General features: G+C 37.9%; 1 protein-coding gene across 2 annotated transcripts; it reads left to right on the forward strand.

Moving 5' to 3' along the window:
• Positions 1-9,272: 9,272 nt before the first annotated feature.
• Positions 9,273-52,698, forward strand: PHF6 (PHD finger protein 6; the record flags this gene model as incomplete). 2 transcript variants are annotated; one of them, XM_084258527.1, is made up of 9 exons in its annotated part: positions 9,273-9,410; positions 9,634-9,735; positions 23,224-23,357; positions 23,635-23,678; positions 41,823-41,992; positions 42,167-42,310; positions 43,683-43,787; positions 46,340-46,473; positions 52,569-52,698. In XM_084258527.1, 9 exons carry the CDS (start codon positions 9,273-9,275, stop codon positions 52,696-52,698), a joined length of 1,101 nt encoding a protein of 366 aa, XP_084114653.1. The 2 variants fall into 2 exon arrangements, with proteins under 2 accessions (XP_084114653.1, XP_084114654.1); XM_084258528.1 differs by having other exon boundaries at positions 41,826-41,992.
• Between the last annotated feature and the right edge of the window lie 19,391 nt (positions 52,699-72,089).

Genomic DNA, 72,089 nt, shown 5'->3' on the forward strand with positions numbered 1-72,089 from the left:
CTCCCTTGCCTGTGTGACCTTGGGCAAGTTACTTAATTGCTCAACAATCTCTTCCACTCTAAAACAGGACTAATAATATTCCCTGCCTCTCAGGGCTGCTGCGAAGATTGAATAAGATAATGCCCATAAAGTACTTAGCATGGCACCCTGTACGTAGTCCTAAGTCAGTTAACTCTTACTAATTTGCAGGCATCAGCACTATAAAGTTTAGTTACTTCTACAATGTTATATTAAGTTCAGCTTCTGTGTTCATTTCACATACAACATGCTTTAGGAATGTCCATGTGTCTCTAAGGCTTTTCTCCCCTGCCGCAGTTGCTAGTTTTCTTCATAGTTTCTATACCATACCCAGGTTAAAGCTGCTAAACAAGGCACATAAACCAAGTCCACCCAGAATCCCAGCTCCTCAATTAAGAATCTGAGTGAGTAGCTCCGTAGGCTGAACAGAGTTGAGCTATTATAAAACCTCACCAACACACTAAGAGGAAGTTAAAAAATAAACAACCACCACAACAACCACAAAAACTAAGTGGAAGAGCGTAGGGGCCAAATGCTGGGAACCAATGTTAGAAGGTAGATCCATCAGATGATGTGGGATACACAAAACAAACCAAAAAAGTCTATATTTGTTGGAATAAGAACATTCATAACTTTTATTATCTGTCCTTGAGCCCAAAACAACCTGGCAAGTAATATTGCTGTCATTGGATTAATGTGCAAACTAAGGCTCAGAAAACTGAAATGAATAGTCTAAGGTCACTCTGCTAGTTGGTGGCAGACCAGTCGAACTCAGGTCTTCCGACTCTAGTGCAGCATCTCATACAAATAAGTAGCATTTTATTTTTTGTCACAGTGACATTTAAAACTTGTACTCTATCCACTTTAAAAATAAAGAGTAAGAAATAGGTATTCCAATATACAAATGTATTCAATACAAGATGCAAATAGAATTCAGTTCCATATAAGTCACATTTCTTTCTTTTTGTACTGACTCGTGGTTGCAAATTTTACATTTGTTTATATGATTACTTCATTAAGGTCTTTGCTGCTACACCCAAATGGACCACGTCCATTTTTATCTACCCCACGGTATGTACTTAAAGAATGCATGAAGGAACCACTGGTGGAATTACGGCAAGAAGGGTGGACATAAGCCTGTAGGTGAATTTAGCCTTTGGTTTAGGCAGGAACAGAAATGCTAGTGGTATCTTACTTGGACACACTGAATAGGGGAGTAGGAATTACATTTTATTTGCTGGTGAAGATGAATTTGCTTGTACTGCCCTTAGTGATTTGAGCTCAAGGACAGAGCTGATCAAAGCAAAGCAGATGTAGTTGCTGAGTGGTTGTTCACAGTGTAGTGACAGTCAAGAGATTGTATTAATTCTACAAAAAAAAAAAAATCTGGCAGCTTCTTGATAGTGAGATCTACATCAGACTATCTGGTCAGTTTAAGAAGGCATATTCCTGGACATAGACATCAGAATCCCCAGGGGGTGGCGCCAAAAATCTACATTTTTAATAAGCTTCCCAGGTAATTCTCACTTCTGAAGTTTATGAACTGCCTAGATGGAGTAACAATAGACGAAAGTGTCCAGGGAAAAGTCTGCATTATAAAGTGAGAAGGGAAACCTACAGAAGATGAAATAAGAACTAGGAAGCTGGAATCTGGGTCTTTGTTACCAGCAAGGAAGGTGAACATTTAAGAATGAATGATCCAGGGCCTCCCCTGGTGGCGCAGCAGTTGAGCGCTGGGCTGCAAGGCTGCCGGCAGCCTCTACAGCGCCGGCTCGATCCCCCGCCCCCGCCAGGGGCCCCACATGGAGCGACAGACCTCTCCTGCCATGCCCGCTGCTCCCCTCAGCAGTGTATTTTGTCTCTACCTGTTCTGTTCCCCGCTCTGACTCTGGTGAATTCTCTCACCCTCCCGCGCTACTGACTGTGCCCAGTGCTTCTATAAATAAATAAATAAATCTTAAAAAAAAAAACAAACTTTAAAAACTAGGGATAAATGAAAAAATTATTAAAAAAAAAAAAGAATAAATGATCCAAAGTGTCAAATGGAACGGAGATGTCAAGAATGAGGATAGAGAGGACCTCCCTGGTGGCACAGGGGTTAAAAATCTCAGCACTATCAAGCTATTACCAACCATTGTGGCATGAGTTTGATCCCTGGCGAGGGAGGTAACCCACATGGTGCAGCAAACCACTCCTGCCTCGCCGGCTGCTCCCCTCAGCAGTGTATTTCAGTAGATTTGCCTGTTCTGTTCCCCCACGCTTTCTCTGATGGAGCCTCTCACCCTCCCCGGGCCCCACATCTCTGACCTAGACTCCAGTTCTTGTATGCATAAATAAATAAAATAAATATTAAAAAACAAAGAACGAGGACAGAGAAAAGTTGAGAAGATAGAATCCAGATATTTCTGGTCCTCAACCTGTCCTTCAAAACCAAACTCAAAACATTGCCTCCCCAGGGATGTATTTATTTCCTCAATTGTTGAAAAGACATCATCATATTTGTGGTATGTAATTCTATTATAATATCCCACCTGTTGCACTGAAATTCTGCAACAGAATTTCACTATTACTCTATTAGAAATGTCTGTTTTACTCTATTAAAAATGTCTGTTTTTCTTCCTCATTAGATTGAGAATTCCTTGAAGGCAGGAGCTAGGTCTTACTCCTTTCAAATTTCTAGTATCAGATGCCTGGAAGACAGAAAATATCAGCAAATCATTGCTGATTGAGTGATTGGAGAGCAATCGAGGCAAAGAGCAAGGTCTGGTGCTGAAGGTAAAGGAATCCTGAATGTTTGAAAGCAGATAGGAGGGGGACAATTGATGCTGCTCAAGAAGGACTAACGCATGAAAGAAATGATTAAAACCACAGCTTTGATGATAAAATGCAGGAGGAATTCTTTTCCTGAGTCTTGAAGGAAGAAAGAGAGGATAGATGTACAAGATAAAGTGGTTAAGCTCAGATGACCCTTCTCTAAATAAGACAGCAAGTTAAAAGGACTTTGGTGAGAAGGAGGTACAAAAAGTGGGATCTGGAGCCTGAAGAAAAAGATTGGGAGAGAGCTGGTGGGAGTGGACTGGTGAATCAATGGGAGATGAAGACATCCTATGCTATATCCTCAGGCATTGAGAAGAGCCCGTTATCACAATCTTCTTTCTGTAGCCCTTGAAATAATGGACTGTATCAGTTGTGCTAATTGGTTCTGATTAGTCGATGTGGGACCTGAAACTAACCCAAGTCACTGATAACTTCCTTTCCTAAACTCTCCTTGCACTTCCTTTTCCACCTTTGAAGGCACTCCTCCCAGTCTGTTTCCCATGACAGCTATCTGTATTTTCCTTGTTAGACTCTAAGTAAATGAGGACAAAGCTGTGTCTTTTTCACTATTGTGTTGTAGCTTAACACGGTGCTTTGTACATAATAGGAATACACCTTTAATACAGTATTTATTACATCATACTGTATTTGCTTGCTTGTCTGTCACAACCGCCCCGCCCCCCACCTTTTAGACCATGAACTCAAATTCAAGGATTGAGTTGATCATCTCTGGTGTTTGGAACTTAGTAGTTTCAAAAGCACTTTTTGAAAATGGAATAAAAAATTGTTGTAATGAACGCATGGGTAAGAGAACGAATAACAGATATTAAAATGTAGGGATTTGGGAGGAAATCTGAAAAGATGAATACTGCACAAGCTCTGTTTTGTCACACAAATCATGGGTCTCATCCTAACTTCAATAGGTGTGTAAAGCTGGTGGAAAATGCTGCCGGGGACCAGTTTTCAAATACCCTGTAAAAGTTTGGAAAACACATTCTAGATATTCCTATGTAAGTCTCCAGTCATTCCCTTTCGTTATACAGGGCCTGGGTTTGAAAGGGCAAAGGGTATCCTGCCCCTGTATCAGGAATTTGTTCACTCTTACTAGGTACCAGTTTGTATCAGATACAGTATTGCTTCAACATGGTTCCTGTTTTCTTGAGGATGCAATTAAAGGTTGACATTGCAGAGAAAAATTAAAATGATGAAACAGCATAGAAATACCATTGGATCAAAACAATGGAAACCCACCTCCACTCCCAAGGAAAAATAAACACTTGAAAGAGGGCATCTCTAAATTTTCATTGATTTGTTAGGGTGTGTGTTTTGGGTTTTTTTTAAACGAAGGCTTACACTCTGTGAACCCAGAAGAAAATAACAAAAACTGGCCCACATATACTTAGAGCATATTATGTGACCAAGCATTATTCTATGTGAGTCACGTATATTAGCTCATTTCTTAAGCACCGTATTAGATGGATACCATTGTGATCTCCATTTTGGACATGCTGAAACTGAGGGACACAGAGGCAATGCAACGTACTCAAGGTCAAAGAACTCGAAGTGGGGGAGCTGAGATTCCAGCCCAAACAGTCCGGCTGCATATATCAAAGAGGAAAGCATTCATTAGGTGTCGGGTTTACCTGGGTGAGTTAAAAAGAAAATTCCTTATGTTTTCTGATTACGATAATCTCAGCATGTATGGAGCCTGTTATATGGCACACCTAAAACAATCTTTAGTGGCATTATCTCATTTCTTTCTCAAAATAAACCCCTGAGGTACTATTTTTAATTCCCATTTCAAGACAGAAACAAACAAAAAAGACTTAAGTACAGAGATTCAAATGATTCCCCCGAGGATTGAGGTCCAGGCAGACGGACTCCCCTATGAGCTTCTCAGTCTTTTCTGGCAGTAAAACGAGGGATCGGAGGACCTCAAAGGGATGCCACGAGAGTACAATGAAATAATGGATGTGAAAAGGCCTCGGTGAACAAGTGCAAGGGTGAAGGCCTAGCCACTGGAATCACAGTTGAAAACTGGTTACCCAGGGCCCCAGTCCAGTGGTTTCTAGCCCCAACCCTGCCTCTCCGCCCAAGCCACCGCGATATCTTTGAATCTCTTTCTCTGTCTCCTCCGATCCTGGCCCCAAACACTGGGCTGAGCGGCAGACCGGAGAATAGAAGGTACGCGCGCGAGCAGGAGGCGGGGCCTGCCGCCCCGATCCGTACCGCGGTGGCCTCTGCACATGCGCCATGGCTCTGCGGCTTCAGCCGCCCTCTCGCTGCAGCCAATCAGGGCCCGCGGCGCGCTGGAGACGTAGGAACGCCGTGTGAGTCGTTGCGTGCGAGGGGGGCGACGTCAGGGCGCTCGGCGAGCCCGTCTCTCCTCGAATGAAAGGAAACAACCTCCGGCGACTGAGCCCCGCTCCCAGGCGCTGCTAGAGAACCGAGACCGACTTCTTTCTCTCCCCCCTCCCTGGCGCTTCTCTCCTGCCCTTCGCCTCTGGGCCCCGCCGGTGAGTCCCCTCGGCACCCCGGGGCCCCCCATTCTCTGGCCGGCGGGAGAAGACAAGGAGGATGGCGGTAGCCAGGCCGCCGCCCCTGCCCGTTGTTAAGGGGGACTCGGTGGTCTCGCTTTATTGTCAGGGACCCCAGGAGCGCTGCTCCCGGACGGCGCCTGGCAGAAAGGCTGCTGAGAAAAGTGCTTTGGAGGAGCGGAGGGAGAGCTTAGGCTGAAGCCCAGGACTTCGGGGGAGGGGGCGCAACATATAAGGAGGAAAAAATAACTGGGGATTTTTAGTCTTTGCCATCGCTTAGGACGTCTTTGGAAAGAGGGAGACTCCCAGTTGGGGAAGAGGAAGAGGAAGACTTGTTAGGATGGCAAAAAGGTTAGCCGTGCGGAATGAGGAAAAACTCCGGGGTGGGGGGAATGAGGGGTGAAACTGAGCTATGAAACGAAGACTCTTAGAGGGCGAACTCCTGGGGGAGGCGGGTGAAAGTGGAAGGGTGACGTTTTCCTGGATTCGGGAGGATGGCAGGAGGACAATTAGGGGACCCTGACTTGACGACGGGAGGAACCTGCCGAAGTGTTTTAGAGAAAGAGTTTTGCGAGTTTATCCAGCGCTTGATTAGAGGGAGATCTGGGAGTCGAGTGTGTACTGAGGAATAAATAACGGAGAGGATCCGGTACGTTATGTGTACCAGCCTTTATTATATGGACGGACGGCACGGCGTTCCTCTGAAATTTGTTCCTTTCGGTATTCTGCGTGCAAGTTGAAAGATCTTTTATTTTTTGAAACCCCTTTTCTTTTCTTCAGCTTACTACGTAATATCGGGTCTTATTCATGCACCCTGGGGTTTGAAACAACTGGAAAATTCCTTCAGTTTCCATTTGAATAACCGCAAAAAGCAGTGCGAAGCATGTAATAATATCGTGCAACCCAATTCAGGTGCCCTTCCGGTTCATCTCTCGTTCGTTTATTTCTCTACACTGTAACTTTCCTAACAGAAATACCATTTCTTTGGGGAGCACGTTTGTATATTTTGACCTGCTGTTTCAACTTGCTTGTGTGTGGAATTGTTTTATCTCCCGGAACTGCAGTTTTTGTTTTGTTTTGTTTTCTGTGAAAATGGGCTTTCAGATGCCAGATCTTGAGTGAGCTCTCAAGTTGGTTCTTGAATGCTCTCCTTGATATTTCAGGTTATTTCTTCCTTGGTGCTTCACAGCATCTTGGAAAATCACACACTCATTGATTGCTGCAGCCTAACGAATCGGGCTTTCCTAGTTTTTTTTCATACATTTAAATTAGGCTTTTCACGCTGTTATCTTTGCCTCTTTATTTCTGCTTTATAACATCTATAATGTTATTTTTTAAGGAGAAGATTTACTTGTTGGATGAAAGTATCAAACTTTGATCTCTACCCGTTCTGAAAAGTCTTTTTAGTCTAAAATTAAAATGATATATAACTGTCATTATGAGCACTTTGACCTCGGTCCTTGGGATGCCCTTATTTTCCTTAACCAGACATCTGAAATGTGGCAACACTAAGTAAAAATCTGTATTTTTATGTTAAAGACATTTTTGCTAGGAGTCATTGTTTCCATGATGTTCTCCACTTTCATGTTTTACAAGGAGGCTGTGAAAAAATTAGCAAGATATGCACAGATGCATTATTTGAATTTTAGTGGAAAAATCCATTTAGTCATTGCAATTGGGGAAAGTTTGTAATTGGTTTTGGTGCACTTTTTCTGTTTTTCTGTCCACTTTACAAATTATATTTAAACTGATTACAAAAAAAAACACACTGGCGTAGTTTTGATTGCAAAATAAAGTGTACCTCTTTTCTCTTTTACATTTGGGCATCTTTGGTGTATATGAAAAGCATGTTCTCAAAATTAGGATGAGGAAATTTTTCGTGTTTATAAACTAAAAGACATCAAATTCAACATGGATAGACTTTTTGGGATACTATTTTCAGAATGGATTTTAAGAATAAAAATATTCTGCTCTAGGGTTTTTCTTTGTCTTAAGCCAGTTTTATTGTCTGTGCCAGGATTGTATAGAAATGTCATGTTTAAGATATCTGTACAGGTTAGATTCATAATGTGCCATCAGTTCTACTGGCCCAGGATGGCGCGGAGAAATGCTGAATACATTAGAGTGGTTTCAGGGCGCCTGCTATTCAACGCATAGTAGTAAATGAAGCTAATTTGGAAGTCAGATAGAAATGGTGGTGCTATTTATGAATTTTGGCATTTTGCATAGTTAATTTAAAAAATTTTGGCATCTATATTCTTGATAAAGCAACTGAACCCACATTTGCCTGAGCAAACGCACTTCCCCTTTTGTTTCTTTTGTTTCTCTGTTATGTCCTCCCCCCTTTAATCCTAAAAGTATTTGATGCCTGTTTTCAATCAGATTCACGGTTTATAGCCAGTGCTATGAAAACAAGCCCTATTGTAAAGTATCAGATGCCATTTGGAAGACTGAAGCATTTAAAATTGTAGATAGCATTAAGTTAAACCCATCAAAGCAGAGGCTGACAGAGCTTTGAAGTTTTCATTAAAAAGAAAAACCTAGATAAAAATTGATAAAGAGACCTGTTTCTTTGTGGCTTCCTGTTAAATTCTGATTAAATAGCTGCATTTTTATATTGAAAAGTGCTGAATGGTTTGTAGCCGCCACCTTGGTGCCCTCCAGTTGCTACTGTTCTTGTTGGTAAACAAGTGATGCTCAGAAAACTACAATGTAGTGTTAGTCCATTTTTCACTATGGTGTTTTGAAAATGTATGCATGAGTCGAAAAATGGAAAAAAAATTATTTAACACAGAAAACTAAGACTCTTCATCATGATATATATGTTGTAGCAACATGGGTTTCAAACTGCTTAGTTTTATTGATATGGGAAAACGATACAAATCAAATCGGTAACTTATTTTATATTTTTTAAAATTCTTCTGAAGAATCCATGTTGAGATTGATGATCTAAATCTGAAACCTTCCATGTTAAAGCTTTTCTTCCCGTTTTTCATTTGACTATGCACCTGTGATTATAATTTGACTAAATTTAAGCCTGATTCAGAAGAAATTTCCTTTATGCCTTATTACTAATTTAAGTATGAAATTTACTACATTTAGAATACCTCTGCCGGTTTATTACATTTAATAAACAGACTTTTGAATTAAATCTGTGTCAGATAATACCATTTTTGCAAATAATTGATTCCTAAAGTCTGTTTTTGAGTAGGCTGTTATAAGTTCAATTTTTTTTCTTTACTTCAAAAAGGAATACAGTAACAAAAGTTAATTTATTAGACATGTGCATATTTTTTTAAAATTGAAAGTAACTCAGGTTTTAAAATGTATTCCAAGGCCCTGTTTAAGCAATTTACTTTTCTTTTGTTAGTTTGTCAATATGTGAACTTTAAGGACTTGTGTAATTACAGAATTCTTTCTTAAGATACTGTGTAGTATCTTAGTGGGTTTTGCTCTCCCCTTAGATTTATAAATATAATTCTTTGTCTCCTTGAAGGGGCATCTAGTGATCCATTAAAGATATTTTGTATTAATTATGTCAGCAGATGATTATTTTTAATATCATACATTGTACTTTTTTTACTCATCCATGCAGAAATAGTTCTAATTATTTCACATACCCCTTAATTTCGGAAGTTTGATTTTTCTCAATTACTTCATTAGCTTATGTTTATACATACATTTTTTTTTTATCATGGAGACATCTTAGGTTTTAGCATTAATTAGTGTGTGTGAAACAGCCATTTTAAATGCATATATTAAAACTTAGGTCAAATATGAAGCAATTTACGTGACTGTGTAAGCTGATTTAAAAATGAAATTAACTGTTTTGTTGCCCTTCTTATTCTCTCTAGCATTTCTTGAGACTTACAGTGGCAGTCTAAAGGCAATTTAAAAATCATGTCAAGCTCAGTTGAACAGAAAAAAGGGCCTACAAGACAGCGCAAGTGTGGCTTTTGTAAGTCAAATAGAGACAAGGAATGTGGACAGTTACTAATATCTGAAAACCAGAAGGTGGCAGCACACCATAAGTGCATGGTAAGTAGACCAGCAACCTGGAGACCCGAAACCCTGAGAATCTTAACAAGGACTAGCTCTTGAATACTAAAAAAAACTCAGCTAAATTTTTAAGAAAAGGTTTCTTACCTACTATATGCCATTTTTGCTAGAAAATTTCCTTTTAAATTTGCCATCTTAGTCACTGTTTCTCTGTAATTTCTTTATATATGAACCTTAATATTTTTTAAAATGTACTTTATAGCTCTTTTCATCTGCTTTGGTATCATCACACTCTGATAACGAAAGTCTTGGTGGATTTTCTATTGAAGATGTCCAAAAAGAAATTAAAAGAGGCACAAAGCTGGTAAGTTAGTATTTCTGCCTCTTGAGAATAAAATTTATTTTAAACTCATTAAAGAGGAAATTGTTGTTTTAGCGTGTATTATTACATTAACTGAGTATAAATTTAAGTTCAGTCTTTTTTGTCTTTCCAAACTAGCAAATTCCAAGCCTGCGTCTAACTTACCACTCAATAAAAAAGGAGTAAATCAATATTTCTATTAAAATATTTTCTTTTCAAAAAGAATTAAAATCCTCTTGGGGACTACATTGGCTTAGAAAACAAGCAGTGTGCTTAATTTAATGTATTGTGTTAAAATCCTTGTTCAAGTACATTTTCATAATGAAAATTTGATGTTTTCATCTTCCACCATAAAGTAATTGTTTGTCATTGTAAATGAAGACCACACTACCCTTTCAACAGGAAAATGTTAGCACTTTGTTGAAGAAAGTATTTTCCTATGGCTCAGCTGTAGGACATACACACACATAGCAACTGTGATTTGGGATAACTTGGTGAATTTCGCAGTTTTTCTGAAGCTATGTTAATGTAGTATTCCAATAGTTGTCTTCGCTACCAGTAAAGTGATTGACAAGATACTATATTGCTTTATTGGAAAAGTATCTTCTCAGTTGGTATTTATTATACATTATGATTTATAATGAAACAACTGATTGAAAGATTTCATTTGTTTTTCTCCTTTAAGCTCTTTATTCACATATCTTTGAATATATCTTCAGTAGCTTCACAACCAAGTGTTTTGTTGTTTTAAAGATGGGTTTAGCAGAACCGGGTCTTGTGTTCTTAGGCACTACAGAATCTCATATTTCACAGAAAGTGATGGAAAGAGAGAGACCAACATTTTGATGATCAGAAACAGTCTGTTTCAGAAAGTACTTTTCTAGTATTAGAAAGGAAGCAATTGGGAGAAGTTCAGAGATAACATGGGATTTGCTTTAGGATAATCTCAAATACTAGACTCAGTATTGGCACAAATGATAATTAAGAGATCAGACAGTTTTTGTTTTAATGAGACCTTAGCTGTGAAATGTTCCTCTACCCCCCCAAAACTGTCAATAATGCTAGAAAGCTCCATTTTTTAAATGTGATTTTTATGTGGTAGTTTTAGATTTCCTCATGTTACTGTGTCTTGCTGATTTTTGAGAATCAGAATGGTATGTTTTTCTTTCCTAGTCTTTATGACAAATTCAGATGCAAAAAAAGAATACTTTTTACCTGAAAGTAGTTGTACTGTAAGACTTATTTACACCATTACTAATTCCTTGACATTATAAATATTCCTGGAAAATGCTTCTACTTCCCAACTTGTTAGTATCTTTGTTACTTGACATGGCTGCTCTAGTCAGAACAAGAAGCAGTTTTGTTCCCGAACATTACAGTATTTTTAATAAATGCAATGTCTAGTTTTCCATAAAGTAGTGGCATGCATCTGGCAGTATTGCTAAATTCAATGGGAGTTTCATTTTTACGTGTTTGTGAAGAAAGCATCAGAACTTTGTACAAGTTTCACTATTATATAATCTCTTGATTAGTTTTTTTTTTTTTTATACAATAGCTGGGGTACAGGCCAGATGTACGGGAGGGTGAAAGGAGTCACCAGAGACAGAGTGGGGAGCAAAACAGGCAGACAGACCGAAAGCACTGCTGAGGGGAGCAGCGGGCGCGACAGGAAGGTCTGCCACGCCATGTGGGGTCTTCCTGGCCGGCCGGGAATCAAACCTGTGCTGCAGAGGCTGCGGACAGCTTCATAGTGCTGTGCTCAACCCGCTATGCCACTGGGGAGGCCCTATCTTGATTAATTTGTAATGATACAGTGTAAGGAGTTGATTTTTATTCCCAAGTGTAGTGAGTTTTCAACAAACTTTGTCCTTGGTCTAGGAAGTGGAAAAGTATTGGATCTTAAACCATAAGCTATAGCAACAGACTTGGATTTGAATCCCAGCTCTATCACTTACTAGCTGGGTGATCCTGGGCAAGTTATTTACTTCCCTGAGCAGTGTTTTCTTCACCTGCTGAAAGGAAATAACAATAGTTCCTATCTTACAAGGATATTGAGAATAATTTTTTTTTTAGTTTTTTTTTTTTTTGGTACTTATTTTTGTGTAGAAGAACTAGGGTGTAGGCCAGAGATGCGGGAGGTGAGAGGATTCACTAGAGACAGAGTGGGGAGCAGATCAGGCAGATTTATTGACATACACTGCTAAGGGGAGCAGTGGGCAAAACAGGAAGAAGTCTTCTGCGCCATCTGTATTAACTCCCTGGCTGGGGACCTAACTCAGGGATTGAACTCAGACTGCCTTGGTGGGTCATCCTGGTGATATCCCTAGGCCACCAGGAGGTCCCAATATTGTAAGAATTAAAGAGACTATGCAAGACTTACTGTCGTACCTGGCACCTGGTTAAAATGTACCTGGTAGCCACTATCCTGGTTATTATTTGTAAACATTAATATCTCACTAATAACATTTGTGGGCTAATGAAAAGCTGCTGGACTGGGAAGTCATGAGGCCTGTTTTTTTAATAATTCTGCCACTGACGGTTTATGTAACTTTAGATGTTAATTTGTCATTTTGCCTGCAGTAAGTAGATAATGCTGTATCACTGCTTACTCTTACTAAGCGGTAATATTATACTAAAACGTGTAATAAAGGATTTAAAAAGTTACTTAGGAAAGTTGTTTCCAAGCCATTTTGAGGCTATGGGCATCTAGATTAAGGAATAGTGAGTGACAGAAGGGGAGAACTTAGTGCCTGGCTCCCTTTCCTCAAAATGTTAGAATTTAAATATCTTACATAGGGGATAGGAGAGTAGCATTTACATGGTTAACTTTGAGGTACATTTTAAGTCTCATTTTAGCCTTCAGTTTTGCTCCTTCCATTATATTGTTTTTACATAGGGTGCTATCAAGTAACCCAAATTCCATATTTTAGTTTTCTTCTTTATTTTTCCCTGTGTAGATTTGCCCACACTTGATCTTAGCCAAAAGGCTGGGAAGTGATCCCTGTCTTAGCAGTAAAAGGGCCATACATCAAATAGAAAGGGAGGGGAAAGAATGAAGATACTCATATGAGTAGATAAACAACATATAAACTAGTAAGTAGCTCTCCTAATTGATTTTTTAAAGCATCTTATCCCATGAGCCTGTTTGCCTTGGCTCCTGTTCATCTAGATTCTAGGTAAAAAGTAGGTCATGAGGCCTCCCTGGTGGTACAGGGGTTAAAGTCTTAGCTCTTAGCACTATCAAGCTGTTGCCAGCCACTACAGCATGAGCTCCATGAGTTCCATCCCCAGCCAGGGAGCTAACCCACGTGGCACAGCACACCTCTCCTGTCTCACCCGCTGCTCCCCCAGCAGTGTATTTCCGTAGATCTGCCTGTGTCTGCTCCCCATTCTGTCTCTGGTGAATCCTCTCACCCCTTGCACTTCTGGCCTATACCCCAGTTCTTGTATGCATAAATAGATAAAAAATAAATGTTAAAAAAGTAGGTCATGGATATCGCTTGACAGTAATTGAAAACAGGAGTGTTCATCCCTGGGTGCTTTCTAGACAGGTTCTAGTCTGTCCCGAGTGTTAGCTCCAGAGGTTGTGCATTCACCCCAAACAAAAGACTGGAGAGAAGAATCTGGATTCGAGATGAAAATTTAGAGGCTTCCAGGTGGGTTAGAGTCTTGAGGGTGGGTGATCCAGTAGATCAGAAGGTACAGGTATGTAGTTTCTCTATTCTTGCTGCCATGGGTGGTTTTCCAAAGTTTTCAAGCCAGCTGCAAGGACTGGGAGGAAAACTATTCTGTATGGCATATTCATGTTAAAGATGGACCAAGGAAAAATTTGCCAGACTTCTAATTGGAGATACTGATTTTGCATTTTAGACAGAGTTTCCCCTCAGAATGATTTCCAGTTCCTATTGAAGCCATATAGAGTCACCACATCTGTACCATCTAGTCTTATTCTCTAGCCATCTAGCCAAGAAATACAAATTTGCAAGTAAAATTCTGAGTTATTGTTGCTGTTTTCATTTTGTTTAAGAAGACACTTGAGTATATTTGAAGAATATACTTTTTCTGGATGAGGCTAGATGGTGAGATCAGTAAGAGCATCTACATCAGAGAGTTGTTGTTCTAGTTGGTACCTGTTATATCACAGATATATCACAGAGTCTAAGAACAGAAAGGGTTCCTACGGCCATTTAGTTCACCTTACTTAACCTCATATTACTACAACAAGCTGACCAACATAAATAAGATTTTGTCTACCCCATTCTTAAATTGTGATTGTACCTAGGTAACCTAAAGGGGTCCAGTATTATGTAATCTTCAGAATCCAGAAATTCATCCTTCTATGTAACTTAAGTATCTTGCTTAGTTTAAGGCCATTTATTCTAGGTCTGTCTGCTTCCTTTAAAGGAAGCATTTGATTTTTTTCTTATTAAAAAAGAATAATCCTTCACAGACTTGGTGACTATCCTCAGTTCACTCTGAAACTTTCCCATTTTGAAACTAAATTTTATTCATGTATCTTAAATCTTCTGAACGTTTTTTCTGCTATTTCCAATAGTAGATATAGCTAACATTTATTGAACATTTAATATATGTTTTTAGGACTGGGCAAAGTACTATCTTACTGCACTGTCCTGTTGAATCCTCAAAATAATACTGTGAAATAGGAAGGTATTCAGTCTCACTGTACAGATGAGGAAACTAAGCCTCAGAGAAGTTAAGTTATCTGACTATGGTAAATAGTAAGTGGAATTTTAATCCAGGCTGGTTAACTCCATAACCAGAACTCATAATCACTGGGTTACTAGACTCCCTTTTAAGCTACATAACCAAAAATGACATTTAAAAAATACATATTAATTAGAGCTTAGTTTTTTTTTTTTAAATAAAGATGGTTAATAGTACTGAATTTAGGGCATAGTCAGAACTCCTATTATTATATTTTGTTAATAGCATTATCTTGTTAGTTTTAGGACAAAAATTCTGTACACATACTATGTAGGAATATTCTGATTAGTACTATCAAGATATCTTTTAGTAGCTTCTGACAATAAAAAGACCAATTCTGCATAGTCTTTACTTGGTCGTTTTGTGTCGGTGGAGTTCTTGGCTCCCCAGAGAAGCTGGGTGTCTGATTTTGAGAGTTTATGATCTAGATATTGAGTGTGCCATGATCCTGCATATATGACAATTTATAGGTAGATCTTTTAATTCTGTGTGCGAAGAATTTTGCCTATTTAGGCAGTTAAAACTGCTTGCTATCGATGTTGAGGTTAAAAAAGGGGATGACTCCAGGAAATAAGTTAACTATACCAGAATGGGTTCTTGAGACTGGCAGAATGGGTTAGATTTGAGTAAGGTGGGATGATTGCAGGGTCTTTAAACATTACACAAGAATTTTAACTCAGATAGGAGAGGATGGTGAAAGGCAAGCAAAGTTGTTCAGGAGACTAGTGATACATGGTAGTCATTGTGGCAAATGAGACGCAGTAATGGCAGCATGTATGTCTACTCTATGTAAATGGCCTGCAAACATCTTAAATTCGACCTCTGTAAACCAGTAGTCGTCATCTCCCTGCCCTGAAACCTGGTTCTCTTTCTGAATCCTTTACCTTTTAACTTTTCTTTATTCCGTATCAGTCAGTGATTCTTTTTCTGATACAGCTCTACCATCTTTTCTTTTTTTAAAAAAAAAGATTTATTTATTTATGCATATAAGAGCTGGGGTACAGGCCAGAGGTGTGGGGGGTGAGAGGATTCACTAGAGACAGAGTTGGGAACAGAACAGGTAGATTGACAGAAGTACACTGCTGAGGGGCGCAGCGGCTGAGTCAGGAGAGGTCTGCTGTGCTATGTGGGTTGCCGGCCGGGGATCGAATTCGTGCTGCAGACAGCTTCATAGGTTGTGTCTTAACCACTTGCACCACCAGGGAGGCTCCATCTTTTCTTTCTTAATGCTGCCCTATATCCCCTATATCTAGTCTTTTTCCCATCCTTCCAACACACTCCATTACTTGATATCTACATGTAAAATGTGTGGTCACTCCCTGACTCCAGCCCTTTACGGATCCTTTACTGCATACAAAAAAAGAGACCCCAACCCCCTCTTCTTCACAAGTCATATTGTAACCTGTTTTCTTGTTCCTTAGCTCATTCCCTCTCTTCTTGGTTTCCCAGATATCATCTGTTGTCCATACTGCTGTGCACATACTGATGTTGTTCATCTCCCAGCTGCCTCTCAGAAGTTCTGTTTTTGTGTCCAACTTAACCTTCACTTCTGGTCATAGAGTTGAACACAGTCTGCATTGTATTTGTTACTTGTACACGAGCCTTCCCCACTGTTTTGTGAACTCTGGGAGATAGAGACTGTATTCTCTTTGCCTAGCATAGGATTAAGTGGGGATAATGCATGGAAAGCACTTAGCATGATGCTTGCTGTCTCATTTGTGCTCAATAATGTTCTAATAAGTAAGTGGCACTCATTAATTGTTAGTTGAATTTGAAGGAGAGAAGAGCTTCAATTGGATAATTGTATGAAACCTTAATAATGGGTGAGTTATAAATTGACCAGGGAAGTAGTGGTATAGCATAAAATTTCTATTTTAGTTAATCAGTGTTTTAGTGTTGTTGCAGCTCTAGCAGTTTGAAAAAAGAGAGAAATCTAGATGGAAAAATCAGGGTTTTTTTTGTTTGTTTAGGATGGTGGAGAGCTGTGTAGGACTCAGGCAGGAGGGTGTGTTTGTTTCTTCAGTCTTCACTCATCTGGGATGGTGTTATTTCTCTTTGTTTCCCTAGACATTATGGTTGTCAAGGCCCCCATCTATGGATCCTAGAATTCATTGGTCCATTTATTAGAGACTTGATTGAGTGCCTACTTTCTACCCAGCATAGCGCTAGACACTTGGAGTGCAAACTCAAATAAACATGGCTCGGCCTTAGAAGCATGTATAGAATGCCACAGGCGAGCTGGGAAGGAGGACCCTAATCAGTTCTACTTGCAGAAACTGGCGTTTGAAATGCTTTTTACTGGGAAAGTGATGCTGTAGAAGTCGAAGGAAGAAGAGTTTCAAGGAGAAGGGATATGCTCAAGAATATTAAATAAGAAATGCCAGTGCTTTTAAAGTAGAGTGTGGCTCATTTAGCATTCAGTAAGGGCAAAATGTACTTGCAGTGTATAGAACGCTACCACTGCTTACTGTATACACAAAAGCAGAAGATGCCAGGTCACTAGTTTGCCACTAAATCCTTAGAGCTGTTGTGCCTAACTACCTGCTATTCAGAAAAGAGGGGGAGGGGCCTGCAGACAGGTATCTTGAAGAAAGGTCCCCAGGTGATACTTGGTGAACTCAGTTATGGATCATTGCTTCACAACAGGCATCTGCAAACTTTGTGTAAAAGACGAGATAAATATTTAAAGCTGTGCCAGCTATGTGGGCTCATTTATAGTCACACACAGTACACAAAAGAAATAGGCATGACTTTGTTCCAGTAAAACTTTATGCTTAAAAACAGGTGGTGGCTAAATTGGAATTGCAGGGCCCTTGCCTTCAAATGTGGGGGGAGGGGTGAAATAGGTAAATTTTCTTTCTGAAAATTTGTTCACTGGCCTCACTGTCATCTGTGTAACTCTGTTACATGCATCATGAATATATTCATGTAAATAAGAATGTGAGCAAAACTCAGCTTATGGCATGCAGATTAATTTTAATGCGTGCAAATAATTTCCTTGTCATTTATATTAAAATGAACTTTGCTTCATTTTGGAGGTGATTAAGGAGAGTGAATGTGAGACCCAAGAGAAACTTCAAGTCTAATGATGCAGAAAATCAGGTCTTTGGCTGTTACTATATAAGTTTATTTTTTAAAAGTTCACTGTTTTCCCCCTTTGTTTTCATTTAATCCTTTTTTTTGTAATTGGGATTGCTTTAAATTTATATCACTTTTACTCGCACATTTATTAGTGCTAATGGAGGAGAACCCAAACCAATGATATAAAATAATCTGTGGGGCCTCCCTGGTGGTGCAAGGGGTTAAATCTCAGCACTGTGAAGCTGGCAGCACTGCAGCATGAGTTCAATCCCCAGCCAGGGAAGTGATTCACATGGCGCAGCAGAACTCTCTTGTCTGTCCCGCTGCTCCCCTCAGCAGTGTATTTCAGTAGATCCACCTGTTCTGCTCCCCACTCAGTCTCTGGGGAATCCGGACTACACCCCAGCACCTGTGTGCAGAAATAATCTTAGGGTCTCCCCGGTGGCACAGCGGTTGAGCGCTGGGCTTCGAAGAAGCTACCCGCAGCCTCTTCTATCCCTGGCCACCGGCGAGGGTCCCACATGGCGTGCAGACTTCTCCTGCCATGCCCGCTGCTCCCCTCAGCTGTGTACTTCTTCAGTCTGCCTGTTCTGCTCCCCGCTCTGGCTCTGGTGAGTTCTCTCACCTTCCCGCCCTTCTGACTATACCCAGTGCTTGTGTAAATAAATAAATAAATCTTTTTTTTTAAAAATCTTAAAAAAAAAATCTTAGTCTGGTTCAGGGGGAAATCTTAGTACTTCCTTGAGCATGAATGTGTGTGGAGCTTTCTTTGTAGATTAAATATACCAAACAGTGTGGAGTTTAGAGTGCCCCCAGCCAGAAAGATCCTCCACCTGAAAAGAGCCCAGACATAAAGATCCGAGCTCGGAAAAAGTCTGTCTGAATCTTTAGATGGAGGGGGGAAAAAACTTAAACTCTCCTGTAAGAGAATTTATATTTGTCTTCAATGATGATTCATAAAGTTGGGTTTAGTTTGGAGTGTGTCGTATTGAGAGCAAGGTCAGGAGAATAGGTTAACTAGTAACTTGATAGGCTTGGTTCATAGCCCTTTAATTTCCAGAAGCCTTCTGAAATGATTCAGTCAGTAACTCCTTTGATTTAGTCCTTTGATTTTACTTTGGTTAAAAAAAAAAAAGTACTTTTCACTGGCCCTATGTTTAGAAGCACAAGGTCTTAATCAATCAGGTTTGTCACTTTTTAATAATAACTTTGACAGCTTTCAGATTTCATTTTTGCTTTCTAGCTTTCCATTTAGACCGAATCATTAGATTATGTAGACCTTATTAACAGTATTACATGTTAAGATTGTGTTTTTAATGAGATCTCTTTCAAAATACTGTGTTGTTTTTACAAAAATTTAGTTATATGATAATCCAGAAACATTGATGAGTTCATGTTATACTCTGCCATTCTGTGATATTCCTTTTTAAGAATGTTTAACAAACAAATTGGACAACTTGCCCATTCTCCAGATAACTCAGAGATTGAATTATTAGTTTTTAAACAAAGTAATGAACCTAAAGTTAGGAACTTTTTTTTTTAGACAGCTATAAAAACTTGCCCCAACTGCACTGTCCTGCTTCCAGTTTTTACTGGAAATAGTGTTATCTGTTATTAAAAACAAAACAAAAACAAACCAGTGTAAGGTAAGCTAGTCTCAGTTTTAGTTTTGTGTCTCCTGTGAAAATATTGCAGATACCCTATTTGCAACTATAAGTGCTTTTTGCATTTTTTCTTTACCTAGGGACTCAAGAACTTGGCTTCTTCTTGTACCCTCTTTTGCATTCTGTGTCCATTTGTAGCCATTTTTTGGGAATAGGTGTCTGGAGGGTAGTAAATACTTGACTGTGAGAGTTGATTTGGTCAATCTCTGGTCAGGTACTGATGCCCCATAGACAGCAGTTTGTGGGGTACATAGCAGTTCAGCAGGACTACACTGTGTCTTAGCCCTTCCTCCCTTGGAGTCTCACATGATTCCGTCTAGACATCAGATTCCAGCTTTTTCTGAAGACCCTTCCCTTCAGGTCCCTGTCCTAGAAGTTGGTGTTCTCATTTTATCAATAGGTTTACCTTGTATCTGTGGTCTTAGTTGAGTCTCCTCTGAGCTTCCCCCGTAGTTATTGAGAGAAAACATTATTTTTCCCTTTCATTCCATAAGAATTCTTCCTTTTGCAAAATGAATTTCAGTCCTGGCCTAGGTCAGTTGACTGTGGAACAGGTATGTCCTAGCCTCTGTCTCTGCGGGACTTATAACTAAGTCATAGTCCTTTCACTTCCTTTTGTCCCTTATATATGATTTAGTTCCTCTTTCATCTGTGGGTGAGCCCCTTGAGATTCTGCTTATGTGGCACAGCTTAATATAGTATATAACTTCAGAGAGGGCATTGGTGTTCCCAGGCCCAAGGAGGTGGGAGAAATGGGGAGATAATGGTGAAAGGGCACAAAGTTGCAGTCATATAGGATGAATAAGTTCTACAGCTGTGCCTGAAGAAAATTAATGTTAAACTTTGCAGGTATTAAAAATGTGAATGAGAAAAATGCCATAAGATAAGAAATCTTCAACTACAGAGTAAGCTTAAAATCAACAGATCTATTGAGCACTGCTTTGTAAGACATGTTAGTCTTCCCCAAAACTGAGTCTGGAAGCAATTGCTGCATAAAAATCTATGTATTTTGTAAAGATAATTTAGCCATGTAAGGGAGTAAAATGGCAAGAGCTAAAATGAACACATTATCTTAAGTTCCATATGAGTTCGGGGGAAAAGTATTTAGGAGGTTAAAAGGGAGACTTAATGGTAAGTTATGTTCCCATTTTGTATTCATAGGTACACAAGCAAATATAAATTTGTATTTTAGTTTTATTATGGATAATTTTTTGCTATTTTGTTGGTGCCTTGCCAGAATTTCATAAAGAAGCAGAAATACTTGACTGAATGCTTCATAAAATAGATCTTATAAATGCTGGTTGAGAAAAATTCCCACTCCTAACCTTGAAAACAGTTTTCCACTCTGTGAAAAAATTTTTATTGGTATGTTTTCCTTTTTTCTTCCTTGAGAAAAACTGACAAAAGTGAAAATAAGTTTTTTCTTATTTAAAAAATGGTTATGTCCTAAGTTGCTTTAATTGACTCTGCAAAATGGGTTTATTTCACTCCAGCTGCTTAGCTCAGTTACTTGGGACAGATTTGAATTTATAACCAGTGAAAAAACTATTTTCATATATTTTGGACATTTGCTTTCCTTCTCATTCTCTATAAACTGAATGATACTGGAAGTATTTGCTACAGTATTCCCAACGTGGTCTTTCAAATAATTTTTTATAGATAAAATTATTTTGGGGCCATTGTAAGAAAATCTGGGAAATTATAAAAATTAAAACTACCCAGAGAAGCTGCTCAGCATTTTACTATCCTACTTCCACCTGTTTTCAAAGACTGTATATCATAAGCATCATTAGGTTATAATACAGTTTTGTGTCTTCATTTTTTCACTTAACATATATTTAACCTCTTCCCACGTTATTAACTCTTCTTTGAAAAGAGTGGCTATAGAATATTCCTTCATATGGGTGTACTATAGTTTATTAAAACATTTTTCAATCATTGTTTTCCATGGGTGATTTGACATTTTTGGACCATCTAAACCTACAATGAACATGATTGTATATAAATAATTTGAACCTGATTTTTTTAAGACTAGATTTATAGTAGTAAATTACTGGATCATAGAATATAAATCCTTTAAAAGCTCTTTGATAAGTAAGGCCAATTGCTATTCAGAGGGTATATATACCACTTTCCAGCAAGATATGAGAGTGTTCTTCTTACTGTGTTTACCAGTATCCAGCCCACTACAGTATTTTTATTTTTTTTTAATTTTATATACCTCTCTTTCCATTTGTTCTTGTTAATTGATTTCAGTAATATTTTTGACATGTACTTATGCAAACCATCTGAGATGTACTTTCAATATAAACTACTTCCTGTACAGTTCTTAATGAAGTGGATCAATAATCAATTTAAGCTAAAAAAAAATCAGGTCACAAAACAGTATGTAAAATAATTACATAGGAAAATTATTTCATGTAAGCTTGTAAACCTTGTAACGATATTTTTGCTTGGTGAGTATGAGTGATTTTTAAATTTCTTTGTATTTTTCAAGGTTCTTCTAATTATGTAATTTACTAAAAAGTAGAACCTCCTAATTAAGCTGTAATACAAATACTCCACCGTCTCAAGAATTTATAAGCCACCCAAAAGCATTTAACAACTTTCCCTGCTTGGTAATTGGCACAGTATTTCTTTTTACAGTAACACTTTGAAGTATCTGTATTTATTTGAGGAATCGTAGTATTTTTCAAGTACTAATAATGGACATTGACCCTCATGTTTTCTGAGAAGTACCTATATTGAAAATGTTTCTGTTTTTGATTTCTTTGTGGATATTTTTAAGATGTAGTTTGAATGGGAGGTTGAATGTTTGCCTTGCTTAGAGAAATATGAGAAATTTTATTGGCTTCTTGGTACACCAAAATTGCTTAGGAGCTGAGTGATCCACAATTTAGCATGGTAAGTGTTCTTTATGTTAAAATTAATAAAGAGGACTATAGTGGAGGACTATGGGTGTTTTGGTGGTTGGTATGGGGTCGTAACAACTCCTAAAGGGAAAGATCCTCTACTCAAAAACACAAACAACGTTGTAAACCTGTGTCACTGCAATGAAAAAAAAAAAAAAAAAAGAAAACTCCTTGGAATTGTTAATTACAAAAGAAAAAACTAAAGAGGAATAAGAACAGTTCAGAATGAGTTCTCTCGCAACCAAGAAACAAATGAAGAGTTTTTTTATTTTTATCTTATATAGTGAATTTGTTTTGCCATGGCATTTATAACTTAGTAAATAAATAGCCTCATGAAAAGTTCATTCAGTGCAATATACTGTTAATCAAAACCATTAATAACCATTGTTATGTACTTTAAATTTTTTTTTGTAAATTTAGAATATGAGCTACATAAACAGTATGAATTACCCAATAAAATGAGAAGATAAGGTATATTAAAATAAATTGAAAGAATCTATTTGTCTGAATTCATAATACGAGGTAAGTAACAGGTTAAAATAAGACAAGTTTATTTTCACAATCAACTTGACATCACAAAATATTTTTAGAACTTGAGATAAAAGTCTGCCTAATTATTTTATTCTCTCTACTTCTTTCACTTGAAATTGATTTTACCAGGTTCCCAAATAGTATGTGAGGTCTCTTCCCAAAGATTCTCACTGAGTCAGTGGAAATGTGAAGGAAATTTTTTTTTTCTAGTATGAGACATTTTCTCCAGTTACTCATTTCCAGGAAGATCTGGATTCTGAAAAGGTCTCAGTTATATACAGCTTACAATCCTAATTCGCAACATTTAAAATTTTGTTTTACCCACAGTGGAACAGTTTTGTTTTTCCCACAACGAAACAATCCACTAAATTTGCCAGTTTAACACAGAAGAGATACCCCCAGAAGAATGTCATTTGAATTATTTCTAGATGAGAAAACAAGAAAAACAGTAATATTAGATACAAAACTTTTCAATAACCAATTTGCTTTCCTTGACAGAGATTGATATGCCTTTAACCTTCTATCACAACCTTAGTGAAATCACACACTAATGATATTATTTTATTGTTTTGCTGTAGATGTGTTCTTTGTGCCATTGTCCTGGAGCAACAATTGGTTGTGATGTGAAAACATGTCACAGGACATACCACTACCACTGTGCATTGCATGATAAAGCTCAAATACGAGAGAAACCTTCACAAGGAATTTACATGTAATTATTTAACTTCTCTTTAAGTTTTTTGAACAGTTATACTTTCTTTAGGCTTTAAAAGAATTCCCATTTCAAAGCATTTCAACATCATCATAAAGGGTGTTTTTGGTAAGGAATTTGATGCTTAGTTTAGAGAAATGACATAGGAAGTTTAACAGTGAGATTCTTGGAATCCAGCTTGTAAGTGGGGTGAAGTGTACTACTCATTTTCTTATTTTGAAAAATGAATTTAACAGTTTGTCTACTTGACAAATTTTAATTTCTTCATTTTTTATAGGGTTTATTGCCGAAAACACAAGAAAACTGCACATAACTCTGAAGGTACGTCATTCAGCCACTTTTCAGTTTCAAGAAGAAATTGGAATAAAATATATGTGGATTATACTGTGTTAATTTTTACCATAAGGTGTATTTCAATAATGAACATGTTTTGAAGAATTAACAGAATCATTAAGATAAACTAATGTACATAGTAAAAAAAAAATCGGAAATTTTTTTTTAATATTTATTTATACAAACACTGGGTACAGCCAGAAGCACAGGAGGGTGAGAGAATTCACCAGAGCCAGAGTGAGGAACAGAACAGGCAGACTGACGAAATACACTGCTAAGGGGAGCAGCGGGCACAGCAGGAGAGGTCTGCGTGCCATGTGGGACCCTCACCTATGGCCGGGGATCCAAACCGGCACTGCAGCGTCTGCGGGCAGCTTTGCAGCCCAGCGCTCAACTGCTGTGCCACCAGGGGAGGCCCCGGAATTTTTATATATTTATTTTTACATCATTTTTCATTTTTTTACAATGTGTGCATTTTCATCTCGGTTATAGTCCCCGTGAAATTCCCACCACCCATTCACCTGTATACCATCACCAAGTCCCTTGTGTTCTTCCCACACCTGTTTTGATCCTACTCCCTTCTCCCCCCTTTTACAGAATGTCTCTGGTTTATAGTTGCCTGTTGATTTTGATTTTTACTTTAATTACGTTTTTTCCCTGATCCCTTATTTGGATCCTCCACATTCCTCCTAAAAGTGAAACAATCTGAAAATCAGAATTTTTAAGAAAACTCTTACCCCAAAGTTTTTGTTAAGAACATTGAGAACATATTTATCTCTTGGAAGAAATGGTTAGTAGTTATGGACTTCTGTGTCCATGTAAGTGTGTTAGTATATTGTAAAGGTAATATTTGGGATCCTTACTACATCAGAAATAGAAAATGTGAACTGAGGTTACTAGTACATTTTGTGATCACTAGGCTTTCTGTTAAATTTTTATTCACATGCAAGTACCTTACAGGCATGTTCATAAGAGCTAATCAGTTTTACAATAAAACTTGGAAATTATTTTATAGTTTGTTTCCACTTGCATTTGTACAAGACCAGGTTAGTCATGTTTATACATAGTTAATCAAGTTGTACTTGGTCTTTGAAAGGCATGGGAAAGTTCTCAAATTGAATTCTAACTTGTAAATCTTTTCAAACAGATGGTTTTGTTCCCGTAACTAGCAGTATAAAAAAGGCTTAGATTTAATCTGAAATTGTTCTGTCCTTCCATTTAAGTTACAGATCTTTAAAGTTTTGTTAGATTATGAGAACATGTTGTTTAGAATTAAAAGGTTTGAGCCTATTTTGGGAAGTTGTTCTTTTTATAAAGACGTAACAAATTATCAGGGTTAGCATATTAAAATTTTTGATCTCTTAGAACTTGACTTTCATAATGCAAAAATAGTATTGTTTTCACTTTGCACTCCAGATTAGTCCAAGTACTTTTATTAAAGTTCTGGTTAAAAATACAGTCTTAGTAAAAAGTTGTCTTTAAGGTAAACAGACAATAAATAATGAGAAAAAATTTTTGAGGTGGTTAAGTGCAACTGATAAGCCTTTAAAGTGTTTCCTTCAGTTTTTCCACACTTAATTTTAGGGAAAATTTAGGGGAAAACTATTTGTGAAAGGCTGAGTAAACTTTTTTACCTTTCATTACTTCAGATCTTAACAGTGTATTTATTCAATTCTCTTTAAGACTGTAGTCACTGTGTATGTTTAGCCAAGGATTGAGACTTATGAGCTGACAAATACAAGTATATGAACATACAGCAGCAGGATTTTTGAGGATGGCAACAATGATTAAGAGACATTTCTATTCCCTAGACTTCTGAAGCTGATAGTACCATCTAGTGGTAGAGAAAAGTCACTGCAGACTACATAAAGCAGAATAATTTGACCACCTTTTTGCTTTGAGAAACTTACTAATGAGAAAGATCTAAGTTCATAACTTTTCAAGACGACTTTTCTTTTAATGTAACTGGCAGGATAGCTATAATTCAAATTTGTGATGCAGTTTATTTGAATTGGGGTTCAGTTTCTATTTTTGTAGCACATTGGGGCCCCTTGTATTATTGATACATATGTAGTATATTATACTCATTGTAGATCTTCAAGTATAATTTTGTCATTTAAAAGTATTACAGTTTGTACTTACTGAATTTTGACTTTTATCACATTCATCTAGCTTGAATTTATTTGATACTGAGTGGTTTATCAGAAACATTACCTCACTGTTCTAATGGGATACATGTTCTGCTTATGATTATGATTTCGATGGGGTTTTATAGGATTGTATTTTAGGGACTATCTTTGAGAATTGCACTACACTTGTCTGTACAGCAAAGAGGAATTGATACCTGTGTCAATTTCTTCATTTGCCATCTGTGGCGCAGTACCTACTTTGCTAATATTTAAAATGATAAATACTATATAATTCAGTCTGTCATATTAGTCTGATATAACATGAACTGTGTCTGAAATACTACATTTGAGGATGATTGTATAATACAGCAATTTCCTTTTTTCATATGAATATTAAATACCTAAAACCTGTGCCATCCATTTTGCTTCAGAGGAAAAAAAATGGACAGAGTTTGCAGAAGCAATTTTTTCTTCAATCTGTAGCCCAATATATTTAGCCATTTGGAAATCTAGCTGTCACTATGTCATGAGATGATTAGAATGCCAGCCCCAGGAACTGTAGGTATTGACCTGTTAGTGGTGATGGCCTTATATAATATAGGCTGCCTAGGAAATGATTAACAACATGAAAGAAAGCATTTCTGAATATCTGTATATATCCCTTGCTGATGGTACTAGCTGACAACTCTGTCCCTGTGGAGTTATACACAGATTGGTAAATTTATTTCACTATGTGACAGGCCTGTTTAGGTAATTGGAGATATAGCAATAAACTAGCTCTGCCCCCAGAGAGCTTGAAGTCTAATTCGAGAGTCATACATTGAATGAATGAATGAGTGAATGGTAAATTTGAGGTCGAATTTGAGCGTTGTACATTAAATAAATAAATAAATAAATAAATAAATAAACATAATCGTATAATTATAATAAATGGCATGAATGAAAAAATATAGAGTACCACAAGAGCATGTTTGGGAAACCTTTGAGGACGTTTCATTTAGATTATCTCTTTAAAGGACTAAAGATATACAGCAGGAACAGGATCCTTGATGACTCAGGCAAAAAGAACTTGATGCTTTCAAGAAATGAGTAGAAAACTATCAAAGCAAAGAATTGATAGAGTAGCACAAGATGAGGTTGGGGGAAGAATGCCTGGGGCCAGATTGATTGGTAAGAATTTTGAATATTATCCTAAGAACAATGGGAAGTGATTGAGGCCATCAAGCAGGGGAGAAAGGCTTATTACGGGAATCTTAATGAGTAATGACAGAAAGCTTGTGCTAAAGTAGTGACTGTGGGGATGAACAGAAGTAGATGGATTTGTGAGAGTTTGGAGGTAGGGTGAAGAAGAAGGAGGTATTAGAGATGGCTCCAGGGTTTCTGACATAAGCAACTAGGTGGCTGATGGTGTCATTTCCTTAGAGAACAGTATGGTTGGAGTATGCTTATAGGGAAAGTTGCTCAGTTAAATTTTGAAAGGTCAAGTTTGAGATACCTATGAACTCTCCGAGTAGGAGTATGAGATAAACAGATGGATTATATGGCTCTCATTTGTAGAATAGAGAGAAACCTTACTAGAGATAGAAATTTGCTGGAGTATAAATAATAGTATCTCTCTCTTAGTGGTGGGAAATTTACCTAGGGAGAGACTTTCAGGACTGACTGAGCCTGGACGAACTTAACAATTTATGCCTGGCTAGAGAAGGTTGGGCCTGCAGTGAGAAAGAGAGGAATGACTAGAGAAGTAGGAGGAAGTGTTAGGCCCTGGAAACCAAGGGAAGGAAGATAATAGTTCAAGAAGGAACCAACTTTGTATACTGTTGAAAAGAAATCATTAGAGGAAGTAGTTTTGGTAGAGTAGTAGGTACAGAAACTTTATTATAGCAGAGAATGGGAGGTAAAGAAATTGGAGATGGGACACGGGGAAGTCTTCTAATATGTTTGCTTATCAAGAGGCAGGACAATAGTTCAAAAGCAGTTGAAGGATGCCTTTTTTAATTGTAATTTATTTTCAGAGCAGTTCTAGGTTTATAGCAAAATTTAGCAGAATGTCGAGTTCTCTTATATCCCTTTCCCTCCCGACAGCCTCTTCTATCAAATCCCACAGTGTAATAGGTCTGCTAAAGTTGATGAACCACCTTTACACATTGTTGTTACCTAAAGTCCACAATTTACATCACAGTTCATTCTTGGTGGCATACTTTCAATAGGTTTGACTAAATCTATAATGATGTGTATACATTATAGTATCTTACAGAATAGTTTCACTACCCTGAAATTCCTCTGTGTTCTGTCTGCTCATCCCTCCCCCTAACTTCTTTACTCTCCCCCTAACTCCTTTACTCTTCTAACTCTCTTTACTCTCTCCATAGTTTTGCCTTTTCCAGCATGATACATAGATGGAATTGTATGGTATGTAGCCTTCCAGATTGTCTTTTTAAACTTACTATGCTTTTTTTTCCCCAGGAGGGGAAGGATTAGTTGATATATGCATGTTTCTGAGAAAATATCTGATAGGCAAAAAAAGATGAAAGGTAGAGGAAGGAGGATTCCATGCACAGGTGGGACAATTGTCCTGTGATAGGACATTCCCACTGTAATAGGAAGGAAGAGGTTCCTGTCTGATCTGTTTTGTTCATAAGGGAGAATGTAGGGAGAGACATGGGATTGGAAGCTGAAAGAGAGAAGGTTTCAAAGAATGATTGTGAAGACTGGGAAAGGAAGAAAGGTTTCCAAACTGGAATTAGGGTCCATTTAAAGTTGATAACCATAATTTTTTGTAATGACACTGTCAGTCATGTTGTAACTTTTCCTTCAGCAGTTCAGGGTCCTGGGTGTAGCATAGAGAAAGTAGTAGTTGGTTAATTCAGACTGGGATTTTGCCAAGGAGATTCAACAAAGAAGTAAAAGAGATAGGGAGTTTAGGAAATTTGCAAGAGAGAAATCTAAGACAGGGAAGTGAAGAAAGAAAAATAAGAAACAGGAAGGAATTTATAGTCTGGAAGTTCTGGTAAGTGTGAAGAACAATGCAAATGAAAGTACTTGGGAAAGCAATCTTCTGTGATTCCAAAGTTCAGTGTACCAATTTCAGAGGTGGAAACATTTTAGGCAATTATAAGGTGTCTGGGTGTGATTATTGGGTAGCTGGAGGACATCACTGAAGATCTGGGAATTGAGTGACTAAGTTTTGCTTAGATTGTCCATGTGAGCAGTTGAAACCACCCAGGAAGATGGCAGAAGTTGGGCTGGAGAGAGGACTGAATGCTGTGTGCTAAGGTCTGATGCATGAGCTAGAATGATGAGAGGGTGGCAGTCGTTAGCCACAGGAAGCAGGTAGCATGATCTGTCACCAGTAGAATTAGCATCACTGGGAACATGTAAGAAATGCCTGACCTCCATTTTAATAAGATCCCAGGAGGTTTGTATTCATATTGAAGAAGTTGGAGAAACAGTGGGTTAGCTGAATGATACGGATGTCACAGATGTTTTTTCCAAGGGCACAGAGAACTGTCTTGTATAACTTTCTGTTGATGATGGAATGTCTATGTTTGTGCCACCCAACATGGTTGTGCACAACAACATGGTTACTAGCTACATATGGTTGTTGAGCACTTTAAAAATAATGTAGTGGCTTTTTATTAATAGGAATTTATACATTAAAAATGGACAGGAATAGCCAGAATTAAATCCTTTACATGTTTTCCCCTATTGGCCTATGTCTAGATGATAGGTATATTCTTTACCATTTTTAAAAACCATATTTCAAAACTGTTAAACATTGGTAATAGCAAATAGCTCTAACTTGTAACTGATGCAAGTCTCTGTTTGTAAAAGTACTTCAACATGATAGCATGTCATAACTAAACATTTGAGTACCTACAGGGAACCTTTGATTAGGTGTGGATAGTGGTTCTTTTAAAATCATTTTCATTAAGTGGTTAAGGCCTTTGTATTTAATGATTTATACTGAGCAAAGTAATCTGTGATGAGATGAGACAAAGGTACCTAGAGTAGATGTGGTTGTTAGCTATTCACAACAATAATTGTGTACAATGTAGCTGGTGATCACAAGTGCAACCTCAGCTCAGTTTAGGTTCTTGAAATTTTAAGGAGCCAAATTTGTGGTTTATTATTATTATTATTTTTTTAGCCATTGACATTGAAATTATTTTATTTTTTGTTATAAATTTTATTTTTATATTCCAAATACAATTGCGACCCCCTTATTTTAACCCCAATTCTTCCCCCCCCCCGCCCCCCGCCCCCCATAGAGTGTCTCTGGTTCATAGTTGTTTGTTGATTTTGATTTTTACTTTCTTATAGTTATTCTTTTTCCTGGTCCCTTATTTAAGTATTCTAGACTCCTACTATGAGTGAGACCATCCAGTATTTTTCTTTTTATTTTTGGCTTATTTCACTGAGCATGATCCCTTCCAGCACCATCCATGTTGCTGCAAATTGCATGTGTTTATCTTTTTTGAATGCTGAGTAATATTCCATGGTGTATATATACCACATCTTCTTGATCCAGTCATCTATTTTTGGGCATTTGGGTTGTTTCCAAAGCTTAGCTATTGTAAACAGTGCTGCTATAAACATAGGGGTGCAGGCGCCCTTTTGAATTGATGTTTCTGTGTCCTTTGGGTAAATACCTAGGAGTGGAATTGCTGGATCATATGGAAGCTCTATCTTTAGTAGGTCAAAAAATCTCCTCTCCATAGTGGTTGGACCAGTTTGCACTCCCACCAACAGTGCAGGAGAGTTTCTTTTTCTCCACAACCTCGCCAACATTTGTTGTTGCTAGTTTTTTTAATATGTGCCATTCTCACTGGTGTAAGATGGTATCTCATGGTAGTTTTGATTTGCATTTCCCTGATGACAAGTGATGTTGAACATTTTTTCATATGCCTGTTGGCCATTTGCATTTCCTCTTCAGAGAAGTTTCTTTTTAGCTCTTCTGCCCATTTTTTGACAGGATTATTTTCTTTGTTGTTGTTGAGTCTCATCAGCTCTTTGCAGATTTTTGTGATCAGTCCTTTATCATTAGTATTGGGTGCAAAAATGTTCTCCCAGTCGGTGGGGTTTCTCCTTGTTTTTGTTATTGTCTCTTTTGCTGTGCAGAAGCTCTTTAATTTGATGTAGTCCCAGCTGTTTATCTTTGCCTTCACTATCACTGCTTTGGGCGATGTGTCTGTAAATATGTCTTTGATGTGCATATCATGTAGTGTTTCACTTATATTTCCTTCTATGTATTTTATGGTTTCAGGTCTTATGTCTAGTTCTTTAATCCATTTTGAGTTGGTTTTTGTGTATGGTGTGAGGTAGTAGTCAAGCTTCATTCTTTTTCATGTAGCGACCCAGTTTTCCCAGCACCATTTATTGAACAAACTTTCTTTTTGTTCCAATGCATATTCTTTGCTCCTTTGTCGAAGATTAGTTGACCATAAATCTGTGGATTTATTTCTGGATTTTCTATTCAATTCCATTGGTCTGTGTGTTCTTGTTCCAATACCATGCAGTTTTGATGATTATGGCTTTGTAGTATAGTTTGAAGTCTGGGAGTGTGATGCCTCTATTCCCTTCCTTTTTTTTCTGAAGAGCTTTGGCTATTTGGGGTTTTTGGTGATTCCATATGAATTTCATCAATAATTGTTCTATTTCTTTGAAGAATGACATTGAAGTTTTTATTGTAATAGCATTGAATCTCTATATTGCTTTTGGTAGGATGGCCATTTTAATAATGTTTATTCTTCCAATCCATGAGCAGGGGATGTCTTTCCATTTCTTTGTGTCTTCTTCTATTTCTTTTAACAGTGTTTTATAGTTTTCTTTGTATAGGTCCTTTACCTCTTTTGTTAGATTTATTCCCAAGTATTTGATTTTTTTTGTTTCGATAATAAAAGATGTTTTTTTTATTTCTTCTTATTCAGATTTATTCTTTGTGTATAGGAAGTCTACTGACTTTTGCGTGTTGATTTTGTATCCTGCCACTTTACTGAACTGATTGATGAGTTGAATTAGTTTTTCTGTGGAGTTTTGGGGTTCTCTATGTATATTATCATGTCATCTGCAAATAGTGATAGTTTGACTTCTTCTTTTCCTATTTGGATTCCTTGTATGTCTTTCTCTTGTCTTATTGCTCTGGCTAGGACTTCCAGTATTATATTGAAAAGCAGTGGTGAGAGTGGACATCCTTGTCTTGTTCCAGATCTTAATGGAAATGCTTTCAGCTTTTCACCATTGAGAATGATACTGGCTGTTGGCTTGTCATATATAGCCTTTATGATGTTGAGGTATGTTCCTTGTATCCCAAGAATTTCAAGGGCTTTTATCATGAATGGGTGTTGCACTTGTCGAAAGCTTTCTCAGCATCTATTGATATTATCATATGGTTTTTATATTTCTTTTTGTTGATGTGTTGGATAACGTTGATTAATTTTTGGATGTTGAACCATCCTTGTGTCCCTGGAATGAATCCTACTTGGTCGTGGTGAATTATCTTATGGATACATTTGGATTCTGGTAGCTAAAATTTTATTGAGGATTTTTGCATCAGTGTTCATTAGGGAGATTGGCCTGTAGTTTTCTTTTTTTGTGTTGTCCTTGTTCGGTTTTGGTATTAGTGTAATGTTGGCTTCATAGAACGTGTTTGGTATTATCCCTTCCTTCTCAATTTTTTGGAAGAGTTTGTGAAGGATAGGCACTAATTCGTCTCTGAATGTTTGGTAGAATTCATTTGTAAATCCATCAGGTCCTGGGCTTTTGTTTTTGGGGAGGTTTTTGATTACCATTTCAATTTCGCTGCTTGTAATTGGTCTGTTTAGGTGTTCTATTTCTTCTTTATCTAGCTTTGGGTGATTGTAGAGTTGTAGGAATTTGTCCATCTCCTCTAGATTGTTGAACTTGTTTCCATATAACTGTTCATAGTAGTTACTGATTATTCTTTTGATTTCTGCTGTGTCCGTTGTGATTTCTCCTCTTTCATTTATGATCCTGTTTATTTGTGCTTTCTCCCTTTTTTCCTTTGTGAGTCTGGCTAAGGGTTTGTCTATTTTATTTATTTTTTCGAAAAACCAGCTCTTGGTTTCATTGATCTTTTGGATTGTTTTTTTAGTTTCGATTTCATTTATTTCTGCTTTGGTTTTTATTATTTCTTTTCTTCTACTGGTTTTAGGCTTTTTTTGTTGTTCTTTTTCTAGATCTTTGAGCTTCGAGATTAGGTTGTTTCTTTGAGTTCTTTCTTGTTTCTTGATGTGAGCCTCTATTGCTATATATTTTCCTCTTATTACTGCTTCTGCTGCATCCTGTACATTTAGGAAATTGGTGTCCTCCTTGTCATTCAATTCAAAGAATTTTTTAACTTCTTCTTTGATCTCCTCATTAGTCCAGTGGTCTTCCAGAAATGTGGTTTTCAATCTCCATGAGGCAGGATAGTTCCTTGCCTTCTTTTTATGGTTTATTTCTAGTTTGATGCCTTCATGGTCAGAGAAGATGGTTGGTATGATTTCAATCTTGGTGTATCTGTTGATGTTTGTCTTGTGTCCCATTATGTGATCGATCCTGGAGAATGATCCGTGTGCGCTTGAGAAAAATGTGTACTCAGATTTTTTTGGGTTTAGTGTTCTATAGATGTCTGTTAAGCCCAAGCGCTCTAGATCCTTATTTAGAGCTTTAGTGTCTTTACTTATTTTTTGTCTCGTTGATCTATCCATTGTTGATAGTGGTGTGTTGAAGTCTCCCACTACGTATGTGTTTTCTCTGATGTCTGTTTTCAGAGACGACAATAGTTGATATATTTTGGTGCTCCTTCGTTTGGTGAATATATGTTAATGAGTGTTATTTCTTCTTGAAGTATTGTCCCCTTGATCATAATGTAGTGACCGTTGGGGTCTCTTTTTATCTTTTTGAGTTTGAAATCTGTTTTATCTGATATAAATATAGCTGTTCTTATTATTTTCCTTAAATGTATCCAGTATGGAATGTTTTGTAAGAAAATTTTATAACATTTCGGTTTCTTTGGCTTGAAACTCAACACAGTATTTAAAGTGTCACCTATTTTGAAGTGACACTTCCTTTTCATGTAGTTTCTCTTGTCCCGGGTGTTAGTAGAACAGGGTTATCTAATGAGACATGGTTTCAGTTTTTGGCAGGTGGAGGAGGACATAATTTAGTGACAGCTACCTGACCAGTTGATTAAAATACAATGCACATGGAAATACTTAGAGATAAAGGAGAGTCATATTTATATCTTATTGTTAAACCTTCAGGGAAAAAAATATATGAATATTTAGAAAGAATGAATGATAAATTATGTATGATATTAACATTTGGGTGAAGAGTATAAAAGAATTTTTTTTTTACTAATAATTAAGTAGGTCTGAAATTAAAAAGATACAATAGTAATAAATGCCACACTTTAAGTGAACATAAAATCCTAGGTGTTGAGATGGTGTAGAATCTTTTGTTCCTAACCTTGGAGACTCTAGTCTTGACTGTAGGAGCTTGGTGGACTTTAGGAACCTACTCCTATATGACAGTTAAGAAACTTTATAGTAGAGGGCCTCCCTGGTGGCACAGGTGGTTGAACGCTGCACTGTGAAGCTGTCCGGAGCCTCTGCAGCGCGGGTTTGATCCCCGCCGGCCGGGGAGAAACCCACATGGCAAGGCAGACCTCTCCTGTCTCGGCTGCTGTTCCCCTCAGCAGTGTATTTCGTCAGTCCACCTGTTCTGTTCCCTGCTCTGTCTCTGGTGAATGCTCCCACCCTCCTGCACATCTGGCCTGTACCCTGGTTCTTGTATAAATAAATAAATCTTTACCAAAAAAAAAGAAACTTTATAGCAGAGATTGCTTGTCAAATCATGTAACTCAGTTTATGTCTCAAGAAATTGGGTCCCCATAATTACATTAGAAGTATGTTATTTATGTAGGTTTCAAGCCTTTACCTGCTTTAATGTTCACTTAGTATCTTCTTTCCCTTGTTCTTTTTCTCTAGAATATGCTATAATTTCCAGTCTTTGTTATTTTTATTAAATGAACAGTTAGGGAGATTTTAATGTTATCAAAGTCTCTAAAATCCCTGAAGTTTAGTATCATTGAATAGATTTATGAAGTACTCGTACACTGAATATGAGCTTTGAAATCAGATCTATAGTTGAATCTTAGCTCTGCCACTCAATAATTACATGATCTTGGGCCAGTATCTCTTTAAAGCCCATTGGCAAGGGGTTAAGCATAAGCACTTCACAATCCACAGCCACTGCAGCGCGAGTTCGATCCCTGGCCACCAAGGAGGTGACCCACATGGCACAGCAGATTTCTCGTCTCACCCGCTGCTCCCGTTAGCAGTGTATTTCAGTAGATCTACCTGTTCTGCTCCCCACTCTGTCTCTGGTGAATCCTCTCACCCCCCCCCCATCCCCGCACCTCTGGCCTGCACCCCAGCTCTTGTATGCATAAATAAATAAATCTTTTTTTTTTCTCGTGGGACCCTCGTGGCCGGGGAACGAACCGGTGCTGCAGAGGCTGCGGGGAGCCTCGCAGCCCAGCGCTCAACTGCTGCGCTACCAGGGGAGGCCCAAATAAATAAATCTTTAAAAAAAGTAGAGCCCATCTGTAAGATCTGCAATTAAAAAAAAAAAAACCTGCCTCAGAGGATTATTGTAAGGATTAAATGAAATAATGCATGTAGAGTTCTTAGCAATGTTCCTCTATACCCCTCACCCACTTCCTCCATCTGGATTATTTTGAATTACATCCCGGACATATTTTATTTTAGTGTACTTAATTAAGAATAATGTATTTTTGATGTGTGCTGCATATTTATAGATGCATATGTATACGCATAAAAGTAATCATTTATCTGATTCCTTTGCTGAAAAAGCAGAAAGCACAGTTTAAATGTCATGAAACATGCAGTGCAAATACCCATCATGTTTCCATTGAAGAAGGCAAGGCAAGCCAATCCAGTCTTCCTATTGTAGGAGCCCTAGAGATTCAGTGCAGAGGTGATGCTTATCCTAACCTTGATGCTTGTCCTTTTGCTTATCCTTTTTCTTAAAAATAAATTCCAACAAACATTTATTGAGTACTGGGTGTGAGCCCATTGAGGAACTTTTACAAAGAAGCCCTTTGTGGACAGAGGGCTTACAGTCTACACAAGGTATGACATGAATAATAACTAACAATTGAATAGAATTTTATACTTTTCTGGGCATTTTTCACAAACATTTTTCTTAAAACAGCCTTTAAAAGAAGATGTTATTAGTCCCATTTCATATACCAAGAGACCACCTTGTGAATGTAAAGTAGCCTTGCCAAGTTCAAACCTAGTAAGTGGAAATCTTTACACTTTCTCCCAGAGGTCCTTTCTACTTTGTACTGTTAAACTGATGTGAAAGCTTGGGGGTAGGAGGAAGGAAGTGGAATTTAAACCAGGAAAGCATAGCATGAGAAAAAACATTGATTAAGAAGATACGGACAGCTTTAAAACTAGGAGTATTGCTCTCCTGATAAGTTGGTGACTCCCGTCCTTTATAGAGATCATAGTAGAGGCAAACAGAAGAGTAACAGAAGGACCTAGCCGACTTAAGGTGACACAGCTATCTGAGGGCTGTGCTTAAAAGAGACTGGGAATGCTTGATGGCACAGGTAGGAGAATAACCTTATTTCGTTACCTTATCAGCCTAGATTTTTTAGAAATTGCAGCTGTGAAGAGAATAGAAAGGATTTATTTTTATCATATTCATTTGTTTGGATAGAAGAATACTGTACAGAAATCAGTAGTACATAAGAGTATGTACTCCTGTTAAGCTTCCCTCTCATTCTTGCCTTTGTATCTCAGTTTCCAAATTTCTTGTGTTAAAAGCAATCATTACGTATCAGTTTCTTATGAATCCTTCCAGAACAATTGTATTCATATGTATGACTATCCTTTTTTTCAACTTCCAGGAGCATATGAAATGTGTATTTCCATGACAATGGGTATTATCATTTTAAAAGCATGCAATAGCTCACTGCCATGTATTTGTCCCAGTTCTTGCCTGTGAGCTTGGGCAAAATTATTTGATCTTTTTGAACTTACTTTCTTTTTCGGCCGGGGAACGAACCAGCGCTGCAGAGGCTGCGGGCAGCCTCGCAGCCCAGCGCTCAACCGCTGCGCCACCAGGGGAGGCCCTTTTTTTTTCTTTTTTTTAAGATTTATTTATTTATACATATAAGAGCTGGAGGGTGTAGGCCAGAGGTACAGAGAGGGGGAGGTGAGAGGATTCACCAGAGACAGAGTTGGGAGCAGAATAGGCGGATGCACTGCTGAGGGGACTAGTGGGTGAGACAGGAGAGGTCTGCTGTGCCATATGGGTTACCTCCCTGGCTGGGGATCTAACTAGTGGCTATTGGATAGCTTCATAGTGCTTAAATTTAACTCCTTGTGCCACCAGGGAGACTGCTGAACTTGCTTTCTTTATCTCTAAAGTGGGGATGGGAGTGATGATTTACAAGGTAATTGTGAAGCTGGAAGGAGAGATGGTTCACATAAACTACATAGCAATTCTGGGATCATCAAACCCAAAAGACTCAAAGGTTAACTCATTATTTTGAGTATTTCCAATTCATATATTAAGTGGGAAAAGGCAAGATGCAGAATACTATGCTTAGAATGCCATTTGTGTATTCAATTAAAACACATTTGTGTGCACAGAGTAAATAATAGCTGACATTTATTGAGCACGGCTTATGTGCTAGGCACTGATCTAAGCACATGAACAACTCGTTTAATTCATTGAAGAATCCTGAGGTAGGTCTCAGGTCCAAAAACACATGCAGGATTTAAAATCTTGGGTTCTTAGCCCTTGAGGTTGAGAAATGAAGCAAATAATAGCAGTTACCTTGAAAGGAAGGGAGGGAGTATATAAGAAGGAATGAAAGCAAGAAAGCTAGGGCACCAGCTGAGCTCTCAGAGCAGATAGAATCCAGTGGAAAGGAAGATTTTCACTTTTCATTATGCAGATTTTATTTTTATAATTACTAAAGAAAAAAATTGTTTTTTAAAATTTTAAAACATTTTCAATTTTGAGTTAGAGGGAAAGTAAGCAAGGAAAATTTAAACAGTGGTGCTATGACTAGCTTTGTGCTCGTATTTTCATGTGTATTTTCAATTATTTTAGGTAAAGTAATGTCACTGGTTCAAAAGTGTTCAACCTTTTTAAGGTTCCCGATACATATTGCCATACTACTTTCTCTAGAAGGAATGTGCTAGATTACATTTCTGTTAGATGGCCCTTTACCCCTCCTTTCATTACATTGGATGTTATAAATTATTTTAAATACAAAGGAAATACATTGGTATAAGTGGTAATTTTAAAAAATAGTATAAAGGTACTATTGAATTAAAGTGGTTCATAAAAACCGCCAAATCACATTCTTAATCCCCAGATCACATTCTCTTTTAATACAATGGCATCAGTCTATCTCTGTCCATTATGTTATGCAGCTTGCTTTTTTCATTCTGTGATAGATTGCAGACTTCCTTCACTGTTTAGTGCATGTAGATTAACCACATTCTTTTTAACAGTTGTATTACATACCATAGAATAATTGAAGGGTTTCTCTGTAAGTAAAAATAAGTTATATTTATTTCTTTCACAAGTATAAATAAAACTGCCTTGCTCTTCCTTGTACATATATATGTACATGTGGATTTATACAAGTGGTTCTGTAGGATAAAGTTCTAGAAATGGGTCTCCAGGCAAAGGGTCTGTGCATTTAACATTGGGATTAAGTATTGGCACATGTACCTATTTTATGCTGCCACCATTAGTGTAGTGAGAAGGCCCAGTTCTCCGTACCTGTGCTGAATATTTTCAGTCTTTAATTTTTGCTGGTCCCATTATTTCATTTAATTCCCATTTCTCTTACTGTTTTTAAGGTTGGGCTTCTGTTCATGCATTTTTAGTCATTTTTATTTTTTTCTGTGAAATTACCATTTTTCTCTTGAGGTTTGTCTTAAAAATTGAATCGTGGTGCTTTCTGTAATATAGATATCAGTTCTGTCACTAAATACAAAGGACTTTCCAATTTATCATTTGTCTTTTAACTTTGTTTATGGTGCTTTTTGTCATATAAAAGTTTCTAATTTTTCTTTTTAGTCAAATCTCAGTTTTTCATTTAGAGTTTCTGGGGTGTTCAATTTCAAGATTATACAAAACATTCTCCTTTGTTTTCTTCTATTAACATTTGTAGTTTGATATTTTATGATTCTTTTTTAATCCATCTCTAATGGATGTGAGAAGAGGAATCTCGGTTCCAATAAATAGATCGCAGTTTGTGCTGTCATGTCTTTCCTCTGCGCATTTGAAATGCCGTATTACCATCCTCTGAATTCCCAGATGCAATAGGGGTCAATTTTCAACCTTGTTAGTCTCTTCTGCTGATGTCTATTATTCCTGTGTCAGTGTTTTAACTGCTACTGCTTTATATAGTAAAATCTTCTCTTAAAAGATATTGTTGCTATCCAGAAAACCATGGAATCAACTTTAAGTTCCAGTTTATTGGTTAGTGTGAACTGATAGCATTCTAACGTTGCTGTTTATCCAGAAGCATGGTCTATCTCATTTTTGTGAAGGCTTCTTTAATATTTTTATTTCTAATGCATTTTTGTTGGATTTATTGTAATGTTTTGTAACTTTAGCCTCTCATTTTGATAGGTTATAAAATGTTACATCAGTTTACACTTTGAGTCCAGAGAAGTCAAATTTTCTAAAAGTATGTTTATTGATTACTTACATTCTGTTTGTTAATTAGGTCACATGCTTAATCCTTTTTTCTTTTAAAGAATGATCCAATCTGTATACTCCATCTTTTTTTTTTAATTTATTTTTGTTTAGAAGAACTGGGATGTGGGCCAGACATGCTGGGGTGGGGAGGGGAGAGGGAGTTGAATGGATTCGCCAGAGACAGAGTAGGGAGCAGAACAGGTAGATTGATTGAAATACACTGCTGAGGGGAGCAGTAGGCGAGACAGAAGAGGTCTGCTGCCCCATGTGGGTCACCTCCCTGACTGGGAATCGAACTCTGGCCCCTAGTGGTGATAGCATAGAGACTTAACCCCTAGACCACCAGGGAGGCCCACTTAGTTCTTTTTCTCTTGGAGGTCTTCATCTTTTATGAACTTACACTATAATGATACCACTAACCCTTTGTTGTAGGTACAACAGATTTCTTTCCAGTTCATTATCTTTTATTTTATTTGTTTTTACTTTCATTAGTTTAAAAGTATTTTTTTTAGTTAAATCTATCAATCTTTTGTGTGTATTCTTTTTTTTTTTAAGTATTGCTGTTAAGTCCCCTAAAGTTTTGTACTGAGTGATTCCATATTTAGGACAAATAACCCATGTGAAAAATTAGTGAGGTTGGCCTATAATGGAATCAGTTAAGTAATTCCTTTATAGCTCTTTAATAATAGGGTATTAGTGTAGTGTTAGTGATTTTGTTTTGTTGTGAATAACAGAATATTATGTATATCATATATGACATAATATATATCAGAATGAAATATTTGGTCATGATTTCATTCTGAGAATTTAAAATTTTTAGCAAGTACAAGTAATTCTAACAACTTTAATAAAATTATGTGTCTTAAAAATGGAGTGTTTAAAGTAGGTGGTATATTCCGATGCAAAATTTGCTGTCTTGTTCAGATCAGAAGACAGCTTTACTTGTCTTCTGTCTTCAGAGGAAGGATTAGCCACATAAATTTGTCTTATTGCCTGTAAAGCACTGTTAACTGACTTTTACCTTTTCCCCTTCCTTTTTCCCTCAAATATTGTTTTGCAAATAATCTAATGTTCTTGGTTCCTGGAATTTGTATATTCAAGTATACTGATTGAATTACCATTTTCATGTCATAATGCATGTGCTTTTATTTCTGACAAAGCAAACAACTTTTAAAGTATGTACTAGGTAAGATATTAGCATTGAGAATAGGAGTTTATTTACTTTCTCACTGAGAAATTATCCACTGGAAGTACTATCAATAACTTATAGTAAAAGAGAAAACAATGCCTAAAACTTCCTATAGTTTGACCCTAAAACGAGTGACCAGTTGGTTTTTGTACCTTCTTGAACATTAAACACATTGTCTTATATGCAGTAGACCCTCAATAAATAAAATATTTGTAGTAAATAGGAGTGAAGTACCTTCTGTTAATGGTAGAAATTCTTTTCAAATTCCTGGGAAATGCAGTTCTAAAATTTCCTTATAAATTTTGTTTACTCCTTTAAAGTATACACAACCACTTGCAGCACAGCTTTTCTACCACTTATGTTAGAAATTCCTTTTATACGTGATATTTGTTTATCAAGAGCAATTTTATTCGATAGAGCATTTCTATGATGGTAGAAACAGCTTTTCTCTGTGATGTCCAGTACAGTTACAGCTTGCCACATGTGACAATAAGCACTTGAAATGTGGTCGGTGTGACCGAGAACCTGAAGTTTTCAATTTAGTTATAAGTGACTGAAACTTTTTAAAGTCACCTGTTTCTAGTGACTACTATATTGCACAGTCCAGATACACCTACATACTTTATTTTCATTTAGGTTTTCATTAGATTTATAGTCAGTTTATTTTCTAAGTACTTGTTCTAATTTCAACAACAGGTTGGGATAAAACTTTTTGACACCTATGGTATAAATAAAGGAGAAGATTTTAAATATCGACTTATTAGTGTTTGAAATGTTTATAGAATTACGTGCACAATCAAGATCACAAAACTCATTTTTATAGACTTACAGATTTGAAGAAAATAACATTACAATGCTTATAATAAAACTTATATATATGATTTTTGTTGCATTTATATGAAATGTTAGGTAATTTTATTGAGCATTACAAGCCACTTCTTCTTGGAGGCAATTTTATTTTAAATAGAATCGTGTGTTCTAAGGACCCATGAACTAATGCTCATTTTAAGATTGGCCTATGTAAAGCTTTTGTTCATTTTTAAGCAGCTGATTTAGAAGAAAGTTTTAATGAACATGAACTGGAGCCCTCATCACCTAAAAGTAAAAAGAAAAGTCGCAAAGGAAGGCCACGAAAAACTAATTTTAAAGGGCTGTCAGAAGACACCAGGTCCACATCTTCCCATGGAACAGATGAAATGGAAAGCAGTTCTTATGTGAGTAGAAAATGTTGAATTCTTACTTTCTGATGCACCATGAAGATTTCATTTAAGTTAGGTTTATGGGCAGAGTTCATCATTTGAAGTGTTAACTAAGCTTGCAGCACTGATAGCATATTTTCATGGATTTTCTCTTTTGTTGTTGTTTGTTTGTTTCTTTTACATTTGCAGAGGGATAGGTCTCCACACAGAAGCAGCCCTAGTGACACCAGACCTAAATGTGGATTTTGTCATGTAGGGGAGGAAGAAAATGAAGCAAGAGGAAAACTGCATATATTTAATGCTAAAAAAGCAGCTGCACATTATAAGTGCATGGTAAGCATGGATCCAAATTTTTTTTTTTTAAGCATTTAGCAGCATTTAGGGCACATTTTATTTCATGACTAAAAATTCCGGCTTTATAAATTTTTCATAAAGGATATATCTGGCCACTACTATCTTCTAGTACTGGTCTGTCTTGTACTTAACACACTGCATTGCAATTATTCATTATAAGCCTATTTATCTAAATAATCTCTTAAATTCCTTCAGAATCTTTGCAGTCGATCCAGGCCTGACATACAGTATACCTAAACATTTTTTAAATTAGATTGTATTGAATGACTCATCCCATTTATGAATTGATTTTTAAAATTATAATATTTATATCAAAGGTTCTTAACCAGAGGTGCATATCATATTTTCCTGAAATGTGTGTACCTAGGCCCTCCTGTAGTATCTCAAACATGTCAGGATTGAAAAAAAAAATCTCCAGGTGATTCTGATCTGCATTTATGGTTAAAATTTGCCAGTTTAAACTATGTTTTTAAAAACTTTGGAAATATAAACAGTTGAGATAATGGGATGCCATTGAAATCGTCATTATTTAACAAAGTATTTATCCTTGTTTCCATGCTTAGTTAGGCAACCTTAGTTTTATTTCATTGTCCTTATTTTGGGTATTTTAAATAGACAAGTGAATATGCTAAAAATATGTAAGTTGAGGGCCTCCCCTGGTGGCGCAGGCGGTTGAGCACAGTGCTGTGAAGCTGTCCGCAGCCTCTGCAATGCTGGTTCAATCCTGGCCGGCCGGCGGGAGTCACACATGGCACAGCAGACCTCTTCTGTTGTGCCCGCTGCTTCCCTCAGCAGTGTATTTCTTCAGTCTGCCTGTTCTGTTCCTCGCTCTGTCTGTGGTGAATCCTCTGACCTCCCGCATATCTGGCCTGTATGCCGTTCTTGTATAAATAAATAAATCTTTAAAAAAATTCTTAAAAAGATAAAAATATGTAAGTTGATATGTGATTTTTTAAAGATTTACTTTTATTTATTTATGCATATAAGAACTGGGGTGTGGGCCAGAGGTGCAAGGGGGTGAGAGGATTCACCAGAGACAGAGTGGGGAGCGGAACAGGCAGATCGACTGAAATACACTGCTGAGGGGAGCAGCAGGCAAACCAGGAGAGGTCTGCTGCCATTGGGTTAGCTCCCTGACTGGAGATCATTTTCATGCCACAGTGGCTGGCAATAGTTTGATAGTGCTGATACTTTAACCCCTGTGCCACCAGGGAGCCCCCCGATGCTTTATTATTAAGAAAAATTATCTTTCTCAGGATATCAAAGTAATACAACACATTTGTAATTTGGTTATTTAATCTTTTTGTCGCAAGGATTCTGAATATTAAATGTTCCTGCATTTTTTTTCTAGTTATTTTCTTCTGGTACAGTCCAGCTTACAACAACATCAAGAGCAGAATTTGGAGATTTTGATATTAAAACTGTACTTCAGGAGATTAAACGAGGAAAAAGAATGGTCTGTGGTTTTATATATTATGTTATGCAACGTTACTCCTCTGCTTTTCTGCTTTAGAATTAGAACACATCTCAAACTATCCAGTTATCAAAAAATTAATATAACATAGTTCATATGTTAAAGCAAAGTATATACTTGACTTATTTGTAATATAATAAAAGATGCTGATGTTGCTGAAACTTATTGCTCTTTGTAATTTCATTACTTAAGAGAATTATACTGAGATTTTTATTTCAGGACATTTGAGTCTTTTAATAAAATAAATGAAGATTGTGAATGTAACACACCTCATTAAGTTTAAAATGTTATATTATTTAAGCTTGCTTAAAGAAAAATTCCATAACCCTGATAGAGCATTCAGAACTTCCCTTGTTGTTATTCATTCTTTTTTTTTTAAATAAAAGGAAAAATACTCTTTCAGAGTTTTCTGTTTAAAGTACACATACACAGTTATGTCTTTTATAATGTTAATCATAGCTTTAAAATTTCCTTTATAAAATGTGCCTAAGTCTCATATTTTTAAAAACACTGAATTTATTAATAAATAGCTTTAAGAAATATTGACATCTTTATTGATCGCTTACTCCTTTATAGTTTATGAACCTTATGAAATGTCAATGGAATGCAAAATCTTTAAGAGCAGTTGTCTCTAGAAATGACTTTAATTTAAAATTTTTTACTGTGAAATTTTCAAACATCAAAATTAGAAAAACTAGTAACACACGTCTATCCATCACCTTGACTCATCAGTTATCAAGAATTTGCGGCACTCGTTTCATCTATGCCTTTTATTCTTGTTGCTTGAAGTATTTTAAAGCAGAGCTGAGACTTCATATCATTTCACCTCTACATATTTCAGTATGTATCTCTTAAAAGTTGGACATTTTCTTACCTAACCACATGTCATTACACCTTATCAATTAACAAGTCTTTGGTGTCATTTAATACCCAGTTCGTATTTGTATTGCCCCAATTGTCTCACAGCTATCTTTTTAAGGTTGATTTGTGTGAATCAAAATCCAAAGGAGGATCACTCATTAGATGTGGTTGTTATGTATCCCCTGAGTAATCTAGGGTACTCCCTCCTCCCTGTCTCTGTTATTTCTGTTTTTGTTTTGTTGTTTGCCATTGTCTCGTTGAAGAAAATGAATTTATTACCCTGTAGAATGTCCTGCATTTTTGTCTGTTTGCTTTTTCATGATGCCATTTAACTTGTTCTTCTATCCACCAGATTTTCTTTTAAAGTGGAAATTAGATAAATGTGAAGGCTTGATTAGATTCAGTTTTTACATTTGGGGGGTTAAGAATACTTCACAGATCGGACTATATCCACATTTTATCACATCAGACAGATAATACTGTCTGATCCTTGGATTCAGGTGGTGAGTCTGATCCCTCTTTATGAAGATTCCCTTCAGTCTTTCATCTAGTAGTTTCAGACATTGATGATCTTTGTCTGAATCCATTAGAAATGACCCTTTGTGGAACTGCAGTTTTGAAGGTGTGAAGATTGTTGACATTACCTGTTTTCCATTTAAATCCAGTTCATTGACACTTTGATTACTCTTTTAAAAATGAAGTTCCTTTAAAACAGAATACTACTACTAAACAAAGGATTGGGATCACTTCATATCATAAAGAGCAATGTTGTTATATCAAACAACGGAAGTCCAAATAGATGATGAGGGTAACAATTCAATTAGCTTGATGATCCTTACCTGGCAGGCTAGATACCATGATCAGTTCTCTTGATCAACTTCTCTACCTCTAAACTGTTGAAATAGAGTAAACACTAACCTAGCATTTTGCCATGTACACTCCAAAGGAAATTAATTTGCCCAAATGCTATTGCATCCCTCCAAAAATAAAAGGGCACCTGGACCTCAATAAACCTGGGGGATTTACTATATCTTCCTTTCTGGAGAAAAGTCTGAGAAGTACTGCAATCAAGCAATCTGTTTAAACTAGCATTTCTCAAACTTACTTGACTAGCAAACCCTCTTGTCAACAATCACCTTTTAATCTGAGAACATTCTTGAGGCAAGGGTGATCTGGACCAAATGGAGAAGTCTTTAAAAGATTTCAGCCCCTTTAGTCTCCCTATGTTCTTTTGCTTGCTTGGTAGCATTCCCTTTTTGAGGGAATTGTTTTCCTTTCTTTTCATTCTTTTCCCCATCATAATAGGAAAGGAATTGATCCCAGGGAGGAAGAGAAGTTAACACTAAAATACAGAGTATCATTATTTTCATGTATTTGGCAGTATTACAGTATCAAGCATTGTCTTTTTTATGTTTAGATGACAGATCCCTGATAGTTGATACAATTAAATAATGGAAACATCAGGGGATGATGTCTTCTTAGGAAGTTTATCAAAGTATGGTTTAAATTGTAGCATTGTTTGTGCTATAAAATAAGTTCAGTGCATTCTTTTTTCAATAGAAAATTGGCTGTAAACTGGAATGTTTGGCTGAAGTATGGCTAAAATTAGAATAAATAACATTGTATAAAATGATAAATTGCTTATGATTATTCTTTCTCTTCCCTTAAAACAGAAATGTACACTTTGCAGTCAGCCTGGTGCTACTATTGGATGTGAAATAAAAGCCTGTGTTAAGACTTACCATTACCACTGTGGAGTACAAGACAAAGCTAAATACATTGAAAATATGTCACGAGGAATTTACAAGTAAGAAAATATCCATTTTCCTGGACTTGTCACTAAGTAACTGCTTTAAATAGATGACATTAGTTTACTTGATCATTATTCTTCATTGGTTTTTGGCCAAATATAGAATACCGAGTTCTCTACAAGAAATGATTACTGCAGTTGGCATCTTCCTCGGCATAAATCCCTGGATTAGCATTCTTTCAACCAATGTTTATTACTCTTCTTATGTTACAGGCATTGTGCTAATAGCTGATTATATAACAGTGATCAAAGCAGACACAGATTGCGTCTTCATGAAGCTTACAGTCTAGTGAGAGAGACTTTAAGTCGCCACATGAATATATTATTAAATAATAAATTTTAATTAGTAAGTGCTATAAAGGGTATGTTACAAAGAGCCGTGGAAGCATATAACAAGGAGGAGTTAATCTAGTTTGTAACTGGGGAGTCTTTAGGAATTTTCGTTAAGGATCTAGTGGTGGAACTGAAATGAAGAGTGAAGATGAATATGGTGTGATAGGCACAGAACAGCACATACAAGATCCTTAGGTGGGACAGAAGCAAGGGTACAAGTGGGGGGGTGAGTTAGGAGGCCTGCTAAGGGCCCAGGTGGGAATTGCTGATATCTTACACAGGCTATAGTTTTGAAAACAGAAGTCAGAAGATACTCTGAGTAGGATGATGAAAGTAAGGTTTGGAGATTTCAAATTAAGTGCTACCCCATCTTTAATGTGTCTTCTCTTACCCATCCTACATTGGGCTAGTGGTATAACTGTGTATCTTTAATGGTTCCATTTGTTGAATCAAATGGAGTATTAGTTGGTAGGAATCTGATTTGATTTGCCTTTGTGAGTTGTAATACACTTCCTGACTCTCGCATATCCTGTAATAACCCCCTGACCCAGGGTCTCTTACTCCACGTGCAAAGCAGTTTATGCAAGCAGTCAGCCAGTCACATAGGCGACTGCATGAAGTGCTAATGTAGTGTTTATAAAACTTGCCAAACTTTAACAATAAAGGCATGGGTGTTCTGTGAGTTCTGTCAAGCCTTTCAGCAACAGATCATTCCAGTGATAGAGATTCAGCTCATAACAAAAGAAAATCTCTTGGTTCATTCTGTAAAACTTGCATAACTTATACCATACCTGATAAAGATAACATTTAAAACAAAAAAAAATCTGTAGGTCCATTTTACTTTTATAAATATATGCCAAAAAGCCTAAATGAATTATTCGAAAAATCAAATCCAGTGCTGTGTGCTAGCAATTCGAAGACTGTTCAAAATTAGGAAATGTATAAATATGATCCTTTCTAATTTATACAGTAAAGAAAAACACTGTCACCTTCCTGGTAGATGTTGAAAAGATACTCGATACCACTGAAATTCTTTTTCCAAAATTTTTTTATTTTTCATTTCCAAATTTTATTTTATTTTTTTTTTAAAGATTTGTTTATTTTTATTTATTTATACAAGCACTGGATACAGTCAGAAGCGTGGGAGGGTGAGAGAATTCACCAGAGCCAGAGCGGGGAGCAGAGCAGGCAGAAGGACCGAAGTATACTGCTGAGGGGAGCAGCGGGCGGCAGGAGAGGTCTGCGCGCCATGTGGGACCCTCCTCCGGTGGCCGGGGAGTAGCCGGGGATCAAAACGGTGCTGCAGAAGCTGTAGCAGCTTTGCAACCCAGCGCTCAACCGCTGCGCCACCGGGGAGGCCCCTCATTTCCAAATTTTAAATAAACATCTTTGGTAAGCTGGGATTCTTAATAGTGCACTTATGAGAAAACGGCCACAAGAAGAGGGTCAGTGGTTTTTAACCAGGGCTGAGCTCAGAATCACCTGGGGGTCGCTAAGGCCCTCTTTAGAAGTGTTCCTCAGGTTGGTGGTGGGGAGATGGGTGAAATGGGTGAAGGGGGATTAAAGAGGCATAAATTTCCAGTTATAAAATAAATGCCAGTTATACTTTAATAACAAATAATTTCTATGTCAATGACTGAAAATAATTACTAAATAAATTTTTATATTAAACAGAAACCTGTAAAGATTTTAAGACAAAATAAGTCATGGGGAATGTAGTATACAGCATAGAATTCATAGGTAACAATATAGCGTTGCACATTGGAAAGATTGCTTAGATGGCAGATAGGCTTATGGTGGTGATCATTTTGTATGCTCTACAAATGTCAAAGCATGGTATTATGCACCTGAAACTAGTGTATGTCAGTTATACTTGGATTAGAAAAAAAAAAAGAAATGTTCCCACTTGGACCCCATCCTCAAATTTAAATTCAGTGGGTTGAGGCCCAAACCATGTATACTGATGACTCCCTGGGTGATTTTCATGTTCATCTCTAATTAAGAACTGCTGTACCAATACACTTTAATTCTGATCAGGAACAAGAAAGGGCACCAATGACCAACATTATTTTTAATGTTCTTCTAGAGGGTTAAACCAGTACAACATAAAAAGGAGGAAAAATGTATGATAGATAATTGTAAAGAAGAAAACTAAAATTGTCAATATTTGTTACTGATATTGTCTATAAAAAATGTAAAGGCTATGAGATAAATTTTTAAAAACAACAGTAATAGTTAAATGTAAAGGAAAAAAAGGCCCATCACCTACCCCTGCCCTACATACATACACACACTAAATACATACTTTTTCTTTAAAAAAAAATATTACACAGGGTTCAGATGAATAGCAAAATATAATAAAATTTCAATCAAGTCCAAATTTTTGACAGATTTATTAGAAGAGTAAAAATAAATATGGTATGATTTTCTATTAATAATGATTTAATTACCTTCTATAATGGGAAAAATTTAGCTCAAAATAGAAGTATATTCCTCCTCTAAAAGATATGGCAGGCAGCTTTTTAGTGTATCAGGTACCAGATTACCATCTTTCTGCTCTCCCATCCTTGGGGCCTTGGAACAAAGGAAAATGGAAGGACAAAATGACTGTTCTCCAGCTGAGATGTCTTTAGTCAACCTTCCAGGAAATCACACACACATTTCTGTTCTACGTGTCATTGTCCAGAATTTAGTCACATGTCCAAGGGAGAGAATTATACTTTTATTGGGCATATTGCTATCCAAATAAAATATGGTCCAGTAGTTTAAAGGGGGAAATATGACATTGGGGTAGTCAGCTGGTCTACCACATGCAGCAAGAACAATTGTATTGCAGTTGACAAAAAATTCCATTTTGTGTATTGAAAGCAATCTTAAAGTAATCAAATAGTATGGTACTGGCACAGTGACAAAGGTCACAGGAAATAGTTCCATTCTTTGATGGAATCTTTTATATTATTATGGTATTAAATTTCAGAATGAATTATTCACTACCTGATACATATAAAGTTGACTCTCCATTTAGAAAAATACTGGCTCCTTACTTCAAAGTGTCGCCAAAAATAAATCTTAGATAGATTGAAATCTAACTTAAAAGTAAAACTGTGTGAGTAGAACCTACAGGAGAATTTCCTATAATTTTTAGTATAGAAGGCCTTTCCTAAGCACAATACGAAACTCAGTTTTTATTTCACTACATTAATATTGGATTGCATAAAGAGAATACCAAATCATTAAGAAAAATACAACCCAATTAAAATGTGAGTAGAGGACATGAACAGGCAGTTTGTAAAGGAAATAGTCATAGGCTATGTGCATGTGGAAAATTGTTCGACCTTACATGTAGTGAAGGAAATACAGATTAAAATAAGATGTTATCAATCTTTTGCCTATCAGATAGGCATACCTTAGTAGCATTCAAGTTATCTAGTGTTAGTTTCTGAAGACACTGGCATTTTCATTCAGTGTTAAGGTAGGGTATAAATAAGACTAAAATCTTAAGCCAATTAATTATTTTTTACTACTAGTCTACCTATAGGGATTTATCTCAGGGAAGTGAGTATGCAATAGTACAAAGATGTATGTGCAAGTTTTATTGCATTGAATCATTAATGATAGCTGCTCTAGGGCATCTTAGACTAACAAGATTACCACAGATGTTATTGGTCTACTCAAGAGGGATCTAGATGGGAGCTACAATTTGCCATCAGGGCAACATCAGATATTACTCTTTTGTGGGAGTCCTTACAGCAATGAATATAGCAATTACAACTCAGGTCCAGTAAGACGTCATCCACACTGGAGGCATGCAGTTCACTCTGTCTCAAAAGCCTCCTGTCCCATTTAGCCAGAGCCTCTTATGACAGTTATATAGGTATAGATAATTTTCAGATGACACCACAGATAAAACTTCTTATCAGAATGTTTACAGTTCTTCCAATCCAGATATTGTCTACTAATTGGGAGTAACATAGCTTAGTAAAATAGTTGACATACCAATTTTTATTAAGTTGCCTGGGGAACAGAGCTAGAGAGTTAACCAAAGGTCAAAATCTCATGCAAAACAGGAAATTATTTTTGTTAACCTTTCACCCACGCTAGCAAAAAACTTAAGAAAGAAAAGAACCGTAGCAACTCTCAGGAGAATTAATAAATACATTTTGGTACATGCATTTTAGTAGAATACTATGCAGCAATTAAAGAATGACATAGATCCCTGTGTATAATTATGGTGAGGTATTTATTTCTATGATTAGATTAAGGGGGAAAGTCCTCTTAATTACTTTGGCTCAGAGGTTTAGATTCCAGGTATATTCTGGGTCGTTACTTCACAGGTATACTGTGTAGGAATTCTTGATATTCAAACGCGTGATTTTTTAAGTGATTCCCAGTATGCAGCATTTGTAGATAGTAATTCTCCATAGTTTTTGTTGAAAATGATACAGCACTAAGTCTGAAGCCAGTTGTTATGGTTGTCCACCCCTACCCTGCCTGTGCCTTTTATTCTACTCATATGTTAGGGGCATTTTTTGCAAAATCTAGTTTAGATCATTTATGACAGAATTCCTGTGCCATTGCTGGCCACAAGAGGGCATCCACCAAGCATTATTTTAAGCTTTGTTCCATCTTGTATTTAACCTAAAACTGAGCTAACATCAACCCACCCTTCTTTGATTAAGGTGGGAGTAGTTAAAAATATATATTGGTGTTAAGCATTAAAGTGGTCCAAACCCTTGTCCAAAATCACTTGCATTGTTCTTTTCATTAAAAATGGGGTGAAGTTCAAGTATACAGTATATATACCCAAAAACGTATAAAAGGTTGTCAGAACAGCATGTCAAATTATTACTCCAGAGATTATTTCCTAATTCTAAATGAGAAAATCTACCTTTTCAATGGAGATATCTGGCCATCACTATCCCCTTGACCAAATGATCAAACAGTGTCAATAATAGCAGGACATTCTGAAATTACATTCTCCTGAAGTATGCAGGATCATATTTCAAAGTATCATAGACTAACACAGAAAAGTTGAACTGGAAGCTAGCCAAGCCCTTTAACCTTATTTCCAGTTTACAGGAACTATTGGGCGAGAAAGAACCAAATAAAACAGTATCACGGTTAGACAAATGCAGAATGTGATGTAGATGACAAGGTATCTGTTCTAATTCTTCTCAAAAAGTGTCATGGGCAAAAAAGAATTTGGAGGAATCAGTCTAGATTAAGCCACAGAACCAAAAGCAGTGCCTAGAAAACATCATCAGGTGACTCATATAGGTGTTGTAATGAATGCCAGGCCACTATGATGAAAAGGCATTTGAATAGTTGGAACAAAATTGTTTCATAAAATGTAAGCACAAAGTAGCAGTATATGTAGACTATAGCTTCCTGAAATCTGCTTTTAATTACCTGTATAAAACATTACAGAATTTGATATTTTATCTATATACTGAAAGTTCGTATTTTCAAGTTGGCCAAAAACTTAATTTGTAATTTCATTGCACAAAAGAGGAATGGCCTTATTTTCAGACATATGTGATAGCTGTCATCCTAAACCATAAGTTTTATTTCAGATGAGTTTTAGTATCTCAGTAATAGAGTGCTTTCCTATCTTTTAAGTAGAAATATACCTGTATCTGTGTTTAAGTGTGGAGCGGAAACCCATATTTTCAGTGGGCATCTACCTTATCCACTGATTTAAATATATTCTCTTTCACAATAACAAAACATTTTGAGATTTTTATCTTTTGTCGTTGTAGACTATATTGTAAAAATCACAGTGGAAATGATGAGAGAGATGAAGAAGATGAGGAGCGAGAGAGTAAAAGCCGGGGAAAAGTAGAAATTGATCAGCAACAACTAACTCAGCAGCAACTTAATGGAAACTAGGTATGAAAGTTAATTATATCTGTTTTCAGGATACAGTACCAATAAGTAGATGTTGAAATAATGATGTATGATTTTTAATGCTATTTTGTTAGCTAAACATGTTACTAGAATGCTGAGGATTGTGTAGTCTTGCATAGTTCTTTTTAACTAGCTGATTTTGTAACAGTAAAAAAAAAAGCTATCTACTCTATCAGTTATTGTAGTTGTAATGTTAGACCAGTAAGATATTCATGTACCTCAGTAGCATTATATTTATTGTGTTCCCCCTCAAACATCATATTTTACATTCTTTTATCATCTTTTAAACAGGTTCATGGGACAGAGTTAGAAAACTGGGAATGAATAAGACATCCATAACTACTATTCTTTTTTCACTGTTTTCTAAAATCAAAAAGGGTTTGTAACTTTTTACTGCCCGACTCTTAGATTCTTCATTGAACTGCCTAAAAAACGTCTTCTTTGTTTTATGAGCCTTCACTAGATGGCAGAGTTTGACATGTTGATATTATATAGCTGTAGTTTGCAGTTTCTGGAAAGCAATTGAAACACTATTAACCCTGTGTATAGTGTCAACAGTTAAAGCAGACATTGAAATGAAGTAAGCTATATTGCTGGACTGAACAAAGTTCTACTGTTTAGAGTGTCTGAGTTTGTTTAGTGGATTCATACTCAAGGGGGAAGCATAAGCAAATTTCACTTTACAGTGCAAATATGCCTCTGGAGGCAACACTTGGGAATTTGTGATTTTTTTTTTCCACATTCAAGTAATGGAGGCTAGAAATGAAGAGAACCTTCTTTTGCTCTTGGCTTTGACAGCACATGCTAAAAATCTCTTCCAAGAAGTGTGCTAAAGCTTTTCATTTGGTTCCTGTTAAAGTTGTTCTCACTGACCAGCATCGACTCGGCACCTGGTGATTATAAGCTATGAGCTCCAGTGCTTATGCCAAAATTCTCTTGACTGTAAACCTCTTCTCTTTTTATGTCACACAAAGAGCTTCGTGCAAAATGATTGGATCCTTCCAAGTTTAAACTAACTTTTGGCAACAGCAAATTAAATCTCTTTAAGATTTAAAGGGTTACCACTCACTAAGGACTTTAGCCACCATGTCTGAAACCCCTTCCTCTCAAGTGCCGTGTTGCGTGGAACACTTCACCTATTGGCCCAAAGCATGTAAGGAGGTCTTGTGCTATAGGAGTCAAAAACCGTCTTCGCATAAAACAGTATTTATTTTTAATTTTGTGACCACTATTTTAGAAACTTTATTTAATATTTTTAATGTTTTCATTCATTGCTTTGCTTGTCTATTAAATAGGCTTTTGTGCCCTACTTTCCTTCTGGTAGGGCTCAGTGATGTTTTATTGATCAATCAAAATTTGTTCTGAAAGGGGTAAGAACCCAACTTTTTAGAAAGGATTTTCACACTGGCATTTCTAGCTAGTGATATTTTCTTCCACTTACCTGCTGAAGCACATTTATGTATTTCTTTATGGAAAAACCAAAAAAAACTTTAGTTGTGGTCTGCCTAATGCTACCATAGCACCTCAATACCGAGGGTAGGGATTCTGATTCCTGAATTACTAGTTAACCCTACCACATTAAAGCAAATTAGCAAACAAGAAATAACATGTCAACTTGACTATACGTGAAGATATTTTGCAGCTGATAGAAAAGCTTTTTAAAAATGTAACAGGTGGAAAATTACACTGTGCTTAATGACTGATCATTTTTAACTGCTAGTCCCTTAAGGTCACATTTGTCAAGTGTGTATTCACACATGTACTTAAATCAAGGGACTCAATGATTGCTTTATTTTAAACATCTTTTATTATTTTTAGAAGGAAACTAGCTTTAGTAGTGGGTTGCCCTGTATGTTTTCTCTTTTTGCTCTAAATATGCCATTGGGTTTCTTTGTGTGTATGTGATGAATTTTCTAAATTCACCATGACTTGAAGTGCAGCAACAGATCTAAATGTTTGTTTACCAAGCTGTGTGACTTTTCCCAAAGGATCTGTATTTTATTTCCTTACAACAGCTTGAAACCCATCATTTTAACTCTTTGAATCACTGTGTCTAGATTATTTTTACATTGTGTGCCATAAGATTTACCCATAGAACAATAGAGCACCTTCATTTTTGGACAACTACTGTAATGATGTTTTTAGGAAAAATCGAAGGTGTCGGGGTAATAGTGGCCAGTCAATAGTCATGTCAAGGACTTCAAATATTATTAACTGTCAGTTGATAGAATTGTCATGTAATAAATTGTATGACTTTGTATGGGTTTCTTCAACCCTTTCTCTGCCACTAGCAACCAGAATAGCACTTTACCTTTTGGTTGGCTAGATAAGTGGCTGGCTACCTATTTTTCTCACTGTGGTGTGATTGGCTAAACAGTCTTTCATTATAAATGGAAATGTAAATTGAAGTCACACAAAATTTACCTTTTGTTGTATACTTCCAATATTTTGATTGTCTGTCCATGTTTTCATCACATGCTGAGTAAAAGTGCCTTACAATGTAAAAATTGTACAGTACTTATGTTCCCAAGTAGCATCATCATCTTCTGGGTAGTAATTACATTGTGGTATGAATATTTAGAAAAATGGACCTCAGCAGTGTACTTACTGTTCATCTCTTAAGTCCTTAACTGTAGTTTTAATAAGCATGACATCATTTGATAAGTATATAACATTTACATCATTTCAAAAAATACTGCCATGACTGTCTTTTACGCATATTTTAGCTTGAAATTTTGAAGCGTCTTTTCTTTCTTTCCTATTTTTTATTATTTTCCCTTTTTTGTTTTGTTTTTGTTATTGATATTAAACAGTGTAATCTTTGCAAGCGTATATTGAAGATTATTCTGGAGCATTTATTGCCTTACCAGAAATGTTAGTAAGAAATGTTCTTTAGAGTAGAAAGATAGACTTGAGTTTCTATACTTTAATAAGAGTTCTTTGTTCCTGGGGTAGGGGGGTGGGGGTGATTTTACTTTCATCTCAATTTATTAAAAACCCACAACTGAAATAATTTTATTTCTAAGATCAGCAGTTTTAGGATTTCAGATAGTACTTGCTCAGGAGTACATGCTACTCACGATATTAAGAAAATAACAAGATATGTAGATCTACTGTTGAATCAGAATCTATGTACTTGAACAAATGTGTGAATCTTAAGTATCTCAAAGCAAAGGAAAAGTGTTCTAGAATGTTGTTGCTTTTTTTTAAAAGCGCTAAAGTTAGACCAATGTATACAGTTTTGTTTTAACAGACATTTAGGTTAATTGTAAAGATAAGGAATGCATTATGGGTCAAAATCAAACATTCCTCTCATGTTATGTATATTTTGTTCCTGTTATATTGGCTTTATTTTCAAAATTGTAGTTTGTAGTATTAGTTTCATTTTATTGATATCCTTGCATATACTATTCATTCAATAAATGACCTATGACTTTCATGTTTGCATGTATGTCTTTTTTTGTGTAAGGGTATAATGAAATTTGTAACAACAATAGTATTGTATTCCTTTTACTCTTAGTTTATTTCAAGGTCAGATGCCTGGTTTGTTTGATAACCTTGTCACTTTTAAACAAAGTATGGTAAAGAGAAAAATGAATTTGAGTTCAGCTCAAAGTTTCATGATATCATGATATCATGAAGAGAAATGGCAACCTTTCAAGTGCAGTAGAACTGTGTCATATCTTGGCTCTTTCATTATTACACAGCTCATATACCTGAGACTTAAATTGGGTCTGCTGGAACCCAGTTATTAGAAGGTAATTCTGAAAATAAACCAAAACATCTAATTTGGTATATTTGATTGGTAATAAGGGTGCAAGATTAATATCCTTCTCATAAAGAGATTCTACCTTATAGGTTTAAATTACTTCCATTACCATGAACAACTTAGCCTCTGGTGTAGTGCTTATATATTGATGTGGTCATATTCAGGCCAGAAATCCAAGTTTTAGTAGTGGAATATTCTCATGCCACATGCAAAATTCCTAACCTGCATTCCTATTCAACAGGGAAAAATCATAAATGTAACAGGTTCCAGTTGATGCTGAACTATAGAATGAGTTAGTGAATAGTGTTTGGCACATGAATGTTATATTAAAATCCATATAGTTTCATTTTAATTACCACCATTTAAATTGGGTGTTCTCTTGTCTACAACCCTGTGTAATTCAGAGACATAGGATCATGCCTCCTTTTTCCTTTTTTTTTTATAAGATTTATTTTGTTTATTGATGCGTATAAAAGCTGTGGGGGTTGGAGGTGGGAGGGGTGAGAGGATTTACCAGAGACAGAGTGGGGAGCGGAACAGGCCGATTGACTGAAATACACTGTTGAGGGGAGCAGCGGGTGAGACAGGAGAGGTCTGCTGCACCATGTAGGTTAGCTCCCTGTCCTGGGATTGAACTCATGCTGCAGTGGTAGTGGCTGCTGATAACTTCATAATGCTGAGACTTAACCCCTTGTGCTATCAGGGAGGCTCCCATACCTCCTTTTTTTTCTTTTTCACTGTAGTCTTTAGCAGTTGCTGAGATCACTCCAAAGCATAAATCTGGTAGAATTTAAGTGCCCTGTCCATTTTTTTAAGAAGAAAAATCCAGTCTCTCTCATATTTAATAGCATACAAGAACTGGTATTCAGGCCAGAGTTGCGGGGGTGGGGGGGTGAAAGGATTCACCAGAGACGGAGTGGGGAGCAGATCAGGGGGATATACTGAAATAAGCTGCTGAGGGGAGTATCGGGCAAGGCAGGAGAGGTCTGCTGCACCATATGTGAGTTACCTCCCTGGCCGGGGATCGAGCTCAGGACTTCACGGTTATAGCCCTGAGACTTAACCCCTAGGCCATCAGGGAGGCCCTGCAAGTACTTTCTTAAGCTAAATTTCCAGAAGTGGAATTTAAAGTTTTGGTAAAAATTGCCATCCGAAATATTGAAAAGTCCATCTGTTGGGATTAAGCATCCTCACTTCGCCACTCCAAAGGAGTGTTTTTAAAATGAAGAGGGTTTTCAAAAACATATTTCAACATAGGAACCCCTATAAATATATATGTGTGTGTATATATATATATATGTGTGTGTGTGTGTGTATATATATATATATATATATACACGGACCAAAAAACCCCATAAACACTATAGAAAAGATTATGGGGCTTTGATTCTATTAATTAGCTCATACCAACTATATCTCAAAGTAGAATATGAATTATCTTTGGAAATTTGGACTGTTTCATTTGTGAAAAGGTTAAGGTTTTGTTTCTATGTTTTTCTGATGGTAGTTATTGGTGAATCATTATCCTTCCTCCTGCTTTCTGAATAGTAACAGATTCCCATACTGTTCATTGTTGCTAGATGAATTCTGCTTCTCCATGTGTCAAGGCCCTGTGTGGCTTGATTCAGTGCACTTGAGTCGTCTAATGTTTGCAGAAGAATTCCTATGACCTTTATCTGTTGTGTGATGGTTTGAAAACCATGATAATGTTGAACAGTGTTAATGATGTAAAAACAATATAAAGCCATTTGAATTTTCACTTTTCAATGAGTTTTATCCTTGAAAAATAAAAATCTAAGATGAATCAGAAAAACTGACTTGATGTACATAATCATGTTTTTAGCTCGTTTGCTAGAAAAATATTTTTTACTTAATAGCAAGCAACACTTATCTGCATGTCTGCAAACATGTTGATAAAAACACAAATATTTGACTATGCCGGCTGGTCACCAAGAAAGTTTTGAAATAAAGAATAAATTGGATAGAGTCAAGGATGAATTGATATCACATGAAAATTAGTTTTTTCTAACTCAAAATCACATTTTTCCATTAATTAGGTATGTATAACATTAACCAAAGAACTATTTTATTCTAAAAGCTCTAAGTCAGATATATGTTACAAAAATAATTTTTAATGTTTTACCAATAACCCACCCATTGATCATGTTTCCTTCTACTTGTTTCCTATGTTTATGAAACAATTCTTTTTTTTAAGATTTATTTATTTATTTATTTATTTATTTATTTATTTATTTATTTATACAAGCACTGGGTACAGTCAGAAGCGCGGGAGGGTGAGAGAATTCACCAGAGCCAGAGCGGGGAGCAGAGCAGGCAGAAGGACCGAAGTACACTGCTGAGGGGAGCAGCGGGCGGCAGGAGAGGTCTGCGCGCCATGCGGGACCCTCCTCTGGTGGCCGGGGAGCAGCCGGGGATCGAACCGGTGCTGCAGAGGCTGCGGGCAGCTTCGCAACCCAGCGCTCAACCGCTGCGCCACCTGGGAGGCCCTATGAAACAATTCTTTAAGGAGAGTCAGCAAAACGGTACCTCTGCATTGGGGAGCTATTTTTGTAACTTCAAGCTGCAGTGGTCATAAACTGCTCTTACCTTCATTTCATAGCTTAGACAATTGAACACAAAGGCTTATTTTCAAACATTTTTGATCCTTAAGCCCAATAGGCTATATTTAGTGTTGATTTAGTATTACTAGGGAGCAATAATTCTTTGAACCCTGGTCTCATATGTTCTTGGTTAGAGAGCAGTCACAAAAGAAGCGATTTCTGAGTTTGCAGATCAGAGAGCTGGAATTCTGGCATTATCCTCAATACAACAGTCTTTCCAGGCCAGGTTTTTAAGCGTTTCAACCTATCCCATGTGCCCAAACAGCTTAGGGCAACTGTCCACTGTACTGGGGGTTCAGGTGGGCACCCCTGGCAGGAGGGTTTAAAGTGTGTTGCTTAAGGAAAAGGCTTGTCAGATTTTATTTCTCCCTTGAGAAGAGGCAGGGTAGGAGAGGGATGATTTTAGCCACCTTTACTATGGCCCTTGGAACATTTAAAAACTGGGGTACTCCATTCCATGAAACTTAGAAGTGCAGCCAACTGTTTGTAGGCCACGTCCTAGAAAGATTGACACAGAACATCCAAAACTTTATTTTTTTCTTGGATTTTTTTTTTTGTTCTTCCTTTTAATTTCCTTTGCTTTTTTTTCCTTCCTCCTGGAAACTCCTTCTTTAATTTCCATTATCTCTCTGACCCCTTTAAGACCCCTCCTGACTTTTCTAGAACCCTTCCCTTGAAGTGAATGTTCCACGATTCTCTGGTCTTTGCTATCTTGTACTAGTCTCATCATCACTGCAATCTACTGTATCATCGCTCTCTACTGCTATGGCCATCTTTGTGTTCTGATGTGTCCCAATTCCTATCCACAGTCTAGACCACCCACCACAATGCCATGCTGATTCTCAACTATGTGGGACGTTTTTACCCCATCTGTCTGTTCAAGTGTGAGTCCTGAGCAAAATTGTCCTGACCTGAGTATTGTCAATGTTAATGATACCATTAGTGGAGATCAGGCTACAACAGATGTGTTTCCATCTTCACATCTACTTGCCAATAAGTTTCTCAGAATCTGTCATTCTATCTTTTGATTCATCCTCTACATTCTTACTATTGATAAATTAGTTTGTATTATACTGTTTTTTGCTTGCTTTTCTTTTCAACTTTTTGTCCAGATTCCCAACTTGTACTCTGTATCCATGTTCATCAGACTTATAGTTCCTTCCTTTATCTAATAGTTCTTGGCCTTGCTTCCTTCACTACTCTGGATAAGATAATCATCTCTGTTACTATTAATGCCACTGGCCTCAGCTTCACACTTCTCTCCCACCCTTTCACCTCCCCTGTGCCTAGATTTCACCCTATCCTGACATCTGGGGAAAATGATCCCTTGAGGAAATCTCAACAATGGACACTGCTGCTGCTGCAGATACTAGTGCTTGGCCTCAGGTTCTCCAGCCTTCAATCCTTTTTACTCACTTGTCTTTCCCATTATGCTTAGAAGCTATAAAAAACATAAGCATATGGACTCTACTCTCATCTCTACATTCAGATTCAGTGGAGCCTTGATTGAGTTACTGAACCCTGTTCCACCTCCATTAACTTATCTTAAAGTACAGATTCATATAGTACTTCCCCATAGACTTGTGAGGATTAAAAGAGAAACAGACTTAATCAAGACTCTCCCATCCCACTGTCCCCTGCTCCTATGATAAAACAGGTTTTACCCTATTTCTCTTCTCATACAATTTTCTTGGAAGTCAAGCTCCCACTTGAAGTCTCCGCTTGTATTTTTGATTACTCATTACTTAGCTTCCTGCACTCTTTTTGTGCCACTTCTCTACTTCTCAGCTACACCATAACTGCTCCAGCACAGTTCACCAATGACTTGCAAAAGCCCCCAGGCACTTTATTGTTATCACTTGACTTGCTGACTGTCCCTAAGATGCCCAAGCACTGTCACATGGCCCTCAGCTACCCTGGTTTCTCAAATAAGCCAAGAATAGGAGTACACATACATAGATGACAGGACCAAGATTGAAAAGTCCTGTGGGCTATTGACCTACCCCCCTCCCCATGAGCAAAGATTTAATAGGGATCTCTCTTTTTTTATTCATTTTTATATTTTTAAAAGATTTATTTATTATGCATACAAGAGCTGGGGTACAGGCCAGAGGCGTGGGGGGGGGGAGGGTGAGAGGATTCACCATAGAGTGGGGAACGGAACAGGCAGATCAACCAAACTATACTGAGGGGGGCAGCAGGTGAGTCGGGAGAGGCCTGCTGCGACATATGGGTTGCTCCCTGGCTGGCCAGGGATCGAACTCGCACTGCAGAGGCTGCAGACAGCTTCACAGTCTGTGTCTTAACACCTGTGCCACCAGGGCGGCCCCAATAGGGATCTCTTTTGGCAAAGGAAAGACCCCTCAAATAAGAGTGAGGTGGACTGTAGGCACCAGGAAGATAAAAGGATGGAAGGGAAAGTTAAGAGAAGTGGGAATTTGCAGCCAATGATCTCAAGGTAAAGGAGTTGGTTAATTAATTTGCTTATCAAAAATGCCATGCAGTAAAGACCACTCAAAGCTTGGGGCACATCAGAAAGCAAATTTCATTTGTGCACATAGATAGGCGTATATAATTCTTGTCTCATAGAAGAAATAAAAGTGAAGGCATCTGCCTACTTATGAAACTGAAAATCACTTGAGGTACAGTGGTGAGATGGAAAAACTGGGGAATTGTTAAAATTCCAAGCCACGTATCCAGATGGGACCAGCAGCAGAGAGCTGACAAGGGGCAAGATAGTAACTTTTGCCACTAGTAACTGAGCAAGATACCAACCTTCCCCTCTCAGCCTCAGTCCCACCCCATCTGAAGTCATTAGGTTGTCGGAAAGAATAAATAAGGTGATTTTGAATGAAGTTAGCTGGTTCATGGTAGATAACGGTGCTTTTCATTCTTTGCTTTTTATCGGAAAAGTAATAGCTATTTCCTTTTCTACAGAGTGACCTTCAGATAAATAAAGCAAAGCTATCCTGTCACTTTAAAGCTTTTATTTTCACTATTCACAGATGAGTTGAACCTTAAATGAAATTAAAAAATACATATAGGGGGCCTCCCCGGTGGCGCAGCGGTTGAGCGCTGGGTTGCGAAGCTGCCCGCGGCCTCTGCGGCGCCGGTTCGATCCCCGGCTGCTCCCAGGCCACTGGAGGAGGGTCCCACATGGCACGCAGACCCCTCCTGCCACCCGCTGCTCCCCTCAGCAGTGTACTTCGGTCCTTCTGCCTGCTCTGCTCCCCGCTCTGGCTCTGGTGAATTCTCTCACCCACCCGCGCTTCTGACTGTACCCAGTGCATGTATAAACAAAACAAAACAAACAAACCAGCAAACAAATAAAGCATGCCTCTATAAAAAAAAAAAAATTAAAAAAAAATTTAAAAAAATTAAAAAAAAATACATATAGGTAAAGACAAAAAATTTCAACTTCCCATAATCCTGTGACTTATAAGTCACCATTATGTTTTGTAAAATCTTCAAACATTTCTATGCATATAGGTATTTATATAAAATGGGATCATATTATATCACTAAGTTGTATTCTTTTTTCCTCTAAAAATTGAAAATAGGGCCTCCCTGGTGGCGCACAGGGTTAAGCATCGTACTATGAAGCAATCCGCAACCACTGCAGCACAAGTTCGATCCCCAGCTGGCCAGGGAGAAACCCACATGGCGAGGCAGATCTCTCCTACTCTGCCCCTCTGTTCCCCTCAGCAGTGTATTTCAGTCAATCTACCTATTCTCCTCCCCACTCTGTCTCTGGTGGATCCTCTCACCCCCCGCATCTCTGGCCTGTCCCCCAGCTATTGTATGCATAAATAAATAAATCTTTTAAAAAATTGAAAATAACCTGCAGAGGTCAGTAAATGTATCATCTTTATTGGTTGCATAATAGTCCATTTTGTGCGTGTATCACAGTTTATTTAGCCATTTCCCTATCATTAGATCATTAAGTTGTTTCCAGGTTTTATTGGTGCTACTGTTTTGTTGCTATTATTTTGCTGTTGCAAACACCACTGATCTAATCATGGGGGAGACGGAGAGCCCCAGATTGACAAATATACTACAGAACCCCTGGTTTGTACTCTTTAAAAACATCAGTATCTTGAAAACTGAAAAGAGCTGAAGAACTGTTCTAGATTAAAAGTGATTCGAGAAGACATGACAATTAGAAGTAATGTACAATCCTGGATTGGATGCTGGTTCAGAAAAAAAGAATTTTTGTTATGAAGGACACTAAATTAACTAAATGTGACCATGGATTGAAGATTAGATAGTATTATTTTGTCATTGTTAGTTTCCTGATTTTGATCATTGTGATTACTTAAGAGAATATCCTTGTTCTTAGAAAATACATACTATAAAGTGTTTAGGAGTAAGGAGATAGCATGTCTGCCCTTTAACTGGGTCAAGAAAAGTACATATAAAAAGATAAAGCAAATGGGGCAAATGTCACACACTGATGAGTCTTGGTGAAAGATATTAAAAAGTTCTTTGTACTATTCTTGCAACTTTTCTGTAGTACTGATTTTTTTAAGTTAAGCACCCCAGCAGAAATAGCAGCTCTTATTAATAAGGGAGCCAAGGGGGGTCCAAACTTGGGGAAAAGGAGTAAGTCTTGGGGTATTGTCAAGATATTTTACCAAGGAACCACATCCAGAGGGAAGAATCTAGACTGTATTTGGATTAGGGGGCCTAGAGAGAACTCTCTCCCTCTGCAGTACCACAGTGACTTCCAACCTTTTCCATTGAAGTATACCCAAAATAGAGGAGATTGACCTTTTGAGCTGTTTTCACCCTTCAGCTGCCACTGTTTTGTTTCGTATCTCATGTCCTCATCTATCTTAGATTCCTTTCTCATTTTGTTGTAGTGACATTGCTTTTTTTCTATGGATGCATGTATGACAAATGTATCTATAGATAAGTGATGCTGAGATGGACATCCTTATACATAGAGCTTTCTGCCTTGTCTGATTGTCTTAAGACACATTTCTAGACAGAAATCTCCAATTGAACGTTTTGTGCACTTTTTTTTAAGTCCATTAAAAATGACCCACAGTTATCCAGCTTCAACATTATCAACTAATTTCCAATGTTGTTTCGTACATATGTACGTAACTTTCCCCTTCTCCACACACCCTGATTATTCTGAAGCAAATTCCAGACATCAGACTTAAAAAATACAATCAGTACTGTTACCAAATCCCTCAATTCTTAACAGTGATGCCTGATTATCTTCCAAAATCCAGTGTTTAAATTCCTCCAATGATAAGTCTTCTTTTTGTAGATTTTGGGCAGTGGGTGAGGAAGCAAACACAAGTTCTTGAGGTTTTGTTTGAAATAGTTTACTATCCCCATATTTTATGTGACAGTTATATGTTCCAGGCAATTTTAGTAGATGGTATAGAATCTAGTGTTTATACACCTAGTTTTAGAAAAATTTAAACTCCCCCCAAAGACACTTAAGAATATTAAAAGATGTAACCAAAATAATAGAGATAAAATATGATTGGTCAATAATTACTTCAAATGTGTCAGGCACCTTGAAAAGTGCAGACATAAATTTGAGTAGAAACATTTCTAAATATTCATGTAAATTTCAGAATTTGACCTGGAATTGACTAAACAAATTATTATGTAATAACTACCCAGTGAAAATATGTTATTTAAAAATTAATCGAGTAGGAAACACATTCATTTAACTGGTGAATGTGTTACCTAAGCGATTGCTTTGTAAATTTCTAACAAATGGGACTTGGGCATATTCTTCATGACATGGTACACAAAGACATTACTAGCATTATTTAGATTCACCATGATATAATAATATCCTTTTATTTATTTATTTATTTTAAAGATTTGTTTATTCATGCATACAAGAGCTGGGTACAGGCCAGAGATGCGGGGGCGGGGTGTGTGTGAGAGGATTCACCAGAGACAGAGTGAGGAACAGAAGAGGCAGATTGACCAAGTATACTGCTGAGGGGAGCAGCGGGCGAGTCAGGAGAGGTCTGCTGCGCCATGTGGGTTGCTCCCTGGCCAGCCGGGGATAGAACTCGTGCTGCAGAGGCTGCAGATTGCTTCATAGTGCAGTGCTTAACCCCTTGCACCACCAGGGAGGCCCCCTTAAACTAATTTCCTATTAGGAAAATATTTCCAAACAATCCCATGATACCTCATTTTCACTGGTAGCTACTTTATGTAGCCTGTGGACCTGGGTGTGGTGAATGTTGGTGGTTCCCTTTCCAGGTTCCCTTACCTGCTCATGCCCCCATCCCACCTTTGCTTCATGGCCCTTGCCTGTTGGGAGCCTGGGAAGCACACCACACTTTTCTCCAGTTGGCCAGCATCAAAACTCTATGTGCCCTGCCTCAAGGCAGGACTGCTGTAGTTTTTCCCATGGGTTCAGCCAGGGCCGGAATTTAGCAGAAGCCATATCCTTGCTCATCTCTCTCTCCATCCCTGCCTGCTTCAGTCTCATAAGATATTGTTGAAGAGCACCCACCACAAAGGAGACCATTGAAATAACATACCCGCCAAAGAAAGAAAGAAATAGGCTTTTAAGTTTAGGTCAGCAGCCAAATGGTAATGAATTTTTGAGTGCATTCCTCCCAAGTGTTGATACAGCCTGCTAAGCTGAGGGTTGCAAGTGTAGCAAGAGAGAAAGGGGCTTTGTCTATACCTGTTGTAGAATAGAATACCAAAAACAATTGCAATAAGATTCTAAGACAACCACAGCTAGATTTCTCATCAATTTTACTCAGTCCTATCTCGTTTTCCACTTAAGAGTAGCAGTCTGCTTTCATGAAATCATCTGCCCCCGGGCGAAAATAGTCCTGAAGATCTTGCGTCAGGTGCACTGGAACAGTCTCAGCTTTGTGCACCCGGTAGCAACATCAGCTCAGCTAAAAACCTGCTTCTAGTGGAGTCCTTTCTCTGAGGCTCCGAGACCCACTCTCTAGCCTAGAGCTGTCTTAGGGCTTTGTGCAGTGAATGAACTGTATCGCCTGCACTCAGTAGACATGAGCTACCCGTGGCAATGGGGCTTGTTAGCTAGTTGGACTAAGGAATTAAGTCTGTGATTTTAATTCATCAAAACTTATATATACAATAGTCAGTATACCTCTTAAAAAATTCTGTCCTTCAATTCTTTTGGGAAATCAGACAGGAGTATAATGGGAAGTTGACCCCAGAGAGTTTAGTAATTAGAACAGTTGATTGAGGACTCAAAAAACGAATGAGCTATAGAAGACTGCATCTGTTTTCTCAGTGTACACCTATCACTGGATTGGTTGAAAGACTGTTATGAGACTACCTGAGATAGCAAAGTGATTGCTCTTAAAAATAAATTTGGAGGGCCTCCCTGATGGCGCAAGGGGTTAAGACGCAACCTATGAAGCAATCCACAGCCACTGCAGCATGAGTTCGATCCCCGGCCAGGGAGCTACCTACATGGCACAGCAGACCTCTCCTGACTCACCCGCTGCTCCCCTCAGCAGTGTATTTCAGTAGATCCACCTCTTGTGTTCCCCACTCTGTCTCTGGTGAATCCTCTCACCCACCACAACTCTGGCCTGTACCCCAGTTCTTGTATGTATAAATAATCTTTGGTAAAAAAAAAAAAAAAACTTGGATTTAAATAGCCGCGTGCGGTTAGTGGCCGCTCTGTTGAACAGCAGTGCCCTAATTCATGGCAGAGACCTTTAGGCGGGCAAGAAGTGGGAGCAGAGAGCACCTGTTGAAAAAATGGAATGGTTCTTTCATTGATAATAGTTACCAAAAGTATCAGAATGGAGGCAGCTCTCCTGTCCACCTGTGACTATTGCAGGTGCCTCTCTTTTTCTTTCTCTTTTTCCTAATAAATCTGTCCTTTAAAAAAAATTTTTTTAAAAAAAGATCAGAATGGAGGAAAATAGAATACTTAAGAGGAAATAGCAGGCAAAGACTGGACCTACCTGTGACTGTTAGTGTATGATAACTCAAGGGCAGGAACACAGGGACTTTGATAAAGCTTCAGGGTGTTAAACTCTTCTGTACAGTCTGTGCTATCATCACTATCAAACCACAGAGCTATCTTAAACTGAACAATAAAATCTTTTTTAAAAGTAGGTTTATCGGGCCTCCTGTGGTGGCGCAGCAGTTGAGCGCTGGGCTGCAAAGCTGCCCGCAGCCTCTGCAGTGCCGGTTCGATCCCTGGCCAGCCGGTGAAGGTCCCACATGGCGGGCAGACCTCTCCTGTTGCGTCCGCTGCTCCCCTCAGCAGTGTACTTCGGTCCTTCTGCCTGTTCTGCTCCCCGCTCTGGCTCTGGTGAATTCTCTCACCCTCCCACACTTCTGACTGTACACAGTGCTTGTATAAATAAAGAAATAAGTTTTTAAAAAGTTTATCAGTCATCTTGTTAGCCTTTCCACATAAATAAATATGCTGCCACCCTGCTTGGAAAGATTTTCCTGTGGTAATAATTGACCTTTACAAACTTAACCCAGAGTAACTTTAACCTCTTTCTTTGACTTGACAACTGTCCCTATATTGTGTGCCTGAACTAAAGGACAGTTTACTGGTCTCTAAGACTCTGAAGTGTACCTATCAGACCTAATTCTTTCTAACACATGTGTCCCTTTTGCTCTTGATGCTACATGGTAGGTCAGGAGACAGGGGGCAAGCCTTTGGTGCTAGCAGGATTCTAGGAGAGTGCCAAAGATGGGTTGGGTGAAGGATGCCTTGTCAGTTTATTATTCTGAATTTGAGGCCTGGTCCTAGTAAAGAGCAACATTGCAAACAGATGTGATGTCAGCATGTGATGTTAGCCACAGCCTTGCTATATTAATAATGAAAGCAACTGTGCTTTCTGAAAACCACAAGCCAAGGTAACAGAACCCTGGGGTGTTAGCTTTTCTAGGCGTCAGGGACCCTTATTCTGCTTCCTGTTTTATTTGCTGTTTTTTCCATGATTGGTAGAGCAGAAACACTCAAAGGTGGCACATGAGAAAGTTAGCAGACCTTTTTGAGAGTACACATTAAGTTGGGTGAGGCAACAACTGCTACCTATATGGAAAGTATTTCTCTGTTGCCTCACTTTGAGAACAAACTGTATACTCGATGCATAGTCCATTTTCCTTTGTGAGCTACTAATTATACATAAGTTTCTCTTTTCAAAAAAGATTTGATATACCTCAATATGTACATATTTCAATGTTTAAATATACAAATTTAAGTAAATATATACTAAATAATGATAAATGTCATTAAGTTTTTAAAATAGAACTACTCTTTACTTCCCTTTTTTGCATAGAAGAACTGGGGTGTAGACCAAAGTGAGGAGCAGCTGAAATACACTGCTAAGGGGAGCAGCAGGCGAGATAGGAGAGGTCTGCTGCACCATATGTGGGTTAAATCCCTGGCCTGGAATCAAACTCAGGCCTTAGCAGTGAGAGCACTGAGACTTAACCCCGAGGCCACCAGGGAGGCCCAGAATTACTCTTTGAAAGCTTACTGTAACAAACTGTTGATGTTTACCTTACTGTAACAAACTGTTGATGTTTACCGTCACAATTTAAATGTTATAACCTAGTATCCAGAGCTTGGAGTCTAATGAAAGGAACCAAGGTGCTTTGGGAAAATGGCTGCTCCTGAGGCTAGGGCAGGCAAAGTAGAAAAGCCTGGAGTGAGAAAGCCAGAAATTAAGGAAGTGTTCAAAAAGACACAGGAGTCAACAGGCAGGAACTCCCAATAGCCAAATCTTGGGCAATTTGAGTGACAACATAATTAATGCTTCTAATGGATCATTACTTACAGGATGAGATCAAATCCATGATGATGTAAATAATAAATATGAAGCGGGGAGTGCTTCATGACAGCAGCATTCTAATAAATGAAGAAGGAATGATGTTGATAGGAAAATCACCATTAGAGAAACATTCGAGTTATTATTTTAAGCAAGTATCATCAATGGATGCTGAAATTAGTGGGTGAAAGTTTGATGAGGAATATTTACACAGTCTCAAAGCATTCCTCATAACCCTTATTAATTGTAAAGTGAGAAAAGTATATTTTTATACCTGTTAAATTTACAACTAAATTTCCTATCCCTTCAATACTCTGCATCTCCCTCCCAGAATTATCTTTATAGTAAAGAAATCTGGCAAATAGTGCCGGAACCGAGTAATCCAAATCAACATCAATCATGGGACAAATTGATAGTGTGTGCCTTCTAAATTGAAGCACTGTAGACCCATCGTTGCTACTGTTTTATTTCTGGCCCCAAATGGAATGCGTGAAATTTAATGTAACATCAGACAAATGAGAGTTGAGGGAAATTCTACAGTCCAACTGGCCAGTGCCCTTCAAAAAATGTCAAGGTTGTGACAAAGACTGAGGAATGAAGGGTACTTAAGGAAATGGTGGATGCAGAAGACAGACCACAGTGACTTTGTGAAGGCAATAAGTGTGAGTGTGGATCGAGCAAGTATGGACAACTGAAGAAGCTCAAGCTGTAACCAGAGGGAGTTGTGGCATTAAAGGAGGACTTTAAACATGTTAAATCGTTCATTCTGTTATTCATTCACTTATTTTGAGAAAAGGAGGACCTTGAGTCTGGTATAAGCCTAAGGGGAAAAGCCAGAAGGGACACACAAGAGAATTAAAGTAGGGCTTCCCCAGCTGCTCTGTGAAGCTGTCCGCAGCCTCTGCAGTGCGGGTTTGATTCCCGGCCAACCAGGGAGATACCCACATGGTGCGGCAGACTTCTCCTGCCTCGCCCGCTGCTCCCCTCAGCAGTGTCTTCAGTCTGTCTGCCTGTTCTGCTCTCTGCTCTGTCTCTGGTGAATTCTCTCACCCTCCCGCGCCTCTGGCCTGTACCCCAGTTCTTGTATAAATAAATCTTTAAAAAAGAGAGAATTAAAGTAGCTACTTGGTAGAGGCAGGTACTAGAGGTGATGATGGCATGTTAGAGCATCCGGGAATCTGCTAGTCAGAGGGGGCACGCCTCACCTCTGGGCCTGGAGGAAAAGGAGAAAAAGTAGTGTTGATATGGATGGAAGGAAGCTGATATGGTTCAGGCCTGATCCCTTCAACCTCTTTGTAAGTTAATGAGTCTATATTTCGAAAGTGAGAATGATGGGGTTAAGAGGGGACAAATGTTTAGAACACTACTGGGAGGAGTAAGAGGGGGAGCTGACCAAGGATTGGTAGAAGCCTGTGGAGGGACATTTAGGGCCTAGTTGAGGTTTCAGACCATGAATCAGTAGAGGACTTAATCTCCAGGATTGTGAGGTTTTCTCCAGCAGCATTCCACCTAGTAGGACTAGACAATATAGGCTGTGTGGTTGAGCCAGGGAATGGCTTTGCCAATTTGGCAGAGCAGAATTAGAAGAGTACAAAGGACTTCTGGCAGTTGGTGAGAGAGCTGTTTAGGTGGGATCCAAATTGAACTGGGAAGTAAAAAGCAGGGTGGTGGACCAGAGAATTGGAGTTCTCCCATAAGTCTGAAGCACAATTATGCTAGGCAGGGTGGGCAGGGAGTACTGGAGAGGAAGAAAATTGTGGTTAAAGACTGGGATATGAAAGTTTTAAGAAGTGCCATCAGCAGCATTGGAAAGAAATCCCCAGCCTGGCCCTATACTATTGTAGGGGGGCCTATCGAACATTCTACTTTGCCCAGGACAGTTCCAGTTTGTCTGTTAGCCCACCTTTTGTTCATCTTATCATTTATCCCAGATTTTGCATTTTCCCACAAAATGTAGCAATAGTTGAAATAAGCCAGGCCGGGTCTGTCGGACTACCACTTTTGAATTTCAGCTACTGCCTTGGTCTGCGAGATGCAGAGAATAAGAACCAAGTTCTCACTTTAACAGAGTTCAATTAAACCACAACCAGCGATAACTTTTCTCCCTTTTGCTAATCTTTTTCAAATACAACATAACTGACACCTCCCTCTCAAGGACAGCATGCAGGACATTTACTGATAACAAAGTTAGTGCAAGCAGGCTCATTTACTGATAACAAAGTTAGTGCAAGCAGGCCCTAGAATGAGACAATGGACTCATTCTAGTCCCAGGTGGAGGAGAGGCGTGTGCACCATTGTGTCCCCTTTCTGGGCATTTACTGTGTGTAGTGGCAGGAATGACCACAGGGCAGGATCTCTATGACCTGAGCAGACGGGGTAAAGGAGGAGAGAGTCCTAGAGCCCTCAGTGGCTTTTGCAGGCTTTTATTGGGATTTACCAGGTACATGGCAGGCAGGGGTGCTGGGGGGCCAGGAGGCTGGTAGACCTCCCGGCCCCCCAGCAAGTCTTTATCTGGGCTCTCCGGCGTTCTCTGGTGGCCTTTCTCTCTGCTCCTCATGGTTCTCCTCCTGCTTTCGTTCTGCTGGCGTCCCCAGGACACCGCCCTTGTAAGCCCACTCTCTCAGCCCAGGTAAATCCCATCTACATATGCCCACACCCTATTGCAGACGCCCGCCATCAGGCATGCATTCAGGACCACAGGGTTCCGTCATCTATCCTAATGGTGGGAGGGCAGAAAAGCCTGATACTTTTTACCTTACCCCATACTGTGCCAGCCACTTGCTCTCTTGCCATATCCTTCAAGTCCATGGAGTTGTTTGGCCAGAGGCTGGTAGGCCAGTGAATGTAGGAAGTGATAATTTTTTTAAAAAAGATTTATTTATACAAGCACTGGGTACAGTCAGAAGCGCGGGAGGGTGAGAGAATTCACCAGAGCCAGAGCGGGGAGCAGAGCAGGCAGAAGGACCGAAGTACACTGCTGAGGGGAGCAGCGGGCGCCAGGAGAGGTCTGCGCACCTTGCAGGACACTCCTCCGGTGGCCGGGGAGCAGCCGGGGATCGAACCGGCGCTGCAGAGGCTGCGGGCAGCTTCGCAACCCAGCGCTCAACCGCTGCGCAACTGGGGAGGCCCAGGAAGTGATAATATTTACACATTCATAAAATACATTCAGGAAGTAGAGGCTGAGGAGTCCTGCCATGGGATGTCCTG

This window comes from Talpa europaea (assembly GCF_964194135.1).
Source record: "Talpa europaea genome assembly, chromosome: X".
NCBI classification, from domain to species: Eukaryota; Metazoa; Chordata; class Mammalia; order Eulipotyphla; family Talpidae; genus Talpa; species Talpa europaea.